The sequence below is a fragment of the Pleurodeles waltl genome, chromosome 4_1 (assembly GCF_031143425.1).
Source record: "Pleurodeles waltl isolate 20211129_DDA chromosome 4_1, aPleWal1.hap1.20221129, whole genome shotgun sequence".
Lineage (NCBI taxonomy): Eukaryota > Metazoa > Chordata > Amphibia > Caudata > Salamandridae > Pleurodeles > Pleurodeles waltl.
Window position 1 is genome coordinate 88619824 of NC_090442.1, and position 72089 is coordinate 88691912.

At 48.5% G+C, this 72089-nt stretch overlaps 1 protein-coding gene across 1 annotated transcript; it reads right to left on the reverse strand.

Annotated features, from left to right (window-relative positions):
- Positions 1-22646: 22646 nt before the first annotated feature.
- LOC138287022 (olfactory receptor 5J3-like) lies at positions 22647-23585 on the reverse strand. The gene has a single exon (XM_069227383.1). The coding sequence runs from the start codon at positions 23583-23585 to the stop codon at positions 22647-22649; it is 939 nt and encodes a 312-aa protein (XP_069083484.1).
- Positions 23586-72089: the final 48504 nt, after the last annotated feature.

Consider the following 72089-nt stretch of genomic DNA (forward strand, 5'->3'; position numbering starts at 1 on the left):
GGGCTGTTTGCACCTCACACTAGATAGTGACACAAAGGGAGCTGGGGTGTAGTCTGCATTTCCTGATGAGCCATCTGTGCTAGGAGGGAGGGGAGGAGTGGTCACTTACACCTGAAAGGGCTGGGCCTGCCCTCACACAATTCAGTCTCCAACCCCCTGGTGAGTGTCTGGGACCTGGCCTGGGCAAGGCAGGATTTCACATTCAAAACAGACTTTACTTTGAAGGAGGCCTACTTCAAAGGAGAAATTGGGTATAAGAAGGGCACCCAAAACCACAGACTTTAGAACACTTCTGGAAACCAAGAGGAACCTCTGCCTGGAGAAGATCTGAAGAGCTGGGGAAGAAGAGCTGCCCTGCCTGGGACTGTGCTTTGTGGAGCTATCCTGCAGTTGCTTCTTCTGCCAGAGTAAGAGGGCAAAGACTGGATGGATTTTGTGTGCCTTCCATCTTGAGAAGAAATCTCCAAGGGCTTGATTTAGAGCTTCCCTCCTGTTGTTTGAAGTATCAGGGACAGCAAAGACTTCTCTCTGCCAGCACCTGGAGTCTGTGGAGAGACTCCTACTCTGCCCTGTGGTGCCCATCCAGTTCCTGGGATCCTGAAAGGAGAAGCTGACAGTCTAAGAGGAGGAAATCCACGCATAGAGCGCCGTGCGGGGAAAAGATCGACGCAACTCCGATCTGCGGCTGAAGAAACAATGTGCCGCTGGCTCCGTGGCTGAAAATCGCCACTCGCCGGAAACGCGACTGAAGAATCGACGCATGGAGTGGGAGAAACAACGCGCACCATCGCTGGCGGAGGCTGGGAGATCCCAACCCGTGCTACATGGTTTTCAGATCATCGTGCGGTGGATTTCTGATGCACACACCGCTGGGCGTGTAAAAGCAATGCAAGGCCTGCCCGGACCCAAGAGTGCTGACCCGATTGACGCATCGGTCTCCTGTGGAGAGAATAAACGAAGAGCTCCGACCCGACGAAAGGAGAAACGACGCAAGTTCTCGCTCATGAGTGAAATCAACGCATTGCAAGCCCTTTAAGACGCATACTCACCCCTGCGGGTTATTTTTTACGCACCCTAGGTACATTTTCATGCTAACAGTGTTAGTGTGTGTTTTAAACTACAGAAAGACTCTTTTTGCTTTTTAATTGATAACTTGATTTGTGTATTGTGGATTTTTGTTGTTTTGTTTAGATAAATATTTCCTATTTTTCTAAACCTGTGTTTTGTTTTCATTAAGTTATTGTGTGTGTTGGTACAAATACTTTACACCTAGCACTCTGAAGTTAAGCCTACTGCTCTGCCAAGCTACCAAGGTGGTAATCAGGGGTTAGCTGAGGGAGATTCTCTTTTACCCTGACTATATGTAGGGTCCTTGATTGAACAGGGGGTAACCTGACTGTCAACCAAAGACCCCATTTCTAACAGCCATGGTGTGTGTATTTTTGATGTGCATGTGTGTGGTTTGTGTATGTAGCTGTGTTTGTGTGTTGGTACTGGTGTGTGGTTTCATGCGTGTTATGTGTGCGTGTGTTCTAATGGCTTTTCCCCCAGTGTCTGCGAGGTGGCTGTACTTACGGTTGTTGTCTTCATTGTCACTGGTTCAGGAGTCATAGTTTGAGCAGAAACAGTGGGAGGACATTGAGTTCTGGTTCCATGGCGGCTCTAAAAGTGTCTGTTTTCCTGAAGATGAGTGTCTCCTTTTATTGAGTTTGTTTCCACCAGAGATTTGGTGGCAGTGTGACCACGGCAGAAAGGTTGGCAGTGTGCAGCCTTGTAATTTGTCTGGCGGTAACATGGTCCCTCCATTCTGAAGATACCTACCACCGTCCAAGGCGGCATAATCACACTGGTGGTATGGGGGGTGTATTAGTTGTAAACTGTTGGAAGGACCGCCATGGTCATAATTTGGCAGTCTTGACCGCCGGGCTGTTGCTGGTATGATTGCTAACATGGCGGTCCAGGTACCACCAAACTGGTAATGAGGCCCTTATTCTTTTTCTTGAAGTTTTTCTTCAGCGGGATGAAGTCCCTGGAACCCTCCTCGGATACACTAAACGGGAAATCCGGGTCAATGCTTTACTTTTTGTTTAGCTTTTTCCTTCCGATGGGGATCAACCCTCCACAGCAAGCTGATTTCAATGCGAGGTTGTCGGATCGCCTTTCCAGGAGCCCCTGTTGAAGTCCTCGAAGTCTGGGGCTCCTGAGCATTTCAGCGGGATGGGCCTGGAAGTCAGGCTGGGTTGTAGGTGAGGTAAGCCAGCTTTACCCACCACAAAGGTCCCTTTATGAAGCTTTTTTCCAAACATTTTCCGAACTTCTCCAAACTTCTGTATCTTCTTCCAGAAGGTTTTAGACGGTCCCTTATGAGTCCACTGCTCACCCCAAAGCTCCAGAATCTCTGAGTTGCTCCTTGAGGGATAGGACTCCAACTCCCAGCATGTACCTGGTTCAAAATCACAAGTGAGCCACTGGTCAGCTGCTCAGTTCCTTCAGGTTTCGATGCAGGGCACTCTTCTTAGCTATTTTGTACATGTAGCAAGCAGGGAGTCCCTACTTGAACCAGTTGAAGATAGGCAAAGTCATTTTAGTGGTGAAGCCCAAGTGTACAGCTGGTGCAGTTCTTCAGAGTGCAGTGGCCAGGTACAGGTCAGGGGTCAAGCAGGGAAGTCCTTCTTCTTCTTCTGATGTTGTTCTGTCTAGGGATCTGAGGTGTGGGTGCAGCTCTGCCAAATGTATCCTTGCTTCTTGGGGTGGAAAGCAGGGGGTCAGCTATCTAATCACAGGCAGGCCACTACTCCCTTGAATGACCACTTCTGGGTCACAGAATTCAGAGATTGTTACCACCTGTAGCGAATGGAAGTTATGACTGCAATTGTTAAACCAATTCACATTAGCTGGAGTAAGGAACACCTGCCTCTCATCTCTGATGACATGGATTTGCTAGATTTCTTGTTAGGTCCTAGATCACCACATTCAAAACGCTTCCTATACACCATTTACAATGGGATGTGGATTATTTCTCAGCAAGATACTACTGAATGATTAAAGCAAATTGACAAGGAAAATTTGGAAAAAGCATTTGCTGTTTTGGATAATGGCATGCTTACACTGTCGACTCAGATTTATTCTTTGAACAATATTGTATCATCTGCATTCAGTAACATACAGACTGGCTTGTCTCTCTTACAGCATGGGCAAAATCAGTTAAGATCAATTACACAAAGGCGTTGGACATTGCAGGTTTTATAATCAAACTGTATGCATGGAAATATTTAAAGGAAACAGTTGTTTTTGCCATTTAATTGAACACACACACAGCAACTGAGGGCTAAAAAAGATGCAACTTATACAATGTTGAAGTCTGAGCTTTTAGAAAACTACCCTTTTCAGTACATGAAACACAGTATGCTGTGTGGTTGATAAATGGCTTCATATAATTACCAATTTCTACATTTCAGTTTACATCTTGGCTGAAACATTTTCAAGTAGGCACATAGGAAAATATGAGGGAGGGTTTTGTTCACGAGTCCTGGATGTCACCTTTTGATTGCAAATGGCAGGCAGAAACTGAAGTCTTCCTTAGTGAAAACAAATGTGAAACTTTAGTCAGCCATTTATTATTTTGTAAAGAGGTGACAGTCCATGGCATGTACAATACATACATGGCCAATTTGGTGTGTTATCTGAAAGGCACACCACTTTCTTGTATGCGGCCATTGTTCAAATTACTCTCAAATAGGAGTTATTTAGTCCTGAATGACCAAAAAACTGTGAGTCCCATATGTGATGATGGTTTCTAGGGCTGTCTCCTGCTCTAATAGAATGTTATTTCCATCCACACACATGGTTAGGGAAATTCCCTTACAGTATGGCCTTCCATCCCTATTTTTAATGTTAACTTTGATAAGCTGAGCTGATAAGCCGAGCTGACTGAAAGCCTTATTGTTTCAGAAAGACGTTGCTTTAACATCTGCTCAAGAAACTTTTAATCTTCAGGTTGCAAGGTCTTTCTCTGTAGTCCAATTGCTATTGCAGAACATCTTGCTGAAGCATTTTGGTGAACTTGCTCACTGAATATTTAATGCTTCAGATACAAGGGGATTAGATCTGCCAGCAAGTTCCAGAACGCATTTAGAGTGATGTTATCCCTTCTACACTCTTTGTTCTCAAGTGATTTTGGAGATTATTCCCAGCCATTGATATTCTGACTCTATTTTTGTTGCTCATCAATGGATGTTCCACTTGGTGATGAATCTGTTGCACATTCTGCTGTATTTCAAATGCATGATACAGTACTTTGGGGAGTCTTTTGTCCAAGATCTGAAATTGAACTGTTCTTTGTCCTTTGGACCTGTTCGGTTCCAATGTTTGTAGCCTGCTTCCCTAGCTGTTGCACCCTTTCAAGTGTGAACTGCATTTGTGTCTTCCTACGCAAATAGTTCAATATATGACATGAATCTTCATGTGTGTTCGTTGGGGACCCACCTTCAGTACTGTACTATGAGGCTGCAACTGCTGCAGGATGCATACTATGAGCCATTACTTTTTATTGATATAGATGTTTTGACACCTGGATTCCTCGGCTCAGGCTCTAATGCAGCGGTTGTACAAGTGGCTGTCATGCCTTCAGCATCTGCAGAGGCGGTCTGATTTGACCATGTCTGCTCATTGGAACTTGCTTCTCAGGGTGCAGGGATCTGCTATTTGTGGATGTGGGTTTCTTCCTGGACCCTTCTGAGTCTGGACACAGAAACACCAAAGGCGCCTCCTACATTTTGTTTTGACACCTTGTTTTTAAGCAATTTGTGTTTATTATTTTTAATGACTTTTTATTGTCATGTTTTTAATATGGATTTCATCTTCATTTCATAATCTATAATTATAGTTCATTACATTTTACATATGTATCCATGTAATACTAATACTTTAGGCTTTTAACATTTAATTTTAGGTTTGAGTTTGAATCTCTCACGGCCAATGGGAGGGTGTGGTGAGACACGATAGGGCCCACACAGAGCCTCCATTGTATGTCACACATTTTTGCTTGCCCTCTTTTTCTGATGGCGTCTTTGAACATGGTTTTACACTCATGCAATAATGTACTGAGAAGACACTGTACATGAAACCTATTTCTTGCAAGCATTGCTGCCATGTAGTCTGTACACTCCTTCCAAGACTATGCACACAGAAGGCAATGCACCTGTATCATGTCATTGGAGACTGCTCCAAAATAACAGACATATAGGCCCTCATTACGACCCTGGCGGTAGGTGATAAAGTGGCCGCTGGCGGTAACTACCGCCAAATTATGACCATGGCGGTGATATCTCCAATAGACAGCCAATGTACTACACCAACCGCCAGGGGGGAACAACAGTCACCACAGTGGTAGCCCCCTACAGCCAGTCAGAAGACAAAGTTTCACCCATCAAATTAATTTTCTGGGGTGGTACCAACAACAAAAAAAGTCAAACAAACCCGATTTGCCATGATCTTCTACATTATGCTCCACCTGGAACACCAATGCCGGCGAAGACGATGACAGTGAGTACTGCTGCCTAGCACACAAAGGTGGGTGGGAGTAAAAAGAGAGTGAAACACACACTTACAACACACACCCGACACACACAACCAGATGCATTACAAAAACAATTTGACGCTAAAAATCTGCAGAATAATGCAAGGACAACAGGAATTTACGAAAATGATTGCAATCAGTTCAACTTCAAAATTAATAACCCAATTTGGCCATGAAACAGATATGTACACTTGTATAAAAAAGTGGCACTGCCCAGTCCATAGTTCAAAGGGCCCACATGGCCACAGGGCACAGTCCAAGGCCCAACTCGAATCCTGCCCAAATCCAGATAGAACACTGCAGGGGCATCAGTTGTCAAATAGGCAGTCACCTCAGCTGGATGCAGGAACAAGCCTACTGGTTCTGGAGGGGGCAACATGCCCTGTGCTCTTTGTCCTGGGGAGTGCAAGGACACAGTCTCTTGAGTGGGTGTCTTGCCCACTGGTTCTGGAGGGGGCAACAAGCCCATATCACTGTGCAGAGGGGGTGCAAGACCACAGTCTCTCGAGTGGGTGTCTTGCCCACTGGGCCTGGAGGGGGCAACATGCCCTGTGCTCTTTGTCCTGGGGAGTGCAAGGCCACAGTCTCTCGAGTTGGTGTCTTGCCACTGGTTCCGGAGGGGGCAAAATGCCCATATCACTGTGCTGGGGAGTACAAGGCCACAGTCTCTCAAGTGGGTGTCTTGCCCACTGGTCCTAGAGGGGTAACATGTCCTGTGCTCTTTGTCAGAGGGAGTGCAAGGCTACAGTCTCACGAGTGGGTGTCTTGCCCACTGGCTCTGGAGGGGCAACATGCCCTTTGCTTTGTCTTGGGGAGTGCAAGGCCACTGTCTCTCAAGTGGGTGTCTTGCCCACTGGTTCTGGAGGGGGCAACATGCCCTGAGCTCTTGGTCCTTGGGAGTGCAAGGCCACAGTCTCTCGAGTGGGTGTCTTTCCCACTGATTCTGGAGGGGGCAGCCCGCACAGTAGCCCCTGGAGGGTGGACTACATGGCGTCCACCGGTGGTAATGGCTGCATGCTGGTGGTGGTTGGGGGAGGCGCCTGGACAGCCCCTGCACTCTATGATGGCTGCATGCTTGTGGTGGTTGGGGGAGGCTCCTGGGCAGGGAGCACATCCATGGCTGGCGGTGGGGCCCTGTGACATCTGGTGGTGGTGGCGTTGATTGGCTGACAACTTCCGATGGCGTACAGTGCCTCTTCTCCTCTGGTCATGGGTTGGGGTTCCCTTACCCTTCCTGGCAGGGGTGGATGGGCTCTTCCCCCCTCTGCCTGGCGGTGCAGGCTCCTTCCCCTTTTTCCCAGCTGGTGCAGGCTCCTTCGCCTTCTTCCCAGCTGGTGCAGGCTCCTTTCCCTTCTTCCCAGCTGGTGCAGGCTCCTTCCCTTTCTTCACAGCTTGTGCCGGCTCCTTCCCCTTCTTCCTAGGTGATGCAGGCACTCTATGATGGCTGCATGCTTGTGGTGGTTGGGGGAGGCTCCTGGGCAGCTCCTGCACTCTATGATGGCAGCACATCCACGGCTGGCGGTGGGGCCCTGTGACATCTGGTGGTGGTGGCGTTGATTGGCTGACAACTTCCGCTGGCGTAGAGTGCCTCTTCTCCTCCTGGTCATGGGTTGGGGTTCCCTTACCCTTCCTGGCAGGGGTGGATGGGCTCTTCCCCCCCTCTGCCTGGTGGTGCAGGCTCCTTCCCCTTTTTCCCAGCTGGTGCAGGCTCCTTCGCCTTCTTCACAGCTGGTGCAGGCTCCTTTCCCTTCCTCACAGCTGGTGCCGGACTCTTCCCTTTCAACCCAGGTTGTGCTGCCTCCTTCCCCTTCAGTGTTGTTGGTCTGGTATCCCTACCACCATGAGTAGGTGGTGCTACCACTGTCCCCGTGGACTGATGTGCTGGGCTGTGTCCTTGTTACCCTGCCCATATGTGCAGGGCGGGGGGGGGTAGGGAAGAGGAATCATGGAAAGGAAAAGCTTTTTAGGGACATTGGGGGGGGAGGAGTAATGGGAGTGGAGGATGAGGGAGTGGTCGTCGGAGGTGTATGTCTGCTGGATTTGGGTGCAGGTGCATGGGCTGAATGCTGTTGTGAGGCGGATGGCTGTTGGGTGTATGAGTGCTTGCGTTTGTGTCCTTTAAGGGGGGGACAGACATGGTGGGAGAGTACACAGGGGACATGTGCATGGATGTTGTGGAGGTGTCTACCAGTGAGGTGTATGTTCTGCTTGGTGTGATGATGATGCTGGAAGTGGATATTGATGTAGTGCATGCTGTTGTAAGTGTGGATGTAACTGGGTGGGAGGTGGAGGAGGAGGAGGGGGAGACAGTGGAGACAGTGGATGTTGTTGTGCCTGCAAGTGAATGGTGTTTGTGTGAGTGCCTGTGGGATAAAGTGTGGTGATTGTGTTTGCCTGCGCCACTCTTGTGTGTTGGCTTGTGTGCATTCTCGTCTCCCTGTGTGCTTGGGATGGGTTGAGGTTCAGGAGAATGAACTGTGAAGTGGAAGTTGGAGTGGGGACGGTAGAAACAGGGACAATGGCTGCCATCAGAGAGGAGGCCAGAGCCAGAATCGATCTCTATTGGGCACCCATCCACCATGAGGGCCCCCCAGGAATGCATTGCATTGCTGCATCTTGGCTGCCAGCACCTGGATGGCATTCAGAATGGTTGATTGCCCTACAGAGATCGATCTCAAGAGGTCAATGGCCTCCTCACTCAGGCAGCAGGGCTCACTGGGGCAGGGCCTGAGGTGCCTGGGGCAAAGGAGATGCCAACCCTTCTGGATGAGCGGACACGGGCAACTCTCTGAGGAGCTACTGGGAGGGCGGTGCTGGTACGGGGGTGGCGGCTGTACCTGCAGCTAGGGTGGTCTCAGAGGTGTCCCCCACCACCAAGGAGCTCTCATCGGAGGAGGTATTGGAGTCGGTGTTGTCCCATCCAGTCTCTGCTGTGGTGCTGTCCTCGTCCTCCATCCCACTGGTTCCCTCGGCTTTGGTGGACTCTGCCTCCAGGGTCCTGTGGGATGTAGCTCCCTCTGTCGCCAGTGCCTCTGCTCCTCCACCAGTTGATGCTAATACACATAAGGACAGGATGACAAAACAAGAAAGGGGCAGGAGAGACACAAACAATACACTGGGTCAATGACTGAACCAACACCATCATTGGCGTACACAGCACCCTCACACACAGGGAACAGGCCTACGCACTATGCATTGCACTACCAGTGAAATGGCTAGTCACCAAGGAATGAGGAGGGGCACACACCGCCAACTGCAGCACACCTGGACCCATGCAGCCCTGTCCAGAAGTGAATACTAACAAGCTAGGTAAGCAGTATCTTACATTCAAACCCTTACCCATCAGAGGACCTACACTGCTATGTCTAGCCTGGCCTAGGGGCACCCAAGGACACACAACCACCACCCAGATACTACCCCACCAGCCATAAGTTGTAATGATAGCCACTGTACTCACCCCCTTGTGGCTGCTGTGATGCCCTCAAGGGCCCATCCAGCTCATGGTAGGCCACCGCCAGTATGGAGGCCATCAGGGGGGTCAGGGTCTGATGGGCACCCCTTCTTCACAGGGAGGCCATCCCAAGCTGGGCCTCTGCGGTCTTCTGTACCCAGCATCTCAGGTCCTCCCACCGTTTCTGACAGTGGGTTCTCTGCCTGCATAGACCCCCCGGGTCGGCACCTCCTTGGCGATGGCATGCCACATCCCCTTATTTTGATGGGCGCTGACCTGCAGATGCAATACAGACAGGAAAACACCATTAGACAAACAGTCCAGCCTGTCACACAAATGGCCCACCATACCCATTTGCATCACCATTGGCACACACATAGCCCAGTGCACAACATGTACACCACCAAGAGGACATCCACCGACCCCTCTTAAATGATGCCTTCACACACAACTCCATGCATTCATGCCACATGCATTGTGCCCACAGTGTACTCACCTGTTGGTCTGGAAGCCCAGACAGCAGTCCGTACTGGGGTAGGACCCCATCCACCAGTCACTCCAACTCCTCCAAATTAAAGGCTGGGGCCCTTTCCCAGTCACACGGGCCATAGTAGGTTCCAGACACAGGTCACAGCAGCAAATGCAGTGTAGGTCCTCTCCTATGGAAGGTCAGGAAACAAGTGAGGATTGAGAAAATGGCAGTCACGTCTGCGGCGGTGCATACCGTCACCGCCGGCATAGATCCCCATTGGCCACTGTACACCATAAGGCCCAATATAAACCAAAAAGGAAATGCACAGCGGATTAGGACCACCTACCGCCACAACGCAAAGCGTCAGCTGAATTACCTCCCTTTCAACTGTCCCTCCACACAAGACAGGTGGTCGCCATTTCAGGGGGGGTTAACAGGCCTATCAATTATTCATGTGTCACAGGATATATGTGCACATACTTTTAAATAATACTGTCCCCACACATGTTTGCACGATGTGGACTCCTGTTGTGGTATAGTTGTTTAAAATGTGACAGCCTACTAACTCCTGTGTCCCTTAGATACTTACTGTTGCAGATGAATAGTAGATGGCGACATACCCCTGTGCACGGACCCCTGGTGGACTTGGCTACACTGGAGGACAGGCACATTACACTCACCTATAGACTGGAAAGGGCCACAATCACAGAGCTTTGTGCCCAGCTGGGACCTGACCTAATCTCAGCTATCCGACTGGGAACCCCCTTTTGTGCAAGTTCTATTAGTGCTCCATTTCCTGGCAACTGGTTCTTTCCAAGTGACAGAGGGCTTGTCAGCAGGAATGTGACAGCCAATGTCTTGTCTGCCCTGATAAAACACATGTGCAGCTACATTGCCTTCCCCCAGGTGGAGGATTTGGTCATTGTGTAGGCAGGGTTTTATGCAATAGGACATATCCACAATATAATTTGGGCGATTGACAGAACACATATTGCATTTGTCCCCCTCCAGCAAAATGAACAGGTGTTCAGGAATAGTAAGAGTTTCCACTCTGTGAATGTGCAGATGGTGTGCCTGGTGGACCAGTACATCTCCTACGTCAATGCTAAGTATCCTGGGTAGGTGCATGATGCCTTTGTATGAAGGACTAGCAGCATCCCAAATTGTGATGGCCCAATTACAGAGGCACAGGGGGGTGGCTAATAGGTGAGCCTTGGCCCCCACTCACTATATGTTAGTCAATGCCCATGCTGTTGGCCATATAGGATAGTGTGTGGCTAAATCATGTCCCTCAATATTTTCAGGTGACGCTGGTTACCCAAACCTATCATGGCTGCTGACCCCTGTGAGGAATGCCAGGACAAGGGAAGAAGAACGTTCTAATGAGGCACATGGGTGAACCAGAAGGATCATTGAGAGGACCTTTGGCCTCCTGAAGGCCAGGTTCAGGTGCCTCCAACTGACAGGTGGATCCCTCTGCTACTCACCCGAGAAGGTCTGCCAGATAGTAGTGGCATTCTGCATTTTGCACAACCTGGCCCTCAGACGCCATGTACCTTGTCTTCAGGGGAAGGAGACTGAAGATGCCCCTGTGGCAGCAATGGACCCTGAGGACAATGAGGATGAGGAGGCAGAGGATGAGAATGTGGACAACATAACATTGGTGATCCGCCAGTACTTCCAATGACACACAGGTGAGCCAGTGCAACTTCACATTTCTATAACTATTGTTGTATTCTGTGTGGCATTGACATGCTGGCATTACCCACTTCTTTCCCCTACTTACTGTTACCTATGGATATTCATTTTACAGGTGTTTGTGATATGACAGCATTGCCCTGATGTGATCACAATGGCCAGCAACAGGTCATTCATTCTATGCTCATTCTATGTGCAGTTCATTTGCAATGGTTGTAGCTGTTTCATTAAATACAAATTTGCAATACATGAAATATTAGTAATATAGTTTTCTCCAAGGGTGTTTATTGTTATGGTAAAATATAGGGGGGAAAGTGCAATGTAATGGGGTGATGATGGAGGAAAGTCCGGGGTATTGTTTGAGTCTATTTGTAGCACAGGTGCAGTGCCCATGGAGACATAGGAGGGGGAGCAATGGCAGTTCAAGGTGGACAAGAGTGGAACACAAGGGGGACAGTCAGGAGAGTCTAATTTCCTGGCTATGGTCTTGGCAAGTGTCACTGGCTTTTGTCTGGGTCACAGGGAATGGTTGAGGGGTGGTTCATTTTCTGCAGGGGGAGGGGTGCTGGTGGCCTGTGAGTCATGTGGTCGGGCCTCCTGACCAATAGCGGAAGTGGGGGGCTGTTCAGATGACTCAATAGTGGTAGGGGCCCCCTGGTGTGCACCCTCATGATGTTGGCCATGTCTGCCAGCACACCTGCTATGGAGATCAGGGTGTTGTTAACGGCCTGCAAGTCCTCCCTGATTCTGTCCCTCCTGCAGCCACCTGTTCTCCTGCACGTTGTCTAGGATCTGGCCCAATGTGTCCTGGAAATGTTGGTAGGCTACCAGGATCTTGGAGGGTGCCTCCTGGAGAGTCAGTTCCCTGCTCCTGTCCTCCCCTGGCACACAGCAGTCCTCCCAGTGTCCCTGTTGGCCTGTGCCTCTGTCCCCTGAACGGTGTGCCCACTGACCCTGACCCCAGGTCCCTGATTGTGTGCAAGGTGTGGCCTGGGGTCCCCGTACAGGTGCGCACACTGCTGATTGATGTGTCCTGGGGACAGAGTTGTGGGTACGCTGGGTGGGTCCTGTGGTGTTGGTTCCTGATGTGGGAGGCTCTGTGGTGGTCTTGGGGGACCGGCTGTCCAGTGGTCCCTGATGGGCCAGGTATGTCATCCAGATCCAGAAGTCCGGAGTTATTGTCATCACTGTGGGCCTCTTCTGTTGGGGGACTGGATAGTGGAGGCACTTCCTCTCCAGTGACATTGACTGGGGTACCTGTGGGGATGTACATGATGTATTATGCTTCAAGAGTATGACATTTGTACCCCTGTAGCTTCCCAGCTTTTACTTGTGTATGTTGGTGTATTGTGGTTATGTTAGTTTCCCTATGCTGTGCATGCTTTAATGATGAGTGACCATGCTGGGCTGGGAGGGGTGCCCATGCATTGGTACAGCATGCAGGGCCTGGCATTGGGATTAGTGAGATGTGTTGGTGGAGTGTGTGGGATGTGGTAGAGTGATGGGAGTGAGGGTGAGGATATTTGATGGCATGCAGGTATGGGGGGTTATGACTGTTGAAAGTTGACTTAACAGTGTCCAGTCCTCCGCCAACTTCGGCAAGTCCCTCAGGATGCAGTGTTGCCAGTACCTACTCCTTCCATGATGTGACTTGTTGGGGAGGAGGTGAGGGTCCACTGCCAGTCCTCTGTGTGGCGAGCTGGTGTCTTGCTGCAATGGAATGTACCTTCCCCTGTAGGTCGTTCCACCTCTTCCTGATGTTGTCCCTTGTTCTTGGGTGCTGTCCCACGGCATTGACCCTGCCCACGATTCTCTGCCATATCTCCATCTTTCTTGCTATAGATATTTGCTGCACCTGTGCTCCAAAAAGCTGTGGCTCTACCCTCATAATTTCCTCCACCATGACCCTTAGCTCCTCCTCAGTGAAACAGGGGTGCCTTTGTGGTTCCATGGGTGTTGTGTGATGAGAAGAAACCTAGCTGATTTTGACATCTATTCTGCAAAGGATGACATCCTGCACTACACCAGACCAGCTTCCTGGCTTTCTGGTACATCCTAGTCGGGTATGGGGGGGGGGGTCAAGCTATCCCAAATGATCTGGCAAAGGATACTCCCACTATGCTCTTCATGGTGAAGGTATTAACAGATAATAGTGTACCAACACAGTGACATTATCACAGTTTAATTGTTTATCTTTTTTACCATTCTTATAATGCTGGTTACCATACTTATTTTCATCTGCCTAATAATCGCAGTTCATACGTTTTATACAAGAATATGATTGTTTCAGTAAATGTTTGAAAATACATTTTCAAACCTTTCTTGTGTCTTACCTAGGGCACGCAAATTGACAATGAAAGGATAGATCTGTTTCCATGATTTTCCAGGGAATCTAAGTAGTCATGTTCAAAGTTACCTATATCATGTAGTACCCTGGTAGGTATAGGGGTTCATATGAAGCATTGAGAGGTAGCTATGAATTGTGTCAACATTTCCTGATGGTATAGACAGTCTGAGTCCCTAAATCCTGAAGTATATGTTGGTCCGATACACAGTCTTACTAAACTTGTAGGAACTGTATAACTGTTGCTCTGAAGGCACTGCAGTTTGTCAATCCGGTATCATGGCGGTACAACTATGTTCAGCAAAGCTTTTTGGTTTTCAAACACAAAGGGGGACATTATGAACACAGCGGGAAACACCGCCGACCGCCGTGGCGGCTGGGAACAGAAGTCCGCCGTTGGCAGTGAATGGAAACCTGCCATATAATAAACGAAAATCCCAACCCCGCCAAAAATCACCAGACCACCACTCCACGCTATGACCCTGTCGGTGGGAATCCCGGACCTCCCCACCCCGCCACCGCCAAGCATAACCACATCCCGCCCTCCAAATAATGATGCACAAATCAGCTTGGTGGACAGTGGAGGCCGGACGACCGTTGGCGCGAATGGCAGAAGTGCACACATTGGATAAGCGTGCAACTCACACACCTGACACACATCCACAACCCCATAAAACACCCCTAGACATAACCCAAAATTATTTGCAACTAATCCGGCCAAGAAGAAGGAGAATACCAGAGGCAGACACTGAACGCCACCATACACGAGACGCACACCGACCCACAGAAGAGCACCCTCACCGCGTACCCAGCCCGACACCATTCGCCACACTCACCATGTCACCCCCGAAGCATCCACACTTCACAGAAAGGGAGTTAAGGACCATGGTGGATGAGATCCTGAAGGTGGAGCCACAAATATTGGGGGCCGAGGTGCAGCACACACCCATCGCAAGGAAGATGGAGCTATGGCAGACCATTGTGAACAGGGTCAATGCAGTGGGCCACCATCCACGCACCCGGGATGACATCCGGAAGTGATGGAATGACCTGCGGGGGAAGGTCAGGGGCATGGCATCAAGGCACCACATTGCAGTCCAGAAGACTGGGGAAGGACCGCCACCAACACCACCAAAATACACAGACTGGGAGGAAAAGGTACTGGCCATCCTGCACCCTGAAGGACTCACTGGACTCACTGGAGGAATAGACTCAGGTAAGTCATCAACATATACCCTATACACACCATACCTGTAATGTATGCACCACCCCACCCACACCTACTAGGACCAACACACCACGCAGGCAACAGCCACTAAATCCACCCCTTCCTGCATGACCACAAACCCACTAACAGGCCCACATCCCTCCCCCTGTGCACAGCCACCTACCCCTGCAAGTACCCACAATGGAACAACACCCCCCACCAAAATGCAACCACACAGTCGAAGCAAAATGCAGTGTCAACCTCACAAAGGCACCCTGTAAGGCCACTGAAAGCAACCCCAGCACAAAATAGCCCAGTCCTGTTCACCTCAAACGTTCATGCAGCTGTAACAGACATGTCTATGCCCCCCAACAGGCACCACCACCCATGCCACCCTAACGGACGGGACACAGAGTGCCAGTGCCCCCCAGGGAGACAGGCACCTCACAGGACACTGGTGAAAGATCCCTGGATACTGATGAGTAGGCAGGACCCTTTGGCTCTGTCCATCTGTCTTAGTCCTATAGGCAGAAGATTGGCAAATTCCAATCCCCAACTCACAAAAATGGATGAGAATATAGACATAAAGTGAGAACCGTGATCTTATATGAATCATGAAGAGATTCAATGGAGTGAAGTGACTCATAACTATCAGGTTTACTACTAACAAGGCAACATTCAATCCCAAAGAGGGGAGAATGACCATGATACCTGTAGTGATTGTATTCCACAGCTCAGAATACTATGGAATAAAGTGACTCATTGTAACTGTCAGATCAAATTCAACACTCAGGCGGTCATTCCAAGCTTGCCGGGCAGCGGTAGCCGCCCGCCAGGCGGGAACCGCCAATCGGCCGCCACGCGGCCAAAAGACCGCTGCCGGCATTCCAACCTTTCCGCTGGGCCGGCGGGCGCTAACCATGTTAGCGCCCGCCGGCCCAGCGGGAAGGAGGCCTGCAACACAGAAGCCGGCAGTGTTGCGGGCGTGCGACGGGTGCAGTTCACCCGTCGCGCTTTTCACTGTCTGCTAAGCAGACAGTGAAAATCTTCATGGGGCCCCGTTAGGGGGCCCCTGCACTGCCCATGCCAGTGTCATGGGCAGTGCAGGGGCCCCCAGGGGCCCCAGGGCACCTGTTACCGCCAGCCTCTTCCTGGCGGTGAAAACCGCCAGAAACAGGCTGGCGGTTAGGGGGTCAGAATCCCAATGGAAGCGCTGCTTGCGTGGATTCTCCCAGCCGGCGGAAAAACGGCGGGAAACCACCGGACCCGGCTGGGCGACCGTGGCTGTACCGCCGTGGTCAGAATGACGATTGAAGCACCGCCAGCCTGTTGGCGGTGCTTCCGTCATTCGCGACGGTCAGAATGACCCCCTCAATCCCTATAGATAGAAATACCATGATATATGTTGTGATGGCAGTTCACAGCAGAGGTAGTTAGAGCAAAAGTTTTAAACACCATGCCATTTTCGGCTTGTCTCATATTGACTTTATGAATATGTCTTGGTATTAAACCTAGAGAGTGCAGTCTTCAGTGTATTAGTTCCACCACTGTTGTCCCAAAGTGCTGTGTAATATTTACTGCCAAACCAAATTCTTGAGTCCATGCCAATCCTTAAAGTCTCTAATGCAAGATTTGCGCACTTTATGATGTAGCAATTGTTCAATCTTATTAAAGGAACCGTTGCCCTCCTAAGTGAGGACTGTTATCCCTCTATTTGGGATATGTGTGCTTCAACTGCAGAGGAGGTGTATATAGTTTGGCTGGGCGTGTTAAATAATATATGTGCAATAGTTTATATCCTTGCCACTTTGTTAATCTGGGTTTATGGAAAAGGTGTAATCAGCAAACGATGGGGACTGACATAAATGCTACATCATTCAGGTCTCTTTTTTAGCTTACGAAATTGAACATTTTTATGATTGCAGCATATGAATTTCATACAGTGGACACCCATGACTTAGGTTCTTTACAGGTTACACCTCACAAACAAAAGCTTCCATTTCAAATATATTTAGGAGGAAATTTTATAATTCAAGGAACCACACAAAGCTGAAAATGTTTTTAGCTTGTCTACTCCTGCAAGTCGGGTGGATAACATGCATCCCTAGCATTAATCTCTATTTACAACTTATACATCTCTAAGTAATATCAATTTAACATTTCATTTGAAGTTATAGATTCTCTTCATCATCTTGTCCCAAACACTATTGTATACATATCCTCTTCCCACCTAAGAATACATAAACTATTCCAATGTAAAAAAAACTATTAGTCATTATTATACCATAGTTATTACGACTATCCATAGTTCAATTAAAAGATGCACGCAGCATACAATTGAATGTATTTGTTAGAAATCAGAGTGTTATAAGGAGAAGATTTATTTCAAGGAATGGATATCATTAAATTTGCATTCAAAAACCTGGATGTTTGTGTCTGAGCAGTCTGTGGTGGGTAGGGCATCAGAGTTAAGGGATTTTCAGGTTACGAGTGGCAGCTTGAGACTTGGAAAGAGGTTGACTTCCCTAGTGAAGGTGCCTGGCAATTTCTTATGTTGCATTGGCTCCTTCGCTATCACTTCAGTTTGTTCACCATATTGTGATCCTCAACTTTTTTTGTTTAGTTTTCCATTTCAGTTCCTTGACCGTTTTGTCTGAACTCTTACTTGCTTCTGGATAACGATTTGTTTTTTTTTGCTGACCTGTTCCCTAGACTGTGATCAGACTCAATAACCATTTCATTTATTGCCCAGTGATACCTCAAAGTGCCCCCTCTGGATGCCTAACTAGAGAGCTTCTCTGAATTAGAGCTCTTAACTAAGTTGAATGGTACTCCAAGACATTCCGTTTGAGTTTGCCCTGTTGCTAGGATCCATGGGATAGTCAGTCCTATTATTAGAGTTTAAGGTTGAGGATTGAAAGAAACCTGCAATAACAGAAATATATTTCTATCCAGGGACTGGATAGGGCACCACTAGACTCCAGGTGCTGGCAGAGAAAAGTCATAGCTGTCCCTGAGACTTCAAACAACAGGAGGCAAGCTCTAAACCAAGCCCTTTGAGATTTCTTTACAAGATGGAAGGCACACAAAGTCCTCTCTTTGCCCTCTTACTCTGGCAAAAGCAGCAACTGCAGATAGCTCCACAAAGCACAGTCACAGCCAGGGTAGCACTTCTCCTCAGCTCTTCAGCTCTTCTCCAGGCAGAGGTTCCTCTTGATGTCTAGAAGTGATCTAAAGTCTCTGGTTTTGGGTGCCCTTCATATACCCAATTTATCCTTTGAAGTAGGCCTACTTCAAAGTAAAGTCTCTTTTGAATGTGAAATCCTGCCTTTCCCAGGCCAGGCCCCAGACACTCACCAGGGGGTCAGAGACGGCATTGTGTGAGGACAGGCATAGCCCTTTCAGGTGTAAGTGACCACTCCTCCCCTCCCTGCTAGCACAGATGGCACCCCAGACTACACCCCAGCCTCCTTTGTGTCACTGTCTAGTGTGAGGTGCAACCAGCCCAACTGTCAAGCTGACCCACACAGGGAATCCACAAAGAGGCAGAGTCACAGAAATGGTATAAGCAAGAAAATGCTCACTTTCTAAAAGTGGCGTTTTCAAACACACAATCTTAAAATCAACTTTACTAAAATATGTATTTTTAAATTGTGGGCTCAGAGACCCCAAACTCCACATGTCCATCCGCTCCCAAAGGGAATTTACACTTTAATCAGATTTAAAGGTATCCCCCATGTTAACCTAATAGAGGGACAGGCCTTGCAACAATGGGAAACGAATTTAGCAATATTTCACTGTCAGGACATATAAAACACATTACTATGGGGGTCATTCTGACCTTGGCGGTCTTTTCGCAAGACCGCCGAGTTACCGCCGCGGTGAAGACCGCCGACCGCGGCGATATGCCGCTGTGCGCATTCTGACCGCTGGGAGCGTTCCGCCGGAAAACCGCCAGCAGCCACACTGGCGGTCGGCGGGAAAGTGGAGACTGGTCAACCTCCACCGCCACGCCAGCAGAACACCGCCCACAGAATTACGACCCACATTTCTGTGTGGCGGTCTTCTGTTGGCGGTCTTCTGTTGGCGGTCACCTCCCCATGGCTCCTGTCACCTCCCGGAGGACCAACGCACAAGGTAAGTTGATCGTCCGTGAGGGGAGGGGGTGGGGGGGTGTTGTGTGATGTGTGCGTGCATGGGGGTGTGCGTGTGAGTGTGTAGAGGGGGTGTGTGAGTGCGTGCATGCGGGCGGGGAGTGCTGCTGTGCCTATGGGCAATGTGTGTAGTTCGGCGGGTGCGCATGTCGGCATGTATGTGTGCGGGTATGTGTCCCCGTTGTGTATGTGTGTGTGTAGGGGGTGTGTATATGTGCATGTTGGGGGTGTGTGCATGTCGGGGTGCGTGTATGTGCATGTCGGGGTGGGGGTGGGGAGGGGGTTCGTACCACCTCTGGGGGGTGGCAGGGGGGTGGAGGGTGTGGGGGGAGGACTCGGGGGGGCAGTGGGGGGTGGGGGAGACCCCTATCAGTGCCAGGGAAGGAATTCCCTGGCCCCGATAGTGCCTACCGCCATGGTTCGCATGGCGGTTCCCGAACGCCAGAAACCGCGGCGGTAAGCAGGGTCATGATACCGTTGGCGGTCTTGGGTCGACCGCCGGACCGGAGTGCGCAGACTCCAGCCCGTCGGTCATGACCGCCGTGGCTGTCGGAGTGGGGAAGTGGCGGTCGGTCGCGGCGGTGACCGCCGCGGTCAGAATGCCATTTTTAATACCGCCGGTCTGTTCGCGGTCCGACCGCCGCCTCTCCGCCGACCGCCAAGGTCAGAATGAGGGCCTATATGTCCTACCATAACCATACACTGCAACCTGCCCTTGGGGCTACCTGGGGCTTACCTTAGGGTGCCTTACATGTAAGAAAAGGGAAGGTTTGGGCCTGGCAATTGGGTACACTTGCAAAGTTGAATTTACAGTGAAAACCGCACACATAGACACTGCAGTGGCAGGTCTGGGACATGATTACAGAGCTACTCATGTGGTTGGCACAACCAGTGCTGCAGGCCCACTAGTAGCGTTTGATTTACATGCTCTGGCACCTCTAGTGCACTTTACTAGGGACTTACTAGTAAATCAAATATGCCAATCATGGATAAACCAATCACCTACAATTTACACAGAGAGCATATGCACTTTAGCACTGCCAAAAAGATTGGGGATGACCCTGCATAAGCAAAAAAGTCCAACATGCGTTGTTTCTCCAGCCGCGATGTGTCGATCTCCCCCCTGCGATGCAGGTGGAACATCGATTTTAGACGCAAAGCCAGTGGCGTGTCATTTATCAGGCACGTTGCAGATGGTGCATCAGAAATTTCCCCACACAGCATTCTGTGCATGGATTTTCAGCTCTTGTCTGCCAACTTCACCCAGGGACTAGATAGGACACCACTTGGCAGGGTAGGAGTCTCACCTGAAAGTCCGTATGTTAGCAGGGGAAGCCTTTGATGGTCCTGAGACTTCAAAATAGGAGGCAAGCTGAATTCAAGCCCTCAGAGATTCTTCACAAGCAGGAATATACCACGAAGTCTAGTCTTTGTCCCCTTTCACAGGCAGAAGCAGCACGTACAGGATAGCCCAACAAAGCACAGTCACAGGCAGGGGCAGCACTTCTCCTCAGCTCATCCGCTCTTCTCCTTGGCAGAGGTTCCTCTTGGTTCCAGAAGTGATACTGCAGAAAATCTAACGTCTGGGGTTTTGGGTCTACTACTTATACCTCTTTCTGCCTTTGAAGTAGGCAAACTTCAAAGGAAAGTCTCTGTTGTTTACAGGATACTGCCTTGCCCAGACTAGGCCCAAGATACACATCAGGGGATTGGAGACGACATTGTGTGAGGGCAGGGACAGCCTATTCAGGTGTAAGTGACCACGCCTGCCTCCACTCTAGCACAGATGGCTCATCAGGATATACAAGCTACACCCCAGCTCCCTTTGTCTCACTATCTAGTGGGGTTTCACAAAAAACCCAACTGTCAAAGTTATCCAAACAGGAAATCCATAAACAGACAGAGTCACAGAATGGTTTAAGCAAGAAAATACCTACTTTCGAAAAGTGGCATTTTCAAACCAACAGTCCAAAAACCAATTTCACTAACAGATATATTTTTAAAATTCAGTTCACAGACCCCAAACTACATATTTCTATCTGCTCTCAGAGGGAATTTACACTTTATTTAAAGGCAGCCCCCATGTTAACCTATGGGAGAGCTAGGCCTTGCAGCAGTGAAGACTAAATATAGCCGTATTTCACTTTTAGACCTTGTAACACACATCAGTTCATGTCCCACCTTTAACATACACTGTACCCTGCCCATGGAGCTACCCAGGGCCTACTTTAGTGGTGTTTTACGTGTATGAAAAGGGAAGGTTTAGCCTGGCTTGTGGGTACACTTGCAAAGTCGAATTGGCAGTTGAAAACTGCACATAGACATACTGCAGTGGCAGGTCTGAGCCATCTTTACAGGGCCACAAATGTGGGTGGCACAACCAGTGCTGCAGGCCCACTAGTAGCATTTGATTTACTGGCCATGGACACCTCTAGTGCACTTTACAAGGGATTTACTAGTAAATCAAATATTCCAATAATGGATAAACCAATCACCAATACAATTTACATAGAGAGCATATGCACTTTAGCACTGGTTAGCGGTGGTAAAGTGCTCAGAGTCCTAACCCCAACAAAAACAGGCAAAAAAAATAGGAGGAAGGAGGCAAACATTTATTGATGACCCTGAAAAATCAGCCACTTCCAACAGTTTTTCATTTCAGTCCTTGGAGAGATTCCCTAATTCCAGATGGGAAATCACCATGTATGAAAGGCAATAATGTATAGAAGGCAAAATGATGCGTGATATGCTATGTTGCGATAATACCCTCCTATTCATTCTTTTGCTGCAGAAGAACCTGTAGCCCTCCTCTCAACATACCACTCCCTATATTTGCTAACCTTTTCTATATTATGTACCACTCCCTATATTTGCTAACCTTTTCTATATTATGCACCTATGTTCCTCACATTTACCTGCATTCACACATTTCACAATGACTCCTCCAAAATACATGAAATAGTTCTAGGGAGAATGTGCAAATCAGAGGATAATTTTTGTTAGTTCTGTGTTCCACTTATTCCAACATGTGGTTTGTTCAGTTGATCTTCCAATAGTTCAAAATGAGTTCTTAGGGAACACTAGAACTAGTTCATTTTGAAGACTGGATATAACTGTTGTACCTCATAGACTCCCCAGTCTTTTATCTCAACTCCATGCAAAATCCAGGTGCCAACTGTTCAATTGCTAATAAAATGTCTTCTTGTTTAAGGTAAATTACAATGTCATTGACATTAGAGGAACATGTATATGATGCTCATTAATTAACACCAAAAATTGTGTTTTACCTTGTATTGCAACCTAGAGTGATACTAGATATAAATCAAAAAGAATTAGAGAGAGTTGGAATCCTTGTCTGATTCTATGTGACTTTCTGAAAAGTTCAAGCATGTGTGTTTTTGCCATACACCTTGGTGAGAGAAATTTATACAGTTTACAGGTTGCTGAGGAAGGAAAAACCTTTCCACAATGCCCACTATATGCAACCAAATGGTTTCTCTGCATTTAGTACAATGAGAGGAATCACTTCTTCTGTTTTTTGTGCTCAGTCAACAATAGAAATATATTATCTTGGCCTGAAATCACTATTTAACTGTGTGTGCCCTATCTCTTGCTTAAAACAATATTGTGTAAGGTACGGCCACATTAGGTGAGCTGGTGTTTATACTGCACATCCTGCTATCACCCACAAATGCTTTCAACAGCAATGTTTCATTCTCTAAAAAATAGTTAAGGTCAAGGTTCACCAGTGGTGACTTATTTTCCGATACATCTTCTGCACAGTTTCTTTCATCTCTTGGTTTCTCAGGCTGTAGATCAGAGGGTTCAGAGCAGGAATTACCACAGTGGAGATAACAGCTACTACTTTGTCCTGTTCTTCTGAAGAACTTGAGTTAGGCCGCAGCTCCATGAACAGGACAGTGCCATAGAAGAGGAAGACACAAGTGAAGTGGGAGATGCAGGTGGAGGCGGCTCTCCATCTCTTGGCTGTTGTGCGAATCTTCAGGATTGAAAGGATGATGAAGGCATAAGTGATGAGTATAACAATCAGAGAACTTAACACAACTAAGGAAGCAAAAACAAACCGCACTAAATCATTGATGGAAATGTCAGTGCAGGACAGCTTCAGCAGCACAGGGTAATCACAAAAAAAGTGGTTCATAATATCAGGACCACAAAAAGTCAGGCGATGCAAGCAACCTGCATGAATCAGAGAGTGTAGAAATCCCCCTACGTATGACCCTGCAACCAAATGCATGCAGAGACGGATTGTCATGGTGACTGTATACAGCAGTGGGTTACATACTGCCATATAGCGGTCAAAGGCCATAGCTGCCAGGAGGAAGAATTCAGTGCTGCCAATAGCTGCAAAAAAGAATACTTGAGTTACACAGCCATGAAGGGAGATGGTCTTCTTCTTAGACAGTAGATCAGCCAGCATTTTGGGGGGAATAACACAAGAGTACAGAAGGTCAAGGCATGATAGTTGGGTGAGAAAGAAATACATGGGTGTCTGAAGGTGAGTGTTGCAGCCAACAATAACCAGGATGCTGATGTTGCCCAGAAGAGTGAAAACATAGACTGGAAGCAATAATAGAAATAGCAGGATTTGCAGGTTGGGGTCACTGGTGAGACCCAGCATGATAAACTCAGTGACAGTGCTCCAATTTCCAGGTCTCATGGCTACTCCCAATGTAATTTATCTACACAAAACCAAGAAAGGGACAATTTCTTAATTATATTCAGATAACTCCTTGAAGACACTCAGCAAATGTAAAATAGTCTACCACCCTATGATGTAGCTGAATGTTACTACATGTCATCCTGTGTGAAAGCCATAGGCACATGATTGTGTGTTGTTGCTGCCCTTCAAGAGGGACATGAGAAGACATATGTGTATTTCCTGGCTGTGAAGAGAACAAACTAAAACACCCATATTCTGAAGTAACCAAATGTTCATGCTAGTACGAACTGCATTGTTTTCTGCAAACTCCTGGTCCTCTAACCAGTGATTGACAACATGTATGAGTGCTGGCACTTTGAGCAGTCACATACACTCTCATTTCATAATGGAATCCAACTCAAGATATACAGGGGGCATTTCTTTAGACCAAAAAAGACCCTGCCTAGTCTTCCTCAGTTGGGTGTCAATACGCACATTGACCATTGTCTCACTCATGCGGGAGTGCATACTGTCAGCAGTGTCTCATTTGTCAAATTATAATTGCCAAGGCTCAAAGCTCTTCTCACACACCCACCACCAGCATTGTTGAATGTCTAGGCTGCTAAATAGCAAGGCTGTCAATTCTCAGTTCCATGTTGTGCCTCTTTGTCCACCGCCATACACAGTCTGCTTCTTTTTCCACTCTTGCTGGCTCCTACCATCCCTTCTGTCTCTCTTCATCTCTCTTTTCCTCTATTTCTCTTCCTCTTTCTTTTTTTCGCTTTTGTTCTTCTCGCTTTTTTGCTCAAAGTATGATGATAGAAAACAAGACCCATTCCTAAAGAATGAGTGCCCAGAGACCTCTCCTGCAACAATAGGCTCAAATGAGTCTTGACTATCAGAGCTCACTCATCATTTCTCAAATACGGATGCTCAGGCATACACACAGGGTTACTCAAAACTCGGTAAGATGCTGTGTGGGGTTCTTCTTAAGTCCAAGCTAAGTGATCAGTCCACTTCAGGATCTGTGCAAGCTCACAGCTCTATCATATCTGGACTACCCTCACTTCCATTTACATATATGAGTGTGTGAAATGGTGGTTGTGCTGAAAGTCTTAATTGTACTAATTGGTAACCCAATTTACAGTCCAGGTGCATTGGAAATCTAGACTGGAAGAACTAGATTTCCCCTGCATTCCCACAGATATTCCAACACCTTGGAGTTTCTTTTAATTACACACTTATGGATTAACCCTTTCCTCAGGTCAGAGTCTTGGGAAGTGTTCTGGGAGTTCAGCCCTTATCATTTATCAACAGCCCATTCTCAGGCAGACTTCACACAGTCACCATTTCACCCTGAGAAATTGGATCTATTCAATTTGTAGTGTGGTATACTTTGGTTGTATGTGCACCTGTGTAGTTGGCTGACCTATGCTGATTCTGAGGGTGCTTGCAGGTGTGTCATGTCACCGGTGGCATGGCACAGGGTGCTGGATGCATTCATGTAACATTTCCACCTACAGTGCTGAATGTCTGCCACTACAGATGAATAGTCCCATAGCCTTGTTGAATACTAGTGAACTATGATCCTAATGCTCATGGATTATGACCATGCAACACATTACTAGCTGGTTGCGCAATGCAGTCCAATTCTTTCAATTACATCTCTTTCAAAATGCTGGATTTGCAATGACTAAAGATATATGTCAAATACAAAAACTAGGTGATTGAAGGAATGCTCACAATAATCACTTGGGGCAGCATCTGAATCCATCGTTTTATGCCTACCATGCCACCTCAGTTTTGACCTAGCCATGTGCACATCCGTCTTGACTCTGTTCCTCATGGCACAGTCTAGCCAGAACTGCTAGGCCAGGACCTCCCTGAACCAGAACACATGCAACCCAGGGCCGGTTCTGCTCTAGTTAGGGCTCTTCAGCCAGGTATAGCTTGGTTTCACTGGCACAGAGATCCACAAACCCATGTCTGGACATACCCAATGCATTTAGGGGGTCACACACAAAAACAGAAAAGTGATGGTTGGAATGCCTGGCTTATTCTCAGCCTCTGGCAATCACTTGGGCTGCATCCCAATCCATTATTTTTCACCTACCAAGCCACCTCAGTATAGAGTGAGCTTTATGCAAATCAGCCTTGACCTTGTGCCTCATGGAAACAGTCCAGCCCGAACTGTCAGGCCAGCTCCTCCCTGCACCGGAACACAAGCAACCTACGACCAGCTTCGCCCTAGTTAGGGATCTTCAGGCAGGTACAGCTTGGTTCCAGTGGCACAGTGCCCCCTGAACCCATGTATACTCTGCACACTTAGGTATATATGTCAGCAAAAGAATTCCTAAGAATCCCAACAAAGTCTACAGTGTAGAAAGCCAGGTTAAAAATACGTAAGATAGCTGTTGCTCTCCTAACTTGTACATTTATGGTGACTAATGGTAAAGAAATACATCTGCACCATAAGTGGGAATTGTACCTTTGGCCCAAGTTCAGGCACGCAGCACTTAAACTAAGCTTTATCACAGTTCCAAATCCAACGAGGCCTTTAGACCAGCTCTATTACATCTAGATCACTGGTAGAGAAACAATAAGACAGGTACTCATTGCGGTGGCAATCATAATCCATGACCATTTCAGAACATGACTCTCTTCAGCTGTGGTAGGCACTGGGTTATTGATCAGATTTAGTAAACCTGATTTACAAGGGTAATTTACACTTTTGAACAAGTTTAAACTTTTCAGTAAGCTTACTGCCTCTATGTATTTAAATACTGCACATTTGTAGTAATTTAAACATTTGTAGTAATTTACACCTTTGATGCAAGTCCAATACTATTCTGGTACTGAAACACTCTCCAAGGTAAAATAATGGAAGTAGGGATTTACTACAAAAGTGTAAGTTTATCAATAGCACTTGGTAGTAAGTTTTGTAGAACTACTGTAGTACTACAAAATGTACTACGAAGTACAGTTTCTGAATTTGAGAGGTGAGGCATATATCTATTTAGTAAATGCACCCTGGTTATATGACAAAACAACTTTAACTAAATATTTAGTTAATCCAAGTAGATATTCCAAAAGCAGGCAAGTTCCATGGAAAGAAAAAACTAATTAAAAACGAATCTCGAACTTCAGGAAAAAAAAAAAAAAGGCAAAAATGATTAAAATGGATAACAGGATGCATATATCTGGATTTTTATAGTTTTCAGGGATAATGCTACAGTAAAACATAAAGCAGCAATTTGCACAGTTGACTGGGACCCACGCATGATTTCAGACCAGCCACAATGGAGTGGTGCAAGAAATTGGGTCATTAGGTTGGAAGGATGTGACTCATTCACAAGTATTAAGCCTGCAACTGTCGTATTACTGGAAGCCAAGAACCCCATTAGAGGATTTAGCATGATAGCAAAGAAGAGCAGTATGAGGCCTACTCAGGGAGGTAGACTTGCCATTGGTAGGAAACAACAATACTCATTGAATCATTGACTGGTCAGGAAAAGTACTTTTATTGCTCACACTGCTGAAAACTATGTATTAAATTGTACAGTAGCTAGAAATACCTTTTGTGAAACCCTCACATCATGTTACACCACTAGTCGGTCCTGAACACTATCACCCAAAAAAAAACACTTATACCAAATGCAACATCACAAAAAATTGGTAATAAGACAAGCCTACTGGCTTTGTCAGGGTGTCACCACATTAGCAAAAGTGGACGCATGTCGCATTTCAACATTGCACTTCCATTAAAATCAATAGGTACGGCAACCATGTTCTAATGTAGTCACTTGTAAGGGCTTATGATGTTCTTCCTCGGCTGTAAAACTTTGAGATACTATGTGGCTGATCATGAGAATGCATTTGTGGTTCCATAAAAGTAAATAAATATTCATACAGATGTATTAACTTTAAAAAGCTTCATTGATAATATTGTTGAAGAATAATGCCAGGTTTACCCTCTGGAACTTTTCGAGGTATGTAAGGATTTTGAGAGCCCAGAGCCAAATATATTTTGGGTCCCCTGTTCATAACTTCTTTAAATTTATGATCCAGTTTCAAGTCTTTGATGCCCTCTTTGGTCAAGTCACTTAGTGCAAAGGCACACTCTTCCAAATTCTAAATGTGTTTAGTTCAAATATTCAAGGGTAATGGTGTGTATTCAATATTGTAACGCAGCAGCAGCTCACGAATATTACTGCAAATAATCTACGTGGCACCTTAACATTTTGTATATGTGAGGTCCTGTTTTGATCTAAGGGAAACGTTTTATGGGTGTTGCATGATACATAAACACAACATCTGTCTGTAGAATGCCTGCAATAGACTCTCCTATATCACACACATTAAAAATAAACAAAAGGAAACACTATAAACATGATCTCTTTAAGAATTATTCAAGGTCATCTGTACAAGGCTCTCTGCAGAATAGAGATGGCTGTATCAGGAGGCCCCCTGAAAGACTGGGGTCTTGGTCCAGAGCCCCGTTTGCAAATTCATGAAAACATCTCTGTTTCAGAGAGCTCTTCTTCAACCAACAATAAACACCTTAGAGATCCTTCTAATGTAAAACCGCTACAAAATGTAGAAAGTGATCTAGGTTTGTGAACTATACTACCAGCATACAGAAATGCTTAACTATAAGGAACAATCTAAGTTTCTGGTAGCGATGCTTAGATCTCAAATGCAAATAGAAATTGAAATGTTATTCAATTTGAAAACAGGAAAGGCAGCAACCGTCTATCTGGCACCTCACTTAACTTCTGGCCTTTCTTTGGGAATCTTTGAGGTCATTAGAGTGGAATAGAATGACTTGCGACCATCTACCAAAAAGATATTGAAGCACTGACTGAATCTGTGAAGATGCAGTCAATCCCTTGCTGTCACTGGTTGCACCACTTAGTGTAAGGGGAGTCTGAGCTATCATTTGAAGACATGGCGAGTTGACATGGCACCTTCATGCAACACTAATTATACAGAGCACACATGCACATTTATTTGATCTTACCTTCTGGCAAGTATTGAAGAAGGTAATGTTGACTGTCCTTTCCTCAGCTGTAGAAAAATAAAAAAAACACAGGTTTGAGATTTACATTTGAGCATTATTACTTTATGCGGTGTCCACTTTCAGTGATATTTTTGTCAACTGGAACACCAGCTTCATAAAGAGAATAATATGCATATCATTGAAGCAATATATAATTCAAGTGCAATGACCTTGGGGACTTCAACACTTGTCAGAAACCCAAAGAAACTCAAGGGACAGGTACATGTGTTATCCCCAATGGGGAGTTTCAGGATGAAATTAACTTGTTTATATTTGACAATCCAGAAACCTCAATTCACAATTCCACCTCTTCATCAGTTTACATTTTTTTTTTTAAATCCAGATGATGAGATGAAGTTATGTTTGTTATTTTGGATGCTCTGTAAGCTCTCTTTCCAAGATTCAGATAGAAGGTTATTGGGCATATGCATTTTCTAAAAGAAATGTTGAAACAACTAGAATAAGGGGTTCTACTGGGCAGTGTTGGAAAGTGGATTTTTGGTAAGGGCAGGTAAGTACCTACACTTAGCAATAGGCCACTAGCCCCCACTTAGGTCCAGTCAGGTCTCAATAAATTGATCCCCACTCAACCCTTGGTAGCTTGGCAATGCGCAACACAGCTTAACTTAGGAGACAGGTGTGTAAAGCATTTACAAATTACATAACAGTAAATAAGTAAAATACAAAATACAATAACAATACAATTTATAAGAATAGATCATAGTTTCATCCTTAAAATGACACCTAAACGATTAAAATCAGATAAGGGGTACCCGAGACATGAATTTTTAAAGAATTAATGTTTTCTATCTCATACAAACTAAAAGCGCCAATCTGGTCGCACTAGATTGGGGCAAAGTCAAAGTTTGATGCTGACCACGATGGAGCTCTGCTCGGCTACAGCAAGCAGGGGGCCTTGGTCCAAAGTTTACCTTTTGGACTTAGGCCCTCGTTACGAGTTTGGCAGTCTTTTGGTGAGCCCCCCCTGTGGTGGCCGCCAAAAGACCACCAGTGTTGGTGGTATCCTGCCCGCCGCATTAAGAGTCCACAATGAAGACCACCAAAAAACAGCAACAAATCTGACACTGCCAGGACACTGGCAGGTGGGGAAGATGCGGTTCCACCCCCAGCACCGCCAAGTCGACAGCTTTACACCCACCACATAGCGATCCACAAATCAACACTGCAGTCCTTTCCTGATGGAAAACCATTGGTGGCCGAACTGCTGTGGACAGAACACTCTCCTGTCAGAAAAAGCCACCACATTGGACAATTTGAAGACCCCACACCTAACACACAAACATACACCAGACACACCCACTCGCATCACTATATAACACACACAACCCACAAGCCTTTGAGACAAAAAACACTGATCGAGAGACAAGAGCAGCCACAATCACTAAGCTAGCACCTACACACTAGAGGCACATATACACTTCACACTCAACACACACCACACAACTGCACCACCAACACAACACACACATCACAACTACACACAAACACCACAAACTACCAGTACTCACAAACACCCCCACACCACCAAGAACCCTAAACTGCACCCTACATACACAACACCCACCCCCAACCCCACCTGCAACACAACCATGTCACGTCAAAAACACCCATGTTTCACTGACGACAAGTTGATGGTCATGGTGGATGAAATCATCAGGTTAGAGCCACAACTCTTAGGAGCACAAGTACAGCAAACCTCCATAGCCGGGAAAATTGAGTTATGGCAGAGAATAGTTGATAGGGTCAACTCAGTGGGCAACCATCCACGCACAAGGGAGGACATCAGAAAGAGGAAGAACGACCAACAGGGGAAGATGTGTTCCATGGAGTCCAGGTACCAGCTGGCAGTACTGAAGACTGGTGGTGGGCCCCCACCTCTTCCCCCAGAGTTCACATCAATGGAGGAGAAGGTCTTGGACATCCTCCATCCTGGGGGCCTGACTATAATGCCCAGAGGACTAGACTCTGGTGAGTAACTAACAACACCTGCCACTAATTGGCCCTGTCCAGCATGCTTCTTTACCACCCAAACACTCCCCAAGTCAGCCCATCTCCCACCAGACCTCCCATCTAGTCACCTAATGCTCCTCTCCTGCATGCGACACCACCAACCACCCCCAGTGCCCACATAGTCCCTGCCAAGTGCACGGATAGCACTGCCAAGTACAAACACTATGACTTCGACATTGCACTAGCACATGCACAGCAAAACCTGCAATGTGCATGCCACATCACACCTCTTGCATAAATGACTATTGTACTAGCTACAACAGCTGGATGCTCTGACTGAGGACCACTACATGGCAATGACATCAATGCAATGGCACTACACAATGCCAAAGTAGTCCAAACACAAACACAGCAGTGTCACCAATCCTAAGTGCCACTAATCGAGGCCTACTACCCTGAAATGGACGAATCCTGGCCTTCAAAGTTAGAAGGTATACTCCATGCACAAAAGGCACAGACAGGACAAACAACTTTGCACACACATACCTCCCTCCCATTAGGATACCATGCTGCAATGTGTAGCCATTCCCACTCATATACCAAGCCAGAATGCCCTCCAGCAAACAGGGTCACGTGAACCATCAAACAGGAACAGAACCCGCCCACCCAGCCAAATGATCAAGCCTGATTCACAACAACCCCAAGGAGCATGGTACACATGTCACTGTCTACCATCCACAAACAGTGTTAGCTGTGCTTCACCTGTCAATCCCATTGCTGGAAATCAAATCAAACCACTGTATACATCTGACTAACAGACAAGCATACATACCTCCAACGTTTAACTCTCTCTCACTCCATCCACAGGTACCATTGCCACAGGCACCACAGAGAGGTTACTGGAGAGCGCCAGCCCTCCTCAGGATGAAGGCCTCAATGAGGACAATGCAGCTGGATGTCTGGACACTGATGACCTACCATTTGGGACCCCATGTCAATATACTACTCCCTGCGTCACCCTGTCCACATCAACCCCCCCGCCACCCTGTGGCAACAACATCTCAGCCAACCCTTTATTCCCAAACCTGTGCCCCAAGGACTGTTCAATTAATTATGTACCCCTCAGTACTGGGAGCTGAGTCAACCCCTCATATCCAAAACAATGAAGGTCCTGGTGAAAGTGGGAGAGGGCACACCGTGCCAGGGGCCAGAGGCACAGGCACATGGGGACAGGGGGCATGGAAGGGAACCTGTGGGCCAGGGGACAGGGCAGCCAAGGGAGGACTCTGACCAGGAAGCCATCTCCCAAGTCCTGGGAGCATATCAACTATCCCAAGACAGGATGGGCCAGATCATTAACATGTTTAGGGAAAACCAGAGATTGCAGAAAGAATACCACAAGGAGGTCATGCAGCAGTGGCAGGCCCACAATGCTAACATGACCTCCATCGTAGAGGAGCTCAGGGACCTCAACACCATTATGAATGCTTCCCCACATACCAGCATGCCCCTTCCACTAGCCACATCACACCTGTGCCATCTAAATCTGCAGCTACTAGTAGAATGGAGGCACCCCCAGGGGGACCACAGGCCTCAGGGACCCCACCCTCTATAGCTAGAAACTCCCTGCAAATGTGGACGTCCATCCACACATCTGGCGGCAGCAGATGCCAAGACAATGCCCACTGCCAGGATGTGACCCTCTCCTGATTACTCTCCCTTGTGTGCCACCGAGACACCCTGTAGACTGTTCAATGACATTACTCCATTTTCCATTCAACACTGGACCTGTGCTTCCTACTCTGAGGATTCCATATACCATGACCCCACTCATCACTTGTTTGCCACTCTATTCATAATAAACACTATAGATCACATATACTGCTTTTGTGTCTTTATTTGTGCATATACAAATGTTTTGATTTGCAAAATGTCATGTGGGTATGGCGTCATAATCCAATAGGCAGTGTAATGGACTGTAGAGGGAGGCGTCCTCTGCAGGAGACACAGTACAACATATGTCCCAGGGTAGATGTAAGGGAGTCACCAGTACAGCCACACAACAGAGTACACCCAAATATACAACCTGCAAAAAGAACATCAATCAATCACTCAATCATAGGATTTATAAAGCGCACTATGTACCAGTGAGGGTTTCAAGGTGCTGGGGGGGGGGGTTGTTGTTACTGGTCGAAGAGCCAGGCCTTGAGGAGTCTTCTGAAGGTGAGTAGGTCTTGAGTCTGTCGCAGGGCGGTGGGCAGGGTGTTCCAGGTTTTGGCGGTGAGGTAAGAGAAGGATCTGCCGCCGGTGGTCTTTCTTCGGATGCGGGGGACGACGGCGAGGGCGAGGTTAGTGGAGTGGAGCTGACGGTGGGGGTGTAGAAGCTGAGTCTGTTGTTTAGGTAGGCTGGTCCGGTGTCGTGGAGGGCTTTGTGAGCGTGGGTGAGAAGCTTGAAAGTGATCCTTTTGTCCACGGGGAGCCAGTGAAGGTTTCTCAGGTGGTGGGAGATGTGGCTGTGGCGGGGTACGTTGAGGATCAGCCAGGCGGAGGTGTTTTGGATGCGTTGGAGGCGTTGCCGTAGTCCAGCCTGCTACTGACGAGGGCCTGTGTTACTGTCCTTGTTTCTGTCGGGATCCACTTGTAGATTCTGCGGAGCATGCGGAGTGTGTTGTAGCAGGTGGAGGAGACTGTGTTGACCTGTTTAGACAAGGTGAGGGAGGAGTCGAGTATGAAGCCCAGGTTGCGAGCGTGGTCGGCCGGTGTCGGTGGGGTTCCTAGTGCGGTGGGCCACCAGGAGTCGTCCCAGGCGGAGGGGGTGGGTCCGAAGATGAGGACCTCCGTCTTGTCCGAGTTCAATTTCAGACGGCTGTTTCTCATCCATTCGGCGATGGATTTCATTCCCTCATGGAGGTTGGTTTTGGCGGTGCGCGGGTCTTTGGTGAGTGAGAGGATGACCTGGGTGTCGTCGGCGTAGGTGAGAATGTTGAGATTGTGTTGTCGGGCAACTTGTGCCAGGGGGGCCATGTAGATGTTGAACAGCGTCGGGCTGAGGGATGAGCCTTGGGGGACGCCGCAGATGATGTCAGTGGCTTCGGAGTGGAAGGGGGGGAGGCGAACTCTCTGGGTTCTGCTGGAGAGGAATGAGACGATCCAGTCAAGGGCTTTTCCTTGAATTCCGGTTTCATGGAGGTGTGATTTCAGGGTGCGGTGGCAGACTGTGTTGAACGCGGCAGATAGGTCCAGGAGGATGAGGGCTGATGGTTTCGCCATTGTCCATTTGGCGTCTGATGACGTCTGTGGCGGTGATAAGGGCGGTTTTGGTGCTGTGGTTTCGTTTGAAGCCGGACTGGGAGGGGTCTAGGATGCCGTTGTCTTCGAGGTGGCTGGTTAGTTGTGTGTTGACTATTTTTTCAATCACCTTTGCTGGGAAAGGGAGCAGGGAGATGGGTCGGAAGTTCTTGAGGTCGTTGGGGTCTGCTTTGGGCTTCTTGAGAAGGGCGTGGATTTCGGCGTGTTTCCATTTTTCAGGGAATGTCGCTGTTTCGAAGGAGATATTGATGACCTTCCGTAGTTGGGGGGCGATGGCGGAGTCGGCTTTGTTGTTTACGTGGTGGGGGCAGGGGTCTGACGGAGATCCTGAGTGGATGGAGTTCATGATCTTGCGTGTCTCTGTGTCATTCACGTTGGTCCAGGAGGTTTGCACATGTGGAGTGTTCGGGGGTGGGGTCTGGCGTGGGAGTGGTGTCGAAGCTGTCGTGGATGTCGGTGATCTTCCGGTGGAAGAAGGTGGACAGTGCGTTGCAGCGTTCTTGGGTGTCGTTGACGTTGGCGCTTGGGTTGGAGAGTTCTTTCACGATGCTAAAGAGCTCTTTGCTGTTGTGTGCGTTGTTGTCCAGGCAGTCTTTGAAGTGGGATCGTTTGGCTTGTCTGATGAGTTGGTGGTGCTTGCGGGTGGCGTCCTTGTGGGCTGTGAGGCTGTCAGGTGTGCGTTTGAGGAGCCATTCCTTTTTTAACTTCCGGCGGTCGCGTTTGGAGTTTAGGAGCTCGTCGGTGAACCAGGTGGCTTTTCTTCTGGCTTGGTTGTCGGTGGGTTTTTTGAGTAGCGCAAGGGTGTTGGCGCAGTTGTTGATCCACAGGGTGAGGTTGTGGGCGGCGGTGTCTGGGTCGGTGGAGTCGGGGTGGGTTCTGGGCGAGGGCGTTGGTAAGCTTGTCTTCCGTAACTTTGCTCCAGCATCGGTGGGGTGGTTGTTGGGAGCAACGGTGCTCGGTATGTTTCTTGTAGGTGAAATGGATGCAGTGGTGGTCGGTCCAGTGGAGTACGGTGGTATGGTTGAAGGTGATGTGGGCGCTTGAGGAGAAGATGGGCTCAAGCGTGTGGCCGGCGATGTGGGTTGGTGTGTTGACGAGTTGTCTGAGGCCGTGGTTGGTGAGGTTGTCGATCAGAGTAGTGGAGTTGGTGTTGTTGTTGTTTTCCAGGTAGAAATTTAGGTCCCCGAGGAGGATGTAATCCGTTGAGGTGAGTGCGTGGGTGCTGGTGAGGTCGGCGAGGGATTCGCTGAATGGTCCTCGTGGTCAGGGGGGTCTGTAGATGAGCGTTCCTCTGAGAGTGGTGTTGGGGTCGGTGTGGATGCGGAACTGTAGGTGTTCGGCGGTCTTGAGGGAGTCGTCAGTGTGGGTGTCGACCTTGAGGGAGGATTTGTGGGCGATGGCTATGCCTCCTCCGATTCCGTTGTTGTGGTCCCTACGGATGATCTTGTAGCCGTCCGGGATGGCTATTGCGATGTTGGGCGCCGAGAAGTCGTTCCACCAGGTTTCGGTCAGGAAGGCTACGTCTGGGGCGGTGGAGTCGAGCAGGTCCTAAAGCTCGATGGCGTGCTTGCATGTGGAGCGGGTGTTGAGGAGTATGAAGTGGAGGTGGTTAGTTTCGGTCTTTGTTGGTTTTGTTGTTCTGTCGCAGGTGGATCTGCAGGAGCGGCATGCGAAGGGTCCGTGGGTGTTCCTTGGTGAGGGTATGGAGCATGCTGTGATGCGGCCGGGATTGAGGGCGTTGAGTTGGTCGGCCGTGTAGCGGCGTCTGGAGGTGCAGGGGTCTCGCGGACCAGGGGGGGTTGGTGCTGGGCGCGGCTGCCATAAGAGTAGGGGAGGGTGGGAGTGGCAGCTGGGAGGAGGGAGGGCTTGACCTATGGGAGGGCTGGGGGGAGGGGCCGCAGGGGACACAGTGGCGGGAAAGGCTAGAGTGGAAAACAGTGAGAGAAGGAGGGGGCAGGCGGGAGGGGCCGCAGGGGACGCAGCGGCAGGAAAGGCTAAGTGGAAAACGGTGAGAGAGGAGGTGGCACGGAGGGCAAAGCGGGGAGCGACCTACCTGCAGTAGCAGGGTCAAAGGTTGCTCATGACAGAGACTACTATCAGGACTGTAGGCATGGCACCACAGAGAGCACATATGCAGTTCATAGTTGCCGTGTCCAGTGTAAATAGCCATCTAAACAGGCCACAACAGATGTGACATGAAGATAGGAGAATACAGGACACATACCACAATATAGGGCTGTCCAAAGGAGATGTAAATCGTGCAACCTGCAGAGAGTACACATTGTAGAGATGATACTTTAACAGATAGCACCTTACATGCATTCAGTCACCCCCCCACAACATACACATAGGGATAGGCACACCAACACCACCACTGATAAACCAAATCAGGAGGACCATTGGCAGAAAATAATGTTGAAATAGTACACATGCAAATGTATGTACTTATGTTACTGGAATTACTAATTGATGAGCTCTGCCCTGGAGTCAGCTGCACCTTCCTCATCTACCTCCTCATCACTTTCCACTTCTTCATCATCAGCCACTGGTCTAGCTGCCTACTACTCATCACCTAGTAAGGGTATCTGACATCTCAGAGCCAGATTGTGGAGCATGCAGCAGGCAATGGTGATCTGGCATACCTTTTGGGAACTGTAGAGGAGGGCACCTCTAGAGACGTGCAGGCACCTGAATCTGACCTTCAGGAGACCAAATGCCCTTTCTATTACATGCCTTGTCCTGCCGTGGGCCTCACTGGAATGGAGTTCCCCTACATTGGCAAGGTACCTCACTGGTGTTAACAGCAGGGAAGGTTAGGATTGCCAGAGTCACCTTTGTGCACAGAGGTGGGACCTTTTACAATACAGGTACAGGTGCAGGGAAGAATGTGTTGAGAGGTGCCATAAAAGAGACACACATCCAAAAGAATACATACACGCAATGAACAAAGCCCTCTCTCTCTGTAGCCATGCCATCATGTGTGGGCCATTGCTCTTCCTCAGAACACACCACCTGCATATTGATGGAGTGGTAGTTTTTGCGGTTCCTATACACCTGTTCATTGGCACTGGAATGGACCAAGGCTACATGGGTACCATCTATGGCCCCTATTAGATAAGTGTAGGAGGCTGGCCTGGTGTGTGGTGGGTACCTATGGTACTTACACCTTATACCAGGTCCAGTTATCCCTTATTAGTGTAATGTAGTCAGGCCCTGATTTATCCTTGCTTTGCGCTGAATTAGCATCAATTTTAATGCTAATTTAGCGCAAACTTAACTCCATATTTATATTTTGACGCTAGACTAGTCTAACGTAAAAATATTGAAGTTAAAGTCCTTTTTTAGATGCGTGAACCCACTTGCGTCAATGAGATGCAAGGTAGACGTTCACGTCCAAAAAATGACTCTTAGACCCTAGTGCCATATTTATCCTCCAGTGCAAAAATGGTGCACGGGAGGGAGGCGGGCCTAAATAATGGAGCTAATCTTGCTTAGCGCCATTATTTAACATCTGGGTCAGGGCAAGCGCTAGGGGACCTGTAGGCCCATTTCATGGTGGACCACCATGGAATAAGTCCACAGGAGCCCTCCCCAGGACCCAGGGACACCCAAACCACACCAGAGTGAAACCGGAGGATGGGGAATCCAATCCTAGTAAGTGGGGTAAGTATAGGTAAGTCATTTTGTATTTTTAAAGTGCCATTAGGAGCCCTGAAATGGTCCCCCCACATGGCACTGGGTGCAATGGCCATGCCCAGGGGACACTGGTCCCTTATGTTGGCCATTGGGGTGGTGGTCATGACTCCTGTATTTTGCAAGACAGGAGTCATAGCATATTGTACCTAGTTACCCATGGTATTGGGGTTCCAGGGGATCCCTATGGACTGCAGCATATATTTGGCGACCAATAGGGAGGCTATGCAAAGGCTTCTACAGGATTGCCATTGCAGTATGCGTGCAAAGGTGCAAGCACCCTTTCACTGCCACTTTTCACAACACAAGGTCACTTATAGGTCACCCCTATGGTAGACCTTCCAGCCCAGAGGGCAGGGTGCAAAGCATCTGTGTGATGGCACCCCTGCACTACAAGAGGTGCCCTCATGAACTCCAGGCCCATTTTCCCAGACTTCATGAGTGTGGGACACCATTGTACATGCGTACTGGACATAGGTAACTACTTATGTCCAGCTACATAATGGTAACTCTGAACATAGGCATGTTTGGTATCAAACATGTTGGAATCACACCCCAAGGCTTTTGCAAACATTGGTTGTATGAGTCCATGCGCTCCAGGACCCCCAGTATTGCCATTTCAGCCTAAGGCCCAGGAAGGCAGAACAAAGGATTTCGTTTGGGAGAGGGATGTTATACCCTCTCTCTTTGGAAATAGGTGTTACATGCTAGGGCGGGGTAGCCTCCTTAAGCCACTGGTAATGTTTTGAAGAGCACATTTGGTACCCTCCTTTCATAAACCAGTCTACACCACTTCAGGGACCCCAGTCCCTGCTTTGGAGTGAAACTGGACAAAGGAAAGGAGAGTGACCCCTGTCCATCACCACCTTAAGGGTGGTGCTCAGAGCTCCTCCAAAGGGTCCCTGGGTTCAAGATTGGCAGGGAACTCTGGGAGCATCTGAGTGGCCAGTGCCAGCGGGTGACATCAGATCCCTCCCCTGCTAGGTGCTTACCTCGTTAGGTGACCAATCCCCCTTTCAGGGCTATTTAGGGGCTCTCCTTTGGGTGGTTCCTCAGATTCGGATTGCAATCCTCTGCACTCGACCTGTCACCAAAGACACTGCCTCTGGAATCTTCAGCACCCTACAAGCTGCAACAAAGAAGCAAAATGCCTTCTGCAACATTGTATATCTGGCTCCAGCCAGCAACTGCAACAGTTCCCCAGTCGTGCATCCTCTGAAGATAGCCCATCTTCAGCCTGCATCAGAAGGAAGAAGGAATCTCTCTTGGGGTGACAGAGTCACTTCCCTGCTTCTGAAGACCCCAACTGCGACAACGACTAGCTGCGTCGATTCCATCTCTTGCTGAGCTGAGTGGATCCTGCATCACGGGTGGTGGACTGAAGTGGTCCCGATGGTCCTCTCTTCCAGCTGTCCAACTTAGGTGGAGGTAAGACCTTGCCTCCCTACGCAAACCAGTACCACCATGCACTGTGTAATTTGCAGCTGTCAAGGCTTGATGGCATCCTTCCTCCAAGTTCTTCATGCAACTTGAAGCTCCAGCCCCCAGCACCCCATCCGGCGGCGTGGGAGCCTTTGTTGTAGTGCGGCATGGGCCTCTTTTGCAACTTCCTTGTCCCCGTCCTGTGGGACTCCTGTGTGTGCTGCCTGGTCTTATGTGGGCTTCCTGTACTGCTGAGGGCCCCCTCTGGTTCCCCTTCCTGGGTAGAGTCGATCTTGTCATTCATGGTCCCCAGCAGCACCATTTTACGCTAACCGCAAGCTTTGCATGGGCCAAGGCTTGTTGCTGTACTCTGAAGATGCAAATCCAACTGCAATCCTCCCTCTGGCATGGGACATCACCTGCATCCTCCAGGAACCTGACTTTGTCTTCTTGGGTGCAGTGCTGACTCTTCTTACTCACCGGTGGTTCATTTCTTGCACCTTCCTCCTGGTGGGTTGGGGCTCCTGCCCTTCCTGGACTCTTCTGTGCTTCTTGGACTTGGTCTCCTCTTTCCACAGGTCCTCTGGTCCAGGAATCCACTGTAGGTGTCTTGCAGTCTCTTCTGCACCCACCCTCTTCTTGCACCTACTTGCCAGGCTTAAACCTTCCCTTTTCTTACATGTCATACACCCCTAAGGTAGGGTGCAGTGTATGGTTAAGGTAGGACATATAGTAATGTGTTTTATATGTCCTGACAGTGAAATATTGCTAAATGTATTTTTCACTGTTGCAAGGCCTGTCCCTCTCATAGGTTAACATGGGAGCTACCTTTAAATCTGATTAAAATGTAGATTCCCTTTGGGAGAAGATGGGCATGTGGAGTTTGGGGTCTCTGAGCTCACAATTTAAAAATACATCTTTTAGTAAAGTTGATTTTGAAATTGTGTGTTTGAAAATGCCACTTTTAGAAAGTGAACATTTTCTTGCTTATACCATTTCTGTGACTCTGCCTGTTTGTGGATTCCCTGTCTGGGTCAGTTTGACAGTTGGGCTGGTTGCACCTCACACTAGACAGTGACACAAAGGGAGCTAGGGAGTAGTCTGCATTTCCTGAAGAGCCACCTGTGCTACGATGGAGGGGAGGAGTGGTCACTTACAACTGAAAGGGCTGTGCATGCCCTCACATAATGCAGTCTCCAACCCCCTAGTGTGTGTCTGGGGCCTGGCCTGGGCAAGGCAGGATTTCACATTCAAAAGAGACTTTACTTTGAAGGAGGCCTACGTCAAAGGAGAAATTGGGTATAAGAATGGCACCCAAAACCACAGACTTTAGAACACGTCTGGAAACCAAGAGGAACCTCTGCCTGGAGAAGAGCTGAAGAGCAGGGGAAGAAGAGCTGCCCTGCCTGTGACTGTGCTTTGTGGACCTATCCTGCAGTTGCTGCTTCTGCCATGGTAAGAGGGCAAAGACTGGACTTTGTGTGCCTTCTATCTTAAGAAGAAATCTCCAAGGGCTTGATTTAGAGCTTGCCTCCTGTTGATTGAAGTCTCAGGGAAAACAACAACTTCTCTCTGCCAGCACCTGGCATCTCTGGAGAGACTCCTACTCTGCCCTGTGGTGCCCATACAGTTCCTGGGTCCCGGAAAGGAGAAGCTGGCAGCCTAAGAGGAGGAAATCCACGCACAGAGCGCCGTGTGAGGAACAAAGTGACGCACCGCAGGCTCCGTGGCTGAAAATCCATGCACGAAGCGGGAGGAGCGACACGCAGCATCGCTGACAGAGGCTGGGAAATCGCAGCCCGCACTGCGTGGTTTTCAGATCACAGTGCTGCTAGATATTCTTATGCAAACACCGCTGGGCATGTAAACACAACGCAAGGCCTGCCTGGACCCGAGAGTGCTGACCGGATCGACGCATTGCTCTCCTGCGGAGAGAAGAAACGATACGCCTCACCTGACGAAAGGAGAAATGATGCAAGGTCTTGCTCGTGAGTGAAATTGACGCATCTCAAGCCCTTTTCGATCCACAGTCACCTATGCGGGTTATGTTTGACACACCCAAGGTACATTTTCACGCTAACAGTGTTAGTGTGTGTTTTAAACTACAGAAAGACTATTTTTGCTTTTCAATTGTCATTTTGGTCTTGTTTTGTTTGTATAACTATTTCATATTTTTCTAAACCTGTGTTGTTTCATTTTGTAGTGTTTTCATTAAGTTACTGTGTGTGTTGGTACAAATACTTTACACCTAGCACTCTGAAGTTAAGCCTACTGTTCTGCCAAGCTACCAAGGGGATAAGCAGAGTTTAGCTGAGGGTGATTCTCTTTTACCCTGACTAGAGTGAGGGTCCCTGCTTGAACAGGGAGTAACCTGACTGTAAACCAAAGACCCAATTTCTAACAGCCATGGTGTGTGTATTTTTGGTGTGCATGTGTGTGGTTTGTGTTTGTGTGTATGTAGCTGTGTTTGTATGTTGGTATTAGTGTGTGGTTTCGTGTGTGTTATGTGTGCGTGTGTTCTAATGGCTTTCCCTCCGGTGTGTGCTAGGTGGCTTCACTTATGGTTGCTGTCTTCATCGTCGCTGGTTCTTAAGTCGTAGTGTGAGCAGGAGCAGTGGTAGGACATTAAGTTCTGGTTCCATGGCGGCTCTGAACATGTCTTTTTTCCTGAAGGTGAGTGTCTCCTTTTATTGAGTTTGTTTCCACTAGGGTTTTGGTGGCAGTGCGACCACGGTAGAAAGCTTGGCAGTGCGCAGCCTTGTAATGTGTCTGGCGGTAACATGGTCCCTGCCGGACTGAAGGTACCTACCGCAGACCAACGCGGACTAACTGCCCTGGCGGTACGGATGGTGTATTTGTTGTAAACTGTTGGCAGGACCTCTATGGTCAGAATTTGGCGGTCTTCACCTTCCGGCTGTCGCTGGTACGACTGCCAACATGGCGGTCCAGGTACCACCAAAATGGTAATGAGGCCCTTAGTCTTTTTCTTGAAGATTTTCTTCAGCGAGATGGTCACCAATACAATCTGACCTCCCTGGAGTCCTCTTACGATACATGTCGCAGGAGCCCTCGGTGAAGAACTTTACCTCTGGACTTAGTTGATTTTTTAGGACAGAAATCTTTGTCTGAGTCAAAGCTGAATCTTGATCCGATGTCCCTGGATCCCTCCTCAGATACGCGAAATGGGAAGTCCCGGTCAACGTTGTATTTTTTTCTTTAGCTTTTTCCTTCCAATGGGGATCAACCCTCCTCAGCACGCTGATTTCAATGCAAGGTTGTTGGATCACCTTTCCAGGAGCCCCTGTTGAAGTCTTTGAAGTCTGGGGCTCCTAAGCATTTAAGCAGGATGAGCCTGCAAGTCCAAACGTTTTCCAAACTTCTCCAAACTTCTGGATCTTCTTCCAGAAGGTCTTAGAAGGTACGTTAGGAGTCCACAGCTCACCCCAAGGCTCCAGAAGCTCTGAGTTGCTCCTTTAGGCGTAGGACTCCCACTCCCATCACGTACCTGGTTCAAATCCACAAATGAGCCACTGGTCAACTGGCCAGGTCCTTCAGGTTGCGATGCAGGGGCCTCCTGTTAGCTATTTTGTACCTGTAGCAAGCAGGGAGTCCCTATGTGAACCAGTCGAAGATAGGCAAAGTCCTTTTAGTGGTTAAGCCCAAGTGTGCAGCTGGTGCAGTTCTTCAGAGTGCAGTGTCCAGGTGCAGGTCAGGGTCAAGCAGGGAAGTCCTCTTCTTCTGATGTTGTTCCGTCTAGGGATCTGAGGTGTGGGTGCAGCTCTGCCATATTTATCCTTGCTCCTGGGGTGGAAAGCATGGGGGCAGCTATCTAATCACAGGCAGGCCACTACCCCCTTGAATGACCACTTCCGGTAAAGTGTGGCAAAAAATCAATCCCAGGAAGCAGAATTCCTTAAAAATCCAAAATGGCAGAAACTGAATTTTGGAGGCTAGGTCTGGCTGAGCCCACCCACTGGTGTGGCTAAAAATCCTTAACACACCCCTCTCCTGCCCTCTCCTAATCTAATAAAGAGGGCACTTGGTTGTCTGAGTTTGTAGGAAATGGGGTAGGTCCTGAGCTGCTCCAAATGTCCTTTCCTGTTTTGAAGACCAGTTTGTCTGCTCTCCTCCATCCTGTTTCACCATCTGCTGAGGCAGATCTCCTCCCCCAGGCACTTCCTTTGTGTTCCGCCCAGGCCAATTTACACCTCATCAAGGCAGCCTGGCCAGGCTGCCAGAGGCTGACCAATCAGAGAAGGGCACTAAAGAACTGGAACTGGTAGCTTTAGGGAAGAACTCTAAAACTCTTTCCTTGAACTAGTTATATTACATCCAACAATGGCAAGTTGTTGCACTAATTATAACAATCAGTTTGAGACCAAACTTGCCATATCTAGCTCCTTTGGAGACTTTACTAATTAAAATAAAGTCTCCCCATTTGAGCCTATGGAGCCTATTCACTACAACAAGGGAACAACGAATTTGGCTATTTTTCCTCACCAGGGCTTATAAAACATATCTTATAAGGTCCTTGCTTATAGTTACACTTCACCCAAATCTAGGGGCACCTAGGGCACACCTTAGGCATGAGTTATAATGAAAAATAAGATAGCTTAAGGTTTTTGAAGTCATTTTAATTCAAAAGTCAAATTTTTATGTAACTTACATTTAAAAGCATGCTGCCTTTAAAATGACCCTGGGTACCTCAGCAATGTACCTATGGGTGCACCACCTATGCTGGAGTCCCTAAACCTGCATACCCTACCAATGACTAGGGACCTATAGGTAGGTTGACATAGCTAATTATAATTCAGCTAATTTGCATACTCATTTTACACAAAGCACAGTCCCTGGACTGTTTAGCAGTACCCAGGGCACCATCAGAATCAAGAAAACACCAAAAAAAGTGAGAAATGGGCGCAAAAAGGTATGGGCCTTTAGCAATCAGCCAAGTTTTCTCACAGGCAGGAAACTTGAATGCATGCAAATCAACAAAATATACAGTGGTTCATATATCATATTGGTATGTTATAAAATATTTCAATTGTAAATGAAGGCAAACTGGCTAATGACTAGTGCATCATGGAAATCTTGGGTATACTGTTCGGCAAGCAACACATATACCACTCAGGGCTTGTAGGTTTCACACAGAATGCACTCAAGAAAATAATGATATTCCATAACATGGATGATGGATAGATTATAACCGTAGATTGTTATTGAAGGTGACCCTCAATTCTTGAATGGCATATGCAAATATTACACTAAGATTGCACAGCAAGTTGAGTATGTGCTTTGCACATCATGTGTGACCTACCACTCACAATTCAGACTCTTGTGAGGCTCAAGTCAGTTTTGCATCTTTTAGAATTCTATATATTGACAACCAATGGTCACACATTTTATTTAGTATACTTATTAAATGCATGAACTGTAACATGAAATGCTCAATGTAAACAACCTGTAATAACTTTAGGGAGGCAGCCATTTTGTTTCTTCACATGAGGTCTGCTCTACATCCGAAAAGAAGACTAACTAATAACTCATCAAATGACATCGCTGAAAAGTGATAGGTAGTCAAGCCCTCTTTTGGTCTAATGGCTACAAAGGAAAAAATATCCAGTTCAAATCTCTTCCCATCAATGTCCAACCCACTGACTACCACCCTTCTTCCTGTACCCTATGCATTGACAATGTAATTATGAAGAAAACAAACCTCACTACAATGGCACCATTTTTAAAGAAGTTCATACCTTACCCATTCAACGGATTTGGGGGCTCAGAATTTCCTGGAAACAATGTGCCTTTTGAAGCTGTCATCCTACCACATAATACGTTTTAGAGTGCTCTCACTTCCATTGATCTGCTATACAATTTAATGGGAAAGCACATTCTAATCCCAGAGACATCACTTTCTGGTTAGATCATTTTCCAGAAGACTTTAAAAGAGACTTTGTCCGTCATTATGACCCTGACGGTCTACAGACTGGCAGGCCACGGTGGCAGTCTGACGACTGCCAAATCTGTGGTCTGTCCGCTTTGGCAGCGGTCAGACAGCCACATTATGACTGTGGCAATTTGGCCAGGGTAAGACCGCCAGCACCCCCAGTTTCCCTCCACCGGACGGAGTGGCGGCGCTGGTGGTCCTAATTCGCCAGGAAAGTGCTGCATGCAGCGTCGCCCTGGGGATTATGAGCCCCCTCTCCACCAGCTTTTAGATGGCATGCACTTGGCATGGGCAGATCCGGGGCCACCATGGACAGCCCCATGGCGCTTTTCACTGTCTGCTATGAACAATTTCACTATGCAGACAGTGAAAAGCGTGACAGGTGCTGTTGCTCCCTACGCACCACAACATTACTGCCTGCTACACTTTGAGCAGGCATCAATGTTATGGGCTATTCCCTGCTGGGCCAGTGGGTAGAAACACCATTTCCGCCCGCTGACTCATTGGGGAACTTGTACTGGAGCCTGCGGGAAGGCGGCCACACTGGTGGCAACCTGACTGCAGGAGTTTTGCGGGTGGGCTTTTCTGCCTGCCAAACTCAAAATATTCCCCTTTGTGTGGTGTAGTACTTTGTTGCTGAAGAGAATATTTCTGAAGGTTCAAACCAGCATATTTTTCTAACAGAGTATGTATTGAAAATGCAGACTAGACTCAAGTGCAAACAGTTTCAAAACCACTCACCAAGTTCTGGAATTTGCTGGGTGGAGAGGTTTGAAATTCTGCCATCACTCTGATAACAGGATGGCTGCAAAACAAGAGTAACATATACTCATTCAAGTCTTCTTTCTCTGCTATCTGACAAGAGCGTTATACGGCCTAGCTGGGATCCTTTTTCGAGCCCTTCCCCACAATTTCACACAGATTTACTTCCGACTCAGTGCTGAATGTAGACATTGGTGTGAAGCCCATTATGCTTTTCAAAACGTCATTCTTGCCTTAGTCTTGGATAGGCAATATCATCATCCATACTTTAAATGGTGCCCCACCAACCAATTGTGAGTCCAGAGGCACCACTCTTGACACACCTGTCTCTTCCATATTGTGAACTATACTTATAAGATGTAATCAGGTAATCCCAAAGTTACCCTATGTGAGAGATATGCCTTGCGTAAGTGAAAAATGAGCATGTAAAAATTATGAGTAGGTGTCCTGCCTTTAACATACATTGCACCCCACCCTGTCACATAGAGCGTAGCTTAGGGGTGCCAAGTGTATAGACAGGTTCTGCAATTTCAGGCCTGAGACATGGTTAAGGGGCTACCCCAGTGGGTTTCACAATTAGTGCTGCAGGCCTACTAGTGACATTTAATTTACAGACCCTGAGCACCTGTAATGCACTTTACTAGGGACTTACAAGCAAACTAAATATGCCAATTGGGTATAAGCTAATGTTAACATGTTTTAGGGGACAGAGCACAAGCACTTTAGCACTGGTTAACAGTGATAAAGTGCACAGAGTCCTAAAGCCAGCAAAAACAAGGTTGGAAAATGGAGGAAGTCTGGCAAAAATGTGGGGTAAGATTGCCCTAAGGAAGTCTAGCCTATAAATGAGTGTTTTTACTTCCAACCACCTTTGGAAGCATCTACCAATTCTCCTTTACCATGTGAGCACCCTGGTTTTTATCAAATGGTGATTTTTCTTCAAATTTTTCACACACTTCACTGCATGGAGTACGTGCATGTCTTCTTTGGCTGAAACAGACTTATCTGATTTCTCCTTGGCCCTATATTTGGATTGCTGTTTCACTCCTTTTCCTCTTCAATTGGATTAGATTTGTTACAGTTTTCTTCTTGATTCTCAATAGACATTATCTTCCAAAATGCACTGCTCCTGAACTGATAGCTGAGGTGCTGAAGCCTTTTTCTTTTTTGCATAGGTTACAAAGAGACCTGTCCCTAGTGAACATTTCTGCATTTCCTGTCTATGATGGAATTGTTTGTTATAACGTCCCATTTGATGTTTTTAGTCCTACAGAAATACTACACATTCCCTATGTGTTCGAAATTGCTATGGATGATATCATTATTGTTATTACCGTTTATAATGAATGGGACGTGGAGACTAAAAAATGTATGTTTTCTGAATTAGAATGTTACACTGCATTTTAAACTGAAGATCTGTATTTTAATTCAGCCAATTTATGGTGAAATATTTTGCTATCATTTCACTGCTCATCATTATTTCAAGAGCAAGTGCTCCACGATCAGTTTTAAATTATAAACTATGGGACCATTGCTGTTGGAAATGGCCTCTATGCAGGGTCAACCCCAAACCTTTTTGCTTCCTCCTCCTCTTTTCCTGGCCTCATTTTTGCTGGCTTTCGGACGCTGAACACTTTACCCTGCTAACCCGTGCTAAAGTGCATGTGCTCTCTCCCTAAAAACATGGTACCATTGGCTCATACCCAATTGGCAAAGGTAATTAACTTGTTAGTCCCTAGTAAAGTGTACTACGTGTGCCTTGGGCCTGTAAATGAAATGCTACTAGTGGGCCTGCAGCACTGATTGTGTCACCCACATAAGTAGCCCCTTAACCATGTCTCAGGTTCACTGCCACTTCGGCTTGACATTTAAAAGTACTTGCCAAGCCCTAAATTCTTCTTTTTCTACATATAGGTGACCGCTAAGGTGGGCCCTAGGTAACCAATGGGGCAGGGTGCTATGTAGGTATAAGGCAGGACATGTACCTGTGTGTTTTATATGTCCTGGTCGTAGAAAAGTCCTAAATTGGGTTTCCACTGCTATGAGGACTGCTCCTTTCATAGGATAGCATTAGCCCTACCCTCATATACTGTTTGAGTAGTAGATTCTGATCAGAAAGGGGCAACCGGGTCATATTTAGTATGGCCAGAATGGTAACAGAATATCCTGCTTATTGGTGAGGATGGATTTTATATTACTATTTTAGGAATGTCACTTTTAGAAAGTGAACATTTCTCTGCACTTAAAATACACCTGTGCCTTCCAGCCTGTCTCCAATCCATGTCTGGTCTGGTTGACAGCTCCATTGTGCATTTTACCCATACAGAGCAACCACAGGACACTCAGTCACACCTGAACTCATCTGCATACTGAATGGGTCTTCCTGGGCTGGAAAGGTGGAGGGCCTGACACTTACATTTCAAAGGCTTGAGGCCTGCCCTCACACAGTTGACTGCAAAATCTCCTACTGGGACCCCGGCAGGCAGACCTGTACTGAAAGGGGAACTTGTGCACTTCAAAATCACTCTTTGAAATATCCCCCACTTAAAAGGTATTTTGGGGTATGTAAACTGGGTCTCTAACCCCACCAACTCTGACACTTCTGGACCTGAACCTACAACCTGTCAAGAGGAACTGCCTCGCTGCCAAAAGGACTCATCTGGATTGCTTTGCTGTGAAGGACTGCTGTCTTGCTGTTGCCCTGCTGCCTTGCCGGACCCTGAATTTGCTGAGAAGTGCTTTCCAAGGGCTTGGATTGAGCTTGCCTCCTGTTTTCTGAAGTCTCAGGGCCAAAAAGATGTCATCTCTTCAAAGTAACTCCTTGTGTGCCGAAAATCAATGCACAGGCTACCAGAAACGACACACAGCCTGCTCTGCGATGAGAAAACTGTCACACAGTTGAACCGGAATGACGCAGCCTGACTTCCTGAGTGAAGATTGATGCAGCGCCTGCATTGTGACTAGAAATTCGACTCACGGCCCTACTGGATCAATGAGCAGCCAAGCCAGAATGATGAAGCTCGACTTCCTGAGTGAAGAATCGACGCAGCGCCTGCCGTGTGTCTGAAAATTGGATGCATTACCTACCAGATTGACACAACGCCTGTGAATTCTTCCTGCATACCTAGCATTTCCCCACATCATTCAGCCATCCAAAGATCCCCGCATCGCAGTGAGGAACCAAGACTGTATGCCAGAAACTGATGCAAAGTCCTTGGCAGCGTGCAAAGAAACAACTCATCGTCTGTGCCATGGTGGAAAATCACCTTATTTTCTCCACGCATCTCCTCCTCTGCAGGTACTTTGTGCAAACAAGAGACAACTGTTGATTTCTAAGATTTAAGACTTTTTTATCTTGCAGAAGTTATATCTCTACTTGTGCTTATTGAATCTTTATTATTTTTACCTTAATTTAACCAGATAAATAACTTATATTTTTCTAAACCTGTGTGGTATATTTTTGCAGTGTTTTCACTGGGTTACTGTACGATTTATTGCACAAATACCTTACACATTGCCTTCTAAGTTAAGCCTGACTGCTCAGTGCCAAGCTACTAGAGGGTGGGCACTGGATCATTTGGATTGTGTGTGACGTACCCTAACTAGGATTGTGGTTCCTATTTGGACAAAGGTGAATACTTCTGCCAACTATCGACCCCATTTTTATTGCCCAATGCCACCACTGGTTATTTCAAGAACATATTTGAAAGAATTTGCATATTTTTCAGGACACAATCCTCTTGGCCTGAGTTCTTATTATTATCAGCTTACCCCTTGCTCAGCAAAGAAAACTATGCAGACCCAAATTAAATTGATTTTTTTAGACACATTTATGTCCCAATTGACTCTGCAGGATTTTAACTATTGAAAATGTAACACTGATTTGAAACGCCACTAGCAAGTAGAGGGCATTGGTGAATTGTTTAGAGCCCATCTAATTGCTAGACAAATTATCTTCCTGAACAAAGCAGTGCAAAAAACAAATTTCATGGGTCTGCCTAAAATTCAAGAAATAAACACACATGGCATTCCTTTCATTACAACTTTTTTTACAAATTGCAACTTTTAGCAAAACTTTACAGAAGAACTAAACAGCATGATTCAGAATGAAACATGTAATTCTTTGATTTCAGGTCCAGATGGGTGGTTAGTGTGGCTAGTCAACATTAATGGGAGTCACACATATTTTTTTAAGCTCCTTCCTGGGCTTTAAATCTAGCAGACTATGGTGGTCATTCTAAACATGGCGATGTGGCCCGCCATGCCGGTGGGGGCGGGAAAACCCGCCAGATGGAATGGCGGGCCAAACCGCCAGATAAACAATACCATAAGGGCCACCATCGGCAGCCTTCACTCACTGCCAGGCTGCCTCTGTCTCTGATACCTCTCGGATAATGATCCCTAATCTTCCAGCCTCTCCCTGGCAGGAAACCTACCAGGGAGAGGCTGGTGGAGGGTGTGCCTGGGTCATCCCTGGGGGCCCCTGCACTTGGCATGGGCCCCTGTGCAGTGCCCCATCGCGCAGTCATCTGCGTGACGGGTGCAGCTGCACCCGCCGCACAGAGGCATTGGCGGCGGCTCCATGTCGAGCCGCCATCAATGTCCCGGCCAGGCATTCCTCTGGGCCGGCAGGAGGAAACAATGTTTCTGCCCGCCGGCCCAGAGGAATGTTCCTAATAAGGCCGGTGGGGATATGCTGGCGGTCAGTGTTTTGACCGCCAGCATGAACACTGCGGTTTCAACCGCCGTGTTCATTATGAGTGCCTATATCACCAGTGTGCGTATTCACAGCATTCAGAGATTGTTATGATCTGTAGTGACTGGAAGTTATGCCAGCAATTGTTACACCAATTCACATTAGCTGGAGTTAAGGAACACCTGTTTCTCATCTCTTTTGACATGGATTTGCAAGATTTCTTGTTAGGTCCTAGATCACCACATTCAAAACGCTTCCTATATATCATTTACAATGGTATTTGGAATTTTTCTCAGCAAGATACTGCTGAACTATTAAAACAAATTGACAAGGAACATTTGAAAAAAGCATTGACTGTTTTGGATAATAGCATGATTACACTGTAGATTTATCCTTTGAATAATATTGTATCATCTGTATTCAATAACATACAGAATGGCTTGTCTCTCTTACAGCATGGGCAAAATCAGTTAAGATCAATTACAAAAATAAGTTGGACATTGCAGGTTTTATAATCAAACTGTCTGCATTGAAATATTTAAAGGAAACAGAGTTGTTTTTGACATTTAATTGAACACACACACAGCAACTGAGGGCTAAAAAAGATCCAACTTATAAAATGTTGAAGTCTGGGCTATTAGAAAACAAACCTTTTCAGTAGATGAAACACAGTATCCTGTGTGGTTGATAAATAGCTTCATATCATTACAAATTTCTACATTTCAGTTTTCATCTTGTCTGAAACCTTTTCAAGTAGGCAGATAGGAAAATATGAGGGAGGATTTTGTTCACGAGTCCTGGATGTCACCTTTTGATTGCAAATGGCAGGCAGAAACTGAAGTCTTCCTTAGAGAAAACAAATGTGAAACTTTACTCAGCCATTTATTATTTTGTAAAGAGGTGACACTCCATGGCATGCACAATACATGCATGGCCAATTTGGTGTGTTATCTGAAAGGCACACCACTTTCCTGGGTGCAGCCATTGTTCAAATTACTCTCAAATAGGAGTTATTTAGTCCTGAATGACCAAAAAACTGTCCCATATGTGATGATGGTTTCTAGGGTTGTCTCCTGCTTTAATAGAATGTTATTTCCATCCACACACATGGTTAGGGAAATTACTTTATGGCCTTCCATCCCCATTTTTAATGTTAACTTTGATAAGCTGAGCTGATAAGCCGAGCTGACTGAAAGCCTTATTGTTTCAGAAATACGTTGCTTTATCATCTGCTCAAGAAACTTTTGATCTTCAGGTTGCAAGGTCTTTCTCTGAAGTCTAATGTTATTGCAGAACATCTTGCTGAAGCATTTTTGTGAACTTGCTCACTGAATATTTAATGCTTCAAATACCAGGGGATTGGATCTAGTTTTGCCAGCAAGTTCCAGAACGCATTTAGAGTGAGTTATCCCTTCAGCACTCTTTGGTCTCAAGTGATTTTGGAGCTTATTCCTAGCCATTGATATTCTGGTCCTATTTTTGTTGCCCCTGAATGGATGTTCCACTTGTGATGAATCTGTTGCACATTCTGCTGTGTTTCGAATGCATGATACAGTACTTTGGAGAGTCTTTTGTCCAAGATCTGAAAGTGAACTGGTCTTTGTCCTTTAGACCTGTTTGGTTCCAATGTTTGTAGCCTGTTTCCCTATCTGTTGCACCCTTTCAAGTGTGAACTGATTTTGTGTCTTCCAAATCAAATGGTTCAATATATGACATGAATCTTCATGTGTGTTCGTTGGGGACCCACCTTCAGTACTGTACTGTGAGGCTGCAATTGCTGCCGGATGCATACTGTGAGCCATTACTTTTTATTGATATAGATATTTTGACACCTGGATTCCTGGGCTCAGGCTCTAATGCTGCGATTGCACAAGTGGCTGCCATGCCTTCAGCATCTGCAGAGGTGGTCTGATTTGACCATGTCTGCTCATTGGAACTTGCTTCTCAGGGTGCAGGGATCTGCTTTCTGTGGATGTGGGTTTCTTCCTGGACCCTACTGAGTCTAGACATAGAAACACCTAAGGCGCCTCCTAGATTTTGTTTTGACACATTGGTGGTCATTACAACCTTGGCGGACAGTGATAAAGCGGCGGTAAGACCGCCAACAGGCTGGCAGAAAAAAAATTGCTATTACGACCGTGGTGGAAACCTCCAACCAAGACAGCCACTTTAACACTCCGACCGCCACAGCGGTACAAACAAACAGCATGGCGGTTACTGCCAACAGAGAGACGGAGGACAATGTACCGCCCACACTATTATGACAGGCCAATCCGCCACCTTTTCTGGGGCGGATTCACCGCGGATAAAAACACGGCGTAAACAGGAATACCGAAGGAAAAACGCTCACCTCTACACTCCCCACGAGGAACGAGGACGCCATGGACTTGGAACTCCAAATTCTGGTGAGTACTGCACCTACGACACAGGGGAGGGAAAAGAGAGTGTCACTCACACGCAGCACGCAACACCCCCACCCCCACCCACTACAACACACACACTAATGCATATCAATACATCACAGTTACACCCCCCAAACCTCCTGGAAGAATGCAAAGACAATAGAAAATGAGTGTAACCATTATAATATATTAAAAGCAAGTAGGGAGAAATATATATATATATATATATATATATATATATATATATATATATATATATATATATATATATATATACACCATGTACAAAATATATACCAAGCATAGTAGTCCAGGTAGTGCTCTAATTAAGTCCGTGGAACACTGGGACCACACGGTATGGGCGAGGCCCACACAAGATCCCCGACCATGACGGAGAGAACACTGCAGGGGAATCAGAGAGCAACAAAACAGGCACCTCAGGGGGAGGGAAATGGGGGGCACCTCAGCCGCTTGAGTGTATGACGCCAAATCCACGAGGGGGCCACATGCCCACTGTTCCATCCTGGGGAGTGCAAAGCCACAGTCTCTCAAGTCCCTACAGTAGGTGGTTTGCCCACTGTTCCATCCTGGGGAGTGCAAAGCCACAGTCTCTCAAGTCTATACAGTGGGTGGTTTGCCCACTGTGCCATCCTGGGGAGTGCAAAGCCACAGTCTCTCAAGTCTCTACAGTGGGTGGGTTGCCCACTATTCCATCCTGGGGAGTGCAAAGCCTCAGTCTCTCAAGTCTCTACAGTGGGTGGCTTGCCCACTGTTCCATCCTGGGGAGTGCAAAGCCACAGTCTCTCAAGTGGATGACAGTCTCCACTGGTTCTGGAGGGGGCATGGTGCCCAGAGTGCATCATCCTGCTAAGGACAGAGATAGTGGATGGATCTCTCCACTGGTTGTGGAGAGGGCATGGTGCCCAGAGTGCTTCATCCTGCTAAGGACAGAGGTAGTGGATGGATCTCTCCACTGGTTCTGGAGGGGGCATGGTGCCCAGAGTGCTTCATTCACCCCGTGACGGACTCAGTAGCGTCATTGCCCTTGCCGCTCATGGTCCAGCGGTGCTTGAGACGGCAGTGCCCTGTTCAGTGGTGCTTGAGATGGCGGTGCCCTGTTCAGCGGTGCTTGAGGCGGCGGTCTCCATTGCAGGGACTCAGCTGCTGGCGGTCCTTCATGGCCCAGCGGGGCTTTAGCTGGCAGATCTTCATAGCCCAGTGGGGCTTTTGCTGGCGGTCCTTCATGGCCCAGCAGGGCTGGTGCTGGCCGTGGCCTCCTGGGCAGCTGGGCTTGTGCTGGCAGTGACCTCCTGGGCAGGTGGGTTGGTGCTGGCGGTGGCCTCCTGGGCAGCTGGGCTTGTGCTGGCGGTCCTGTCCTGGGCAGGTGGGCTCGGTGCTGGCGGTCTTGTCCTGGGCAGGTGGGCTGGTGCTGGCGGTCCTGTCTTGGGCAGGTGGGCTTGTGCTGGTGGTCCGGTCCTGGGCAGGTGGGCTGGTGCTGGTGGTCCTGTCCTGGGCGGCTGGGCTGGTGCTGGCGGTCCTGTCCCGGGCAGCTAGGATGGTGCTGGCGGTCCTGTCCTAGGCAGGTGGGCTGGTGCTGGCGGTCCTGTCCTGGGCAGCTGGGATGGTGCTGGAGGTGGCCTCCTGGGCAGTGGGGATTATGGTGGTCTTCTCAACCCTGCTGCTCTTCCCAGACTTGCCGGGTTTCTTGTGGACCTTCCCCACCGTGGAAGGTGTCACAGCTGACTCCACACTCCCACCGGGACCCCTGGGAGCGGCTTTGGTGGCTGGAGTCTTCCCCCTCTCCCGCCGGGCACTGGCCAACTTCTGATGCTTCACAGGTGGGGGACTGTCTGTGCTGTGGCTCCGTGCCACACTGGCTGCCCTGGTGGCCGGTGCACTCCAGATTCCGGTGACTACAGGCACCACTGGTCCCGGAGATGTTGTGGCTGAGGTGCTAGTTCGGGACCTATGAGACGGACGGGGTGGGGGAGGTGTGGGAAAGAGGTCAAGATTGGACAGGAAAAGTTTTTGGGACACACTGGGACGGGTAGCTGGAGGGGGTTTGGGAGTGGAGGAAGAGGTGGTGGTTGTAGGAGGTGTTCGTATGGTGACTTTGGGTGAAGGTGCATGCGCTGGAGGCTGTCATGAGGTGGATGGCTGTTGGGTGGGTGTGTGCCTACGTTTGTGTATCTTGGGAGGGGGCGTCACAGACACACTGGGAGAGGACACAGGGGACCTGTGAATGGTAGTGGGGGTGGTGACTACACGTGAGAGGGGTGTGGTCGTGGGTGTGCTGGAGAGGGACGTAGTGGCTGTAGAGGTAGTGCATGCAGGTGTGAGTGTAGACGAGACAGGGAGGGAGGAGGGAGATGAGGAGGAGAGGGACACAGTGGAGGCAGTGGATGTTGGTATGTCTGCATGTGTGTGATGCTTGCGTGAGTGCCTGTGGGATGTGTGGTGCTTATGTTTGCCTGAGCTTCCCTTGTGTGTTGACGTATGTGCATGCTAGTCTGTAGGTGTACTTGGGATAGGCTGAGGTACAGGGGATTGGGTCTGGGTGGTGGAAGTTGGAGGGGGAGGCTAGACACAGGGACATTGCTACCATCAGTGCTGAGGCCAGAGTCTGAAAAGCTCGCTGAAGGGCCGCCTGACCAGAATGAATGCGCTCCAGGAATGCATTTGTTTGTTGCAACTGCCTTTCTACACCCCGGATGGCATTCAAAATGGTAGACTGCCCAACAGTGAGGGACCTGAGGAGGTCAATGGCCTCCTCACTGAGGGCAGCAGGGGTGACTGGGGCAGGGGCTGAGGTGCCTGGGGTGAAGGTGATGCCCACCCTCCTGGGTGAGCAGGCACGGGGCAAAGGCTGAGGGGCTGCTGGGAGGGATGTGCTGGAAGGGGTGGTGGCAGCTGTACCTGTAGATGGGGGTGGCACAGATGTTGCCGCCACCACAAGGGAGCTCCCATCAGAGGACGAGTTTGTGTCACTGGTCTCAGCTCCTGTCCCCGCCGTGGAGCTCCCCTCGCACTCCGTCCCACTGGTAAAGTCTGAGTATGTAGTGTGGCCCTCCATGGCCATGTGGGATGCAGCCCCCTGGTGCTCCGGTGCCACTGCTCCTTCGCCTGATGATGCAAATGCACACAAGAACAAGGAGACCACAAAAAGGGGGGACGAAAGAAGAAAGACATGTTGAGTGTATGCATTTCCGCTACCGTTGGCGGACACGACAGACACAGAAGCCCCCAGCACTATGCCGCGTCTTGGGCTCCACTGTTCAATTCCTGGGAAATGGCCTACAAGGCTATGGACGACATATGCACACATAGATGACACAGGGGCATGACTAGGTGTACTTGGCACTCTACAGAGGTGGGTTGGTGTGCCACATGGCCTCCTTTACTAAGGGACCTTGCCTTCGGAACTCGCCCTGGCCTAGGGAAACCCACAGCCCACCTCCCCCACCCAGACCCCTCCACTGTGCGCAAAGTCAGCAGAATGAGAGTGTACTCACCCCCTTGTTGCTGCTGTGATGCCCTCAAGCACCCATCCAACTCCGGGTAGGCCACCGCCAGGATCCTGAACATCAGGGGGGTCATGGTGTGACGGGCACCCCTTCCACGTTGGGAGGCCATCCGCAGCTGAACCTCCGCCGTCTTCTTGCTCCAGCGGCGAATGTCCTCCCATCTTTTCTGGCAGTGGGTGTTCCGTCTGTGGTAGACCCCCAGAATCCGGACGTCCTTGGTGATGGCACGCCAAATATGTTTTTTCTGACCTACATGAATTGTACAGGGGGAAGAGAAAGTTATTACCAACTGCACCGTCAAAGTGATTGGCCCCCATCCTTACCCTTGCCATGTGGCACATGCATTCAACGTCATTTCATGCATGCGCACTCTCCCCCCTTCCTTCTTACATCCAGCCCTCTACACACAGGCATAGCCCATACATCATGCTCCCAGTGTACTTACCTGTTTGTCTGGAGGACCGTAGAGTAGCGTGCTGCTGGGGCAGGACCCCATCCACGAGTTTCTCCAACTCCTCCGATGTGAAGGCAGGGGCCCTTTCCCCAGACACTCGAGCCATTGTCTCTTCCAGACCGAGGTCACAGCAGCACTTGCAGTGTAGGTCCTCTTCTGTAGAAGGTCAGGTATCGAGTGATTGAACAGATAGAAAATGGCGGTCACGTCCGCGGCCGTGCGTACCGTCACCACTGGCGTACATCGTCATTTGCTCCTGGGATCCGTAGGGTCCAATGTTAACCAATGCAGCATTGCGCCGCGGTCTTCGACCGCCTACCGCAGCGGTGTACAATGCCAGCGCAGTTACCTCACATCCCATTGTCCCACTTTAGAGGTCAGGCAGCCGCCATTTCAGGGGCCCACATGGCTTCATTTTCAACTGCGTCACAAATACCTAGGCCTAGACTCAACACACATACCGGACACTTTTTGGGTATGAATGGTGTTCTGTGTAAACTGTGGGTACGTACCTCTGAGTTGTTTGACTCTGTGCTCGCTGTTGTCCTTCATAGGCACCGTCCGCTGGGACATGTGAGGAGATGGCGGCATCCTCCGGTGTACCGACCGTTGGTGGACCTGTCGACAATGGAGGAAAGACATGTGATTATCACATACAGGCTTGACCGTGCCACAATCCAGCAACTGTGTACCCAGTAGGAGCCAGACCTGATGCCAGCTATCCGCCATCCCACAGGAATCCCCCCTCAAGTGCAGGTGCTGTTAGTGCTCCATTTCCTTGCAAGTGGTTCCTTTCAAACAACAGTGGCCATAGCATCAGGGATGTCCCAGCCTATGCTTTCCAACGTGTTGTCCAGAGTGTTGTCTGCCCTTCTGGAACACATGCGGAGCTACATCGTTTTCCCTCAGGTGGAGGATTTGCCTACAGTGAAAGGTTATTTCTATGCCCTGGGACATATCCCCAACATCATAGGTGCCATTGATGGAACACATGTGGCTTTGGTCCCCCCCCCAACAGGAGTGAACAGGTGTACAGAAACCAGAAGAGTTATCATTCGATGAATGTACAGATGGTATGTTTGGCAGACCAGTACATCTCCCATGTGAATGCCATGTTCCCTGGCTCAGTGCATGACGCCTACATTCTGCGGAATAGCAACATCCCTTATGTGATGGGTCAACTCCAGAGGCACCGTGTGTGCCTATTAGATGAGCACCTGGAAGATAGTCAGTGGGAATGGTTGTCTGGGTCTGGAGATATCCCTACAGGTTTGTGCATGTCTAACAGTTGTCCCTCGTCATTTGCAGGTGACTCTGGTTAACCCAACCTGTCATGGCTACTGATCCCAGTGAGGAATCCCAGGACAAGGGCAGAGGAATGCTACAATGAGGCCCATGGGCAAACTAGGAGGGTGATCAACCGAACCTTCAGCCTCCTGAAGGCCAGGTTCTGGTGCCTCCATATGACAGGTGGATCCATATTCTACTCACCAAAGAAGGTGTGCCAGATCATCGTGGCCTGCTGTATGCTACATACCTTGGCTTTGTGACAACAGGTGCCTTTTCTGCAGGAGGATGGTCCAGATGGCGGTTTTGTGGCAGCTGTGGAGCCTGTGGACAGTGAAGAGGAGGAAGCAGAGGAAAAAGACATGAACAACAGGGACTCAGTGATCCAGCAATATTTCCAGTGAGACACAGGTAAGAGTACAGACCTGCCTACTACATGTACTTAAACACTACTGCCTCTCTACTGTCTGTCGTTTTCACCCAGTGTATGGTCACTGAGTTGTCACTTTCCCTTACGATTTTACAGATGTGGGTCCCACTGTGTCACATCTGCTTTGATTCCTCATGGACTAGAGCTGTGTGACATAGGTATGTTGACATTACATTTGAATAAACATTTTGCCACTGTAATTGCCAATACACTATTTCGAAATCACAGACAGACTCCAGATTGTTTTGTGCTTTAAGTGTGTTTATTTAAATGCTCAATATTGGAGGGGGTAGTAAAATGGTGAGGGTTGATGGTGGAGGAATGTCCATGGCGGAGTCCAGTCTATTAGTCTCACAGGTGCATTGTCCAAAGGGGCATAGGAAGTGGAGCTGGGGCAGTTTAAGGATGGACAGGGTGACAACGTGGGACAGTAGGATGACAATCAGGGTGGTCTAATTTCTTGGCGGGGTCTTGGCATTGTGCTCTGTCTTGTTCCTGGATCTCAGGGACCTTTTGCGAGGTGGTTCTCCCTCTGCAGGGGGTGGGGTGCTGGTGTGGTGGTCCTGTGGCGGGGCGTCCTGTCCACTAGCGCCGGCGGAGGTGGTGGGCAGTTCATCGTCCATGCTAGTGTCACGGCCCCTTGTAGTCCCACAGTGTCCCTCCTGGTGTTGAGGACTTCCTTCAGCACCCCTACGATGGTGCCGAGGGTAGAGTTGATGGTTCTGAGTTCCTCCCTGAAGCCCATATACTGTTTGTCCTGCAGGCGCTGGGTCTCCTGAAACTTGGCCAGTACCGTTGCCAGCGTCTCCTGGGAGTGGTGGTAGGCTGCCATGAAGGAGGAGAGGACCTCGTGGAGAGTGGGTTCCCTGGGCCTGTCCGCCCCCTGTCACGCAGCAGCTCTCCCAGTTCCCCCGGAGTTCCTGGGCCTCCGTCCCCTGGACTGTGTGCCCACTGCCACTGCCCCCAGGTCCCTGTTGTTGTTGGGGTGGTGGGTTAGCCTGGGTTCCCTGTAGTGGTGGACACACAGCTGATTGACGTGTCCTGGGGACGGAGGTATGGGCCCGCTGGGTGGGTGCTGTGCTGGTGTTTCCAGAGGGGGGAAGCTCTGTAGTGGCCTGTGACTGTGTCAGGGGAACCGACTGTCCCGGGGTCCCCGATGGGCCGGGCTGGTCATCTAGATTCAGTTGGACAGAGGTGCTGTCATCACTGTGGGCCTCTTCTGTTGGTGGTGTGGACATGTGTGGACCCTCCTGTCCAGTGACTTTGGGTAGGGGTCCTGCAGGGGTATAAAAGGATGTTTATTACATCTGTGTGTGTCATGGTGTGCAATAGGTGGGTGACTGTGTACCCCAGTGCATACATTCCTGTGTGGGACCTTGTGTGATGATGGTTTAGGGGGGTGTATGAGTATGTGCATTGGGCATGCTTTAGTGATGGGTGTCCATGCTTTGTTGTTGCATGCAGGGCTTGGTGTTGGGATGTGTGGTTTGTGATGTTGGGACATATGTGAGGAGTTGGAGTGCTGGGGGTGAGGTTGAGGGTGGGGGTATGTGCTGGCATGCAGGTAGTGTGGGGGATGTAATAGTTAAGATTTGTCTTACCAGAGTCCATTCCCCCAGCTACTCCTGCGAGGCCCTCAGGATGCAGAATCGTCAAGACCTCCTCCTCCCATATTGATAGTTGTGGGGGAGGAGGTGGGGGTCCGCCGCCAGTCCGCTGAACCGCCATGTGGTGTCTTGAGACCACGGAATGCACCTTCCCCCGTAGGTCGTTCCACCTCTTCCTGATGTCCTACCGATTTCTTGTGTGCTGTCCCACTGCGTTGACCCTGTCCACTATTCTTCGCCATAGCTCCATCTTGCTTGCAATGGAGGTGTGCTGCACCTGTGATCTGAATAGCTGTGGCTCTACCCGGACGATTTCCTCCACCATGACCCTGAGCTCCTCCTCCGAGAACCTGGGGTGTCTTTGCCATGCCATGGTGTGGTGTAGGTGATGTGTGGGGTGGAGTGTGGGGTGATAAGTGAGCTGATATGTAGTGGGGTGCTGTGTGAGGTGCGTGGAAGTTCTGTGGGTGATGGTGTTGTGTGCCTGTGGATGCTGTTGTTCTTGCTAGTGCTATTTCTCTCTGGCTTTCGTTCGTGAATTGTTGTCGTAAGGGTTTGTGGGAGATGTAGGTGTGTGTTTTATATAGTATTGGGTGTGTGGGAGTGGTGTATATGTGTATCCGGTGTGTGTATTTCGATTTGTCCAATGTGGATTTGTTTTGTAAATGTGTGTATATTTTGAGCGCAGCGGTGTGGAATACCGCGGTTGAAAGACCGCTGCGTGTATTCGTGGGTCATGATAGTGTGGGCGTATTTCTGCTGCCGTGACGGTGGAGGTTTTGTTTTCGGAAGTTTATCACTGACCTTTGGTGTGGCGGACTTGTGTGGGTGTCTAGATTTTGGCAGATTCAGAACTGTGGGTCATAATTTCTGTGGCGGAATTCCGCGGCCGCAGCGGTGTGTTGGCGGTCTTCTGCACGGTGGTAAGTGGGATTTACCGCCAATGTTGTAATGAGGGCCATTGTTTTTACACAATTTGTTTTTATTATTTTTAATGGCTTTTTATTGTCATGTTTTTAATATGGCTTTCATCTTCAGTTCATAATTTATAATTACAGTTCATTACAGTTTATATATGTATTCATGTAATACTAATACTTTAGGCTTTTAACATTTGATTTTAGTTTTGAGTTTGAATCTCACGGCCAATGGGAGGATGTGGTAAGACACGTTAAGGCCGACACAGAGCATCCATTTTATGTCACACATTTTCACTTACCCTCTTTTTCTGATGGTGTCTTTGAACATGGTTTTACACTCATGCAATAATGTACTGAGAAGACACTGTACATGAAGCCTATTTCTTGCAAGCATTGCTGCCATGCAGTCTGTACCCGCCTTCCAAGACTATGCATACACAAGGCGATGCACCTGTATCATGATTGTCATTGGCGACAGCTCCAAAATAACAGACATATAGGCCGTCATTACGGCCATGGCGGTTGGTGAGGCATGGCGGTAAAGTGGCTGCTGGTGGTAACTACTGCCAAATTATGACCATGGCAGTGATATCTCCGATAGACAGCCAGTGTACTACACCAACCGCCAGGGTGGAAACAACAGGCACCACAGTGGTAGCCACTTACAGCCAGACGGAAGACAAAGTTTCACCCACCAAATTAAGGCCCTCATTACAACCCTGGCGGTCAGTGCTAAATCGGCAGTAATACAGCGAACAGGCCGGCGTTAAAAAAAATGTAATCATGACCACGGCGGAAACCGCCAACACAGACAGCCACTTTAACACTCTGACCGTCATGGCGGTAGCAACAAACACCTCGGTGGTAACCGCCAACAGCCAGGTGGAAGACAATGTACCACCCACTCCATTACAACCTGCCCATCCGCCAGCTTTTCTGGGGTGGTACCAATGCCATCAAAAGCATGGCAGAAACAGTATTTTGAAGGGAATCCACTCACCTTGTGACCCTCAAGAAAGAACCAGGACGCCATGGAGCCTGAGCGGCAGGTCTTCCCCATGCTTGTGTATCTGTTCATATACCAGGAGCACCAACGCCGGCGACGATGACCACGGTGAGTACTGCACCTAGCACACAAGGGGGGAGGAAAAAGAGAGTGACATACACACGCAACACGAAACACGCAACACGCAACACACACCCCCCACCCACACCCCAACACCATACACACAAACACATGCAACAACATTACATATACACCCCGTAACCCTCTGGAATAACGCAAGGACAAAAGGAATGGAGTCAAATGAGTGTAATATTAGAAATAGTTAGAAATACTTTCATAAATAAATAAACAGTATGTAAAATATATACAATATATACAAAATGGGGGACAATGTCCACAAAACAATAGTCCATGGCCCACTGGGCCATAACACATAGGCCAAGCCCACACTTGACTCCTGCCTCAATACGGAGAGAACACTACAGGAGCTTCAGGTCGTAAACACACAGTGTGCTTCATCCTGCCAAGGATAGGGTGAGTGGATGCCTTCTTCCAATGGTTCTGGAGGGGGCTTTGTGCCCTGTGATGCAGATCTTGGGGAGTGCCAGGTCACAGTCCCCACCTGGGTGTCAGACCCACAGGATTTACAGTGGGCAAGATGCATGACACTCTATGGAGGCCCTACTGCAGTCCATCCACCGGCGGCTACGGCTGCACAGTGGTGGTAGTGCCTGTGCTGGTGGGGTTGCTGCCAGTGGTGGGGGGAGGCTCCAGCCCTTCCCCTGCATCCTTGGACGGCTGCCCATTGGTGCTGCTGCAGCTGCCAGTGGTGCTACTTGTGGCGGTGCTTGCGGCGGTGCAGGTGGCGGTGCTGGCCATGGTGCAGGTGCCAGTGCTGCCAGTGGTGGGGGGGCTCCAGCCCTTCCCCTGCAGCCTCGGATGGCTGCCCACTGGGGCTGCTGCTGCTGCCAGTGGTGCTACTAGCGGCGGTGCAGGTGGTGGTTGTTGCGGCGGTGCAGATAGTGGTGCAGGTGGCGGTGCTGGCGGTTGTGCTGGTAGCCACCAGACCTTCACCGCAGGCATGGACGGCTGAAGTGCCCTGGCTGGTGTTCTGTGCCCCTTCCTGCCCTTGGAAGATGGTGGTGCCTCCATGGGTCTGCCAGCTGGAGTCTTTGATGTGGCCCTGCTGGGTGGTTGTGGTTCCTTCTCCCTGCTGGATGCTGTCCCCTTCTTGCCCTTGCAAGTTGTTGGTGGCACACTGGCTGGGCTGACGGGTTTCCCCTTAGAGCCTCTGACTGCTACAGAAACCACAGCGGACGTGGACTTGGTGGCTGAGGTGCTGGGCTGGGTTCTGGCCACCCTGGCCTGAAGTGAAGGACGGGGAGGGGTAGGGAAGAGGTCAAGGGTGGCTGGGAAAAGCTTATTAGGGACATTGGGGTGGGAAGAGGGTGAAGGTTTGGGAGTAGAGGAAGAGGGAGTGGTTGTAGGAGGTGTCACTCTGCTGTGTTTGGGTGCAGGTGCATGAGCTTGATGCTGTTGTGAGGTGGATGGCTGTTGGGTGGGTGTGTGCTTGCATTTGTGTACTTTGGGAGGAGGGGTCACAGACACAGTGGGAGAGGACACAGGGGAGGTGTGCATGGATGTGGGTGTGGTGACTGCCAGTCAGGGGCGTGTGGTGATAGGCGTGCTGGTGATGGAGGTAGTGGATGATGATGTACTGCATGCAGGTGTGAGTGGAGATGCTACTGGGAGGTGGGTGGACGAGGAGGAGGAGGAGGAGGAGAAGGGGGACACAGTGGAGGCAGTGGATGTTGGTGTGTCTGCATCTGGATGGTGCTTGAGTGAGTGCCTGTGAGATGAAGTATGGTGCTTGTGCTTGGGTGAATGCTGGTCTGATGGTGTGCTTGGGATAGGTTGGGGTTCAGGGGATTGGGACTGGGTAGAGGAAGTTGGAGGGGGGGTGGAGACAGGGGCATTAGCTGCCATCAGTGCAGAGGCCAGAGCCTGAAATGCTCTCTGTTGGGCCGCCAGGTATGCATTTGTTTGTTGCAAATGCCTTTCGACACCCTGGATGGCATTCATTATGGTTTACTGCCCAACAGTGAAGGATCTCAGGAGGTCAATAGCCTCCTCAATGAGGGCAGCAGGGCTGACTGGGGCAGGGCATGAGGTGCCTGGGGCAAAGGAGATGCCCACCCTCCTGGGTGAGCAGGCACGGGAAACACGCTGAGTGGCTGCTGGGAGGATGGTGCTGGTACGGGGGTGGCGGCTGTACCTGTTGTTGGGGTGGGCACAGAGGTGTTGCCACCGCCAGGGAGCTTCCATCGGAGGAGGAGTCGCTGTCGGTAGTGTCCCCTCCTGTCTCCGTTGTGGTGCTCCCCTCATCCTCTGTCCCACTGATGCCCTCACCGTCATTGGATTCGGCTTCCAGCCCATGTGGGATGCAGCTCCCTCTGTCTTCGGTGCCTCTGCTCCTCCGCCAGATGATGCTAATGCACACAAGGACAGGGTGACAAAACAAGAAGGCGGGGGAGAGACAGAGGATACACTCAGTCAGTGCCAGCAACAACACTATCGTTGATGTGCACAGCACACAGGGATCAGGCCTATGCGCTAGGCCATGCACTACCAGTTACAAAGCTAGTCACTAGCCCATGTGGTACATAGCATAACGCAATCAGCTGCACACCTGAAACCAACAGGACCCTGCCCAGTAGTAGATGGCCACTAACGCTATTGGGGTTGGAATGCTTCAGAGCCTGCCCAACAAGGGACCTACCCTGCCATGTTCGCCCTGGCCTAGGGGCACACACCACCCACATCCCCCACCCAGTTAAAACCTTAAAATGCGCAAAATAAGGAATCGGAATCTGTACTCACCCCCTTGTGGCTGCTGTGATGCCTTCAAGCGCCCATCCATCTCCGGATAGGCCACCGCCAGGATGCCAAACATCAAGGGGTCAGGGTACGACGGGCACCCCTTCCTCATTAGGAGGCAAGCCCCAGCTGGGCCTTGCCCAGCGGCATAGGTCCTCCCTCCGTTTGCGGCAGTGGGTGCTCCGCCTGTCAAAGACCCCCAGGGTCCGCACCTCCTTGGCGATGGCACACCTTTTTCTGATGGGCGCTGACCTGCAGGAAAAATACAGCAGAAAAGGGATTGGTTATACCGTCCGGACTGTTATACTCATGGCCCACCATATCCCCCCATCCCCTTACCCAGATATATTGACCACCATACATGCAGCATGCCCAGGACCCCTCAGTCCCCCCCTACATGAGGCTTACACACACAGCACTCCATACATTCATGTCCCACGCATCATGCTCACAGTGTACTCACCTGTTTGTCTGGAGGACAATAGAGTAAAGTGTACTGGGGTACACCAGTCTCTCCAATTCCTCCGAAGTGAAGGCAGGGGCCCTCTCTCCAGACACTTGAGCCATTGTCACTTCCAGACACAAGTCACAGCAGCACTTGCAGTGTAAGTCCTCTCCTGTGGAAGGTCAGGTAGCAAGTGAGTGAACAGATAGAAAATGGCGGTCACGTCCGCGGCGGTGCATACCGTCACCTCCGGCGTACATTGCCATTGGCTCCTGGAACCCATAGGGCCTAATGTTAACCAATGCGAAGTTGCGCGGCAGTCATCAACCGCTACAGTGCACAACACCAGCGGAATTACCTCATTTCTACTTGTCTCTCCTCAGAGGTCAGGCAGCTGCCATTTCAGAGGGGCAAAGGCCATAGCAGCTAACTGCTTCACAGCAGACATTGGCACATCAACTGACTCTCGAATTCACATACTGTTTCTGTAAAGGAAGAAATGCATCATTATTTTAATATATGTGTGAATATGACCCTCTGCTCACCGTCTTTCTGCCTAAATTGAAACCGCTGCGGATTAATATGAGATGGACACATCCCCCTGTGTACAGACCCCTGGTGGACCTGGCGACATTGGAGGACAGACACATTATCCTGACCTACTTGATAGGGCCACAGTCCAAGAACTGTGTGCCCAATTGGAGCCAGACCTGATTTCAGCTATCTGCCAGCCCATAGGTATCCCCTCTCTTGTGCAGGTCCTCTCAGTGCTCTATTTCCTGGCAAGTGGTTCCTTCCAAGCCACAGTGGCCATGGCATCAATCCAATCATGTCACAGTCTATGTTCTCAAACGTGTTGACCAGATTGTTGTCTGCCCTGCTGAAACACATGCACAGCTACATCGTATTCCGCCAAGAGAAGGATGTGGCCACAGTGAAAGCTGACTTCTATGCCCTGGGACATATCCTCAACATCATTGGTGCAGTTGATGGTACACATATAGCATTTGTCCCCCCCATGGAGGAATTAACAAGTGTTCAGGAATAGAAAAAGCTATCACTCTCTGAATGTGTTTGGCGGACCAGTACATCTCCCATGTGAATGCCAAGTATCCTGGCTCTGTGCATGATGCCTTCATCTTGAGGAATAGCAGCATTTCATATGTGATGTTTCAACTCCAGAGGCACCGGGTGTGGCTAATAGGTGAGCCCATGGTCCCCACCCAGTTGATGTAGGTATATGGGTGTGATGATGTCCCTAAGGGTGAGTGTGGGTCTAACAGGTATCCCTCGAATATTTGCAGGTGACTCTGGTTACCCCAACCTCTCATGGCTACTGACCCCAGTGAGGAATCCCAGGACAAGGGCAGAGGAACATTACGATGAGGCACATGGGAGCACAAGGAGGATCATTGAGCACACCTCTGGCCTCCTGAAGGCCAGGTTCCGGTGCCTCCATCTGACAGGTGGATCCCGTTACTACTCACCCAAGAAGGTGTGCCAGATCATTGTTGCATGTTGCACAACCTGGCCTTGAGACGCCAGGTGCCTTTTCTGCAGAAAGATGCGCCTGGGGGAGGTCTTGTGGCAGTGGTGGAGCCTGTGGACAGTGAGGAAGAGGAGGCAGAGGAAGAAGATGTGGACAACAGAAGTTCACTCATTCAACAGTACTTTCAGTGACACACAGGTAAGACACTCTAACTTCACTTTCCATTGCAGTTTTGTGTTGGACAGTGTACATGGCAGCCTTATTTTCCAGATTCTATGGCCACTTACTGTACCCTTTGACATCTCTATTTTCAGATCTCTGTGCCTCACTATGGCTCCTGGTGTGATTACTGCTGCCCACTACAGGTCCTACCTATGTCAACATGACTGTACAGTTGAATTGCAATGTTTGCAGCTTGTTAAACGGATACATATTTGAATCAATTGACAGACTCCATACTTGTATTTATTGCAAGGGTGTTTATTTATGTGCTAATACGTGGAGGGGGTATTGCAATGGTCTGGGTTGATGATGGAGGAAAGTCCAGGGTTGAGTCCAGTCTATTGGTATCACAGGTGCATTGTCCAATGCAGCATGGGAAGGGGGTGGTCTTGGCAAGTGTCTCTGGCTTCTGTCTGGGTCACAGGGAACGTGGGGTGGTTCACCTTCTGCAGGGGGAGGGGTGCTGGTGGCCCGTGAGTCTTGTGGCCAGGCCTCCTGACCACTTGCGGAAGTGGAGGGCTGTTCAGATGACTGGCTAGTGGTAGGGGCCCACTGGTGTGCTGTTGCCTCCCTCATGATGTTCGCCATGTCTGCCAGCACACCTGCTATGGAGATCAGGGTTTTGTTAATGGCCTGCAAGTCCTCCCTGATCCTGTCTCCTGCACGTTGTCTAGGATCTGGCCCAATGTGTCCTGGGAATGTTGGTAGGCTCCCAGTATCTTGGAGAGTGCCTCCTGGTGAGTCGGTTCCCTGCTCCTGTCCTCCCCCTGGCACACAACAGTCCTCTGTGTGTCCCTGTTGGCCTGTGCCACTGTACCCTGAATGGTGTGCCCACTGCCACTGACCCCAGGTCCCTGATTGTGTGCAAAGTGTGGCCTGGGGTCCCTGTACAGGTGCCCGCACTGCTGATTGATGTGTCTTGGGGACAGAGGTGTGTGTGTAGGCTGGGTGGGTCCTGTGGTGTTGGTTCCTGATGGGGGAGGCTCTGTGGTGGTCTGTGCGTGGGCTTGGGTGAACAGCTGTCCAGTGGTCCCTGATGGGCCAGGTAGGTCATCCAGATCCAGACATCTGGAGTTACTGTCATCACTGTGGTCCTCTTCTGTTGGGGACTGGATAGTGGTGGCACCGCCTCTTCATTGACATTGGCTGGGGTACCTGTGGGGATGCAAATGATGTATTATGTTTCAAGTGTATGACATTTGTACTTCTGTAGCTTCCCAGCTTTTTCTTGTGTATGTTGGTGTATTGTGATTATGTTAGTTTCCCTATGTTGGTGTATTGTGATTATGTTAGTTTCCCTATGCTGTGCATGCTTTAGTGATGCATGACCATGCAGGGCTGGGAGGGGGCCCATGCATTGGTACAGCATGCAGGGCCTGGAATTGAGATTAGTGAGATATGTTGGTGGAGTGTGTGGGATGTGGTAGAGTGAGGGTGAGGATGTTTGAAGGCATGCCGAAATGGGGGGGTGATAACTGTTGAAAGTTTACTTACCAGTGTTCAGTCCTCCGCCAACTCCGGTGAGTCCCTCATGATGCAGTATTGCCAGTACCTGCTCCTCCCATGCTGTGACTTGTTGGGGAGAAGGTGGGGGTCCACCGCCCGTCCTCTGTGTGGTAAGCTGGTGTCTTGCTGCAATGGAATGTACCTTCCCCTGTAGGTCGTTCCACCTCTTACTGATATTTTCCCTTGTTCTTGGGTGCCGTCCCACAGCATTGACCCTGTCCACTATTCTCCACCATAGCTCCATCTTCCTTACTATAGATATTTGGTGCACCTGTGCTCCAACGTGCTGTGGCTCTACCCTCATGATTTCCTCCACCATGACCCTTAACTCCTCCTCAGTGAAACAGTGGTGCCATGGGTGTTGTGTGATGAGAAGAAACCCAGCTGATTCTGACATCCATTCTGCAAAGGATGATAGCCTGCACTAAACCAGGCCGGCTTCCTGGCTTTCTCGTACATCTTAGTCGGGCATGGGGGTCAGGCTATCTCAAATGATCTGGCAAAGTATACTCCCACTATGCTCTTCATGGTGAAGGTAGTAACAGATAGTAGTGTATCAACACAGTGACATTATCACAGTTGAATTGTTTATATTTTTTACCTTTCTTATAATGCTGGTTACCATGCTTACTTTCATCTGCCTAATAATCGCAGCTCATACGTTTTATACAAGAATATTATTGTTTCAGTAAATGTTTGAAAATATATTTTGAAATCTTTCTTGTGTCTTACCTAGGGCATGCAAATTGACAATGAAAGGATAGATCTGTCTCCACGATTTTCCAGGGAATCTGAGTAGTCATGTTCGGAGTTGCCTATATCATTTAGTACCCTTGTAGGTATAGGGGTTCATGTGGAGCATTGTGAGGTAGCTAGGAATTGTGTCAACATTTCCTGATGGTATAGACAGACTGAGCCCCTATATCCTGAAGTATATGTTGATCCGATACACAGTCTTACTTAACTTGTAGGAACTGTATAACTGTTGCTCTGAAGGCACTGCAGTTTGTCAATCAGGTGTCATGGCGGTACAACCATGTTCAGCACAGCTTTTTGTTTTTCAAACACAAAGGGCCTGATTCTGACCCTGGCGGCCGGTGACCGCCAGGGTCACCGGCCACGGGAGCACCGCCGACAGGCTGGCGGTGCTCCGAAGGGCATTCTGACCGCGGCGGTTCAGCCGCGGTCAGAAAGGGTAAACCGGCGGTCACCCGCCGGTTTACCGCTGCCCTTCTGAATCCTCCATGGCGGCGGAGCGCGCTCCGCCGCCATGGGGATTCAGACACCCCCTACCGCCATCCTGTTCATGGCGGGAAACCTGCCATGAACAGGATGGCGGTAGGGGGTGCCGCGGGGCCCCCGTAAGAGGGCCCCGCAAAGTATTTCAGTGTCTGCTATGCAGACACTGAAATACGCGACGGGTGCCACTGCACCCGTCGCACCTTCCCACTACGCCGGCTCAATTCTGAGCCGGCGTCCTCGTGGGAAGGTTGATTTGCCCTGGGCTGGCGGGCGGCCTTTTGGCGGCCGCCCGCCAGCCCAGGGCAAATCTCAGAATCACCGCAGCGGTCTTTCGACCGCGGTGCGGTGTTCTGACAGGGTTACTTTGGCGGGCGGCCTCCGCCGCCCGCCAAAGTAAGAATGACTCCCAAAGTCTTAAAGCTGCATTTTATGTCTTTTAAACACAAACAATGGCTATGATGCATGTTCCTGCAAGTTGGGACCAATTATTTTCTTGCATGGAACTGTCATGCCTGGCACTCATTTTATTTTCATATTCTGGTACATGGATTGCTGATCCTGGGCAAGGAAAAGTAGTGATTGAAAGTGTGTCATGGCATCCAAGTAGTGGATAGGCCACCAGGTCAAGCATGCCCATCAGACATGCAAGCTGAGGCTCTGTCTTTACCATCTACTTGACAGTACAGCATACCTCGCAGTAACTTCAACTTCACATCATGTTGGCTGCTTCTCTATAATGCATGGTAGGGGTGAAGATATCAATTGATTGTTTTCCTATTTTAACCAAGGGCACATGCACAATTGGTTGCAGTTTAAATGTATTAAAATTGTAGTTTGTGTGTTTTAATGTTTGTTGCATACGCTACCTCAATCATTGTTTTTTTGCCTCCATGTCGCTTTGTGTTTTAGATCCATTTATTTATTTATGCATCTACTGTAAAAAATGAATTTAGTTTGACTTTATGTTTTGTTATAACCCAGAATGACAATCAATCAAATACAAAAAATATGGCAATAGTCTTGTTAAATTATTTTCTAACCATAAAAGAGATACTATTTTTCCTTTTCAAATCAAAACATTACTGACGTTTCCAATTTCTGAATCAATCTCTGGGTCTTTCCAATTGTCTGAGTGCTGTAGGTAGATGGTAGGCAAATTTCAATCCCCAATTTATGACTAGAATATAGAAATTAAGTGAGAACCATATTCTGATGTTAATGTTGCAGAGATTCAATGGAGTAAAGTGACTCATAACTGTCAGGTCTACTACTACCAAGACAACACTCAATCCCAAAATAGGGTAGATTGACCATGAGATGTGTAGTGATTGTGTTCTATAGCTAAGCATATGAAGTAATAAAGTGCCCCATTGCGACTGTCATGTGAAAAACAGCACTCAGTCCCAAAAGATGAAAATACCATAATAACTGTACTGATGACAGTCCACAGCAGAGGTAGACAGAACAAAGGTATTAACTACCATGCAATTTCTGCTTGTCTGATATTGACTTTATGAATATGTCACAGTACTCAACCTATTGCATGCACTCCTCAGTGTATTAGTTCCACCCATGTTGTTGCAAAGGCTTCTGCAATATTTACTATCAAACCAAATTCTTGAGGCCAGGCCAGCTCCTAAAGTCTCTAATGCAAGATTTGCAAAAACAGTCTCATGTTATACTGTAACAGTGGATTTCTTCTGATACCTGTACATCCTCACCATTAATTTCATTAAAGGCACCATTGCTAAGTTAGGACAGTTCTCCCTCTGTATTAGAAATGTGTCCTTAAGCAAAAGAGGAAGCATATATAATTTTGCTGTGTGTGTTAGATAACCAGGTAGGCAATCGTTTATATCCCTTGCCATTTTATCAATCAGAATTTATGGAAAATATATAATCAGCAAGCGATGGGAACTGATGCCATTCATGTCTATTTTTGGGCCTAAGAAACTGAACATTCATATTATTGTAAAAAATTAATTTGTCATGATGGGCACCCATTATTTAGATTCCTCACAAGGTATATCTAAAAACCAAAAAATCCCATTTCAAAAATATTGTGGAACAAATCTTATAATTTAAACAGCCATACAAAGCTGAGTTTGTTCCCTCTTTCTAGGCTTGTGGGTAATATGCTTCCACAGCATTAATAGTGCTCTCTTTACAACTTGTATACCACTAAGTAATGCCAATGTAATATTTAATTTAGAGTTATAGATTCCCTACATCAACATGTCCCTAAGTTAGCT

Bases quoted from the DNA above. Each gene is read 5' to 3' on its own strand.
- LOC138287022 (XM_069227383.1), bottom strand. From the start codon at position 23,585: ATGAGACCTGGAAATTGGAGCACTGTCACTGAGTTTATCATGCTGGGT.